The following is a 72,089-nucleotide window of genomic DNA, read 5'->3' as shown; positions in this document are numbered from 1 at the left end:
TTCTGTTTGTTGTTCTTGATATGCTTTACCTTAATCTAGGATGGAGAACCATGAACATCCTCCTAAACTATCAAGCATGTCTTGAATCCTTGGAATTGGATGACGGTCAGGAATGGACTTCTGTTTTAACTCTCTGTAGTCACAGCACAGTCTTAAACTACCATCCTTCTTTCTCACACACACAATAGGTGAATATGAAGATTTCGACTTTGCAATCCAGCCCCGATTTAGCAGATCTTGCAGGTATTCCTTTACTTCTTGGTGCAGTGGTTTTGGTACAGACATATACGTTCTCTTGACAGGTATGTTTTCTTTTAGGCAAATCTGTAACTGTAAGGAAGGAATGTACCCAACATCAGAGTCGTCTTTTGCAAAAGCATTGCATTCATCCCTTAAAATATTTCTGATTATCTGCTACTGTTCCTTTGTGAGATGTTTTACAGACACTTCTGGAGCCCATAATTCTCTATTGGTGTGGCTCTCCAGAGAGCTGACCTTGTTTAAATTGTCTAGTTTATCCTCTGGTCCTGTCGTAGATACATGAATTTCTTTACTTACTGAGTGGATAGAGACATCTACCGACGGTTTCAGCTTCATCTGTGCAGGGTACAATGTCTTTATAGGCTCAATGCATCCAAGCTTAGTTAGGCCAGGTAAAACAATGTAGTGCTTGGTTGTGTTCCAAACAGGAATTGTTAGTTTAGTTTAGAGAACTGTCTCTTTCGAATGGTTACTAATGTCTCACATACATGTAGTCCATCAGGTAACTGGTGAATGTCACAAGGTGTAAACAGAACTGTCTGATTTTGCAGTGAAGGTCCTGTGTGGGCATTACACCGGATGCTGGTCACAGTATTTGCAGGAATTCTTTGGTTCTTTGTACCAGTCTTTATTTTGGCATCACAAGATTGTACACATCTTGCTTGTAGAAGTTTAACCAGAATTTTGGCCTTACTTGTTGATACTGCCAGTGCTGTTCTTAGTACATCAACCAAACCAGGAATGGATTTTGTTCCCTCCGCACATATAGCTTTGAATACTTCTTCAATGACATTATAACCAATAATTGGTCGTCTGATACTACCAGTGGCACTAAGAGTGGTTTTCTGTCATTGTTGCTTGATGTTAACTGGAAAGTTACTTCAACCCAACCAGGAAAGGGAATTTCAGTCTCATTGGCTGCTTTTCCACATAAAACTCCTGGTCCAAGCAATTCTTCCAATGATCTGAGCACTGTATGTGGCAAGAATCTTTGTCTCCAACTCTCATTGATTACCATTGATGACACCTTTTCTCAATGAGATTTAACAATTTACTATGGTGTTTTGCGGTAACACCGTTCATTTTTGGTGGCAGTCCATTAGTAGGATTGTATGGTTGCTGGGCACGCTGAGCAATGCAGTCTTGTATTCTTCGTGATGTATTCAGCTTTAAACTTTCCTTTGCTGTGTTCCTTGCTATATGAGGACTCTTATCTGATACTTCTTTGATATAGAGCAGAGTATTACTCTGGGACACAGGTGTGCTGTAGGGTACTGCCTGTCCCTTGAAAGCAACCCTCTCTCTTTTAACGGTTTCTGTTTTCTCACTCTGCATCCTTTTGCAAAATGTCCCGATTGACCACATTTGAAACAATGGTTACATGTGGTTCCCTGACCTGTGTTCTCACAACATTCACAAGCCCTTTTGCTTAGTCTCGTTGTGGCTGTTGGCCCTTTAAATACAAGCTCCTGCTGTGCTGCTGAACTTTGCAAAAGTGTTTTCATTTCTAGCATTTCTTTTTGCATTTGCAGTATTACCTTTTCAAGATCCAGTTTCGTATTCTGAATTTGCTGACTATTTTGGTTACTTACTTGTGGCTGCATCAATGGCATGGTGTCAGCGGATTTCTGAGAACAATGTAGATGACTGGACTTACACTCCATCATCATTGGTTTGCTGATTTGAGATTTCTTCTGCTTTCTCTCTCTTTCAATCTCCATATTGGCAGCTTCATTCATTTTCTCTATGAGCAAATCATCTGAAGCAGAGGGGTCGTCTAAATATTGCTTTAGCTGAAACTTGATGTGATCACTTACCAGTCCAGTACCTACAGATCTTAAAAAATTCTTCTGTATTAATTCCATTCCAAAGTGTTCATCTGATTCTTCTCCTTGTGAAACAAACAAGAGACGATCTTTCAGTTAAATTGCTCTAAACAGAAAATTCTGAGGTGTTTCTTTGGTATTTTGTGAGACGTTGATCAGTTGTTGGTACAAATCTGATGCATTCTCTTCCTTGTAGTGACTTTTCAGGATTCTTTTCAGTTGCACTAGAGTCAGCTCATTCTTCATTTCCAACATACCTCTAAGACTTAAACCAGGACTTATGGCCTTGACTACAGATTCCACAATCTCTATTTCCGAGTATCCTCTTTGTAGTCCCATGTCAATCTGGTGCATGAGGTTAGTATAGGACAATTTGTCTGTCTGTCCCTTCTCACCTATCTGACCAGCAATTTTGAAGTCCTTTCTTATTGCAACTTCCGGTAAGTTACTACAATGAGGAATCTTAGCCGTTAAAACAGGTTCTTTTCTTAAATGACTGTCCCTTGAATCTTGATTTTTAGTGCCGAGTTCTTTAATTTGATCCTCTACGATCTTAGTTGTTTCCTGAAATTTTTCCTGCATAATGCAGTACTGTTGCTTTAAATATTCCAACTGTTGTTGTTCCAGTTGGGGATCTTTGTCACTATCACTTACTGCTTCAGCATCCTTTCTCTTCCCTAATTTAGAGATGAATTTCCTAGTTGTCTGTAGAAATTGCATAACAGCCTCTTCACTCTCACTCTCTACCAGTTCATCCATCATAACGTTAATTATCCTCATGTAATGGCGGTGGTTTTTGCCTTTCGCCATACTCTCTTCTGACGCTTTAATAACCTGGCAGGTTTCAATCAGTTCACTGACTGTCATCTGTGTTAACGATCTGCTGATTTCATCTTATAACCTCTCCATATCCATTTTTGCAGCTTTTGGTATCAACGGGGTTAATTTAGTATATATCCTCCTTTGCCTAATTCCTTGTTTCTATTCCCCTCAGCAGACAGGTTCTTTCTTCACCATACACTATTACAGGGATTGCACCAAGTTTCTTTCACTCACAGACTGCTATTTCTATATGCAGCATTCACTTCTGTGTCTTTTCTGTGACATATTCACCCGGCCACACGGCCAATTTTGTTGCACTTCTGATGAATAAACTCCACAGTGCGATCGGGGTTGGGTGAAATTAGGGTGCTTTAATATGAACTGCAATAAAATGGAGGACACTCATCACTGAGGGAACAAATGTGTAACTGAACACAATAATACAGTATATGAAGCATAACAACTGTGCAGGTACAGTACAGAATTATTGTGATTAACATCCAAATGCAGAATCAACATGTGCTCTGTCTGCTGAGAACATCCTTCCCAAAAGCTGCACTAAGGAAGATGCCACATGTCCTATAATCAAACTGCATTTACTTTCACTTGTCACTGGAACATTAGCTAGACCAGTTTAATCTATTATATTCCCAGCTATGCTTATAAGAATCATCTCCCTTACCTGCAATAAAATGGAGGACACTCATCACTGAGGGAACAAGTGTGTACCTGAAAGAAGGTTCCCCTCAGAAACAAGTAACTAAGTTTCCCTTCCCACCTACAGTGCAGCAGGTGCTCAGGTAAATGTGTCCTCTCTCTACAAACAGGAGTTTAGCTTAGAGTGTCAATGTGTCCTCACTAAGAGACCCTTAACATGTTATTAGAATATTATTTTGGGGGTGTCTATTTTTACATTCTTTACACTTAGGTAAGGGTTATTTTCATTTTCAGTAAAACATAATAAAAAATATCGTTTTTTAAGGTTTTTAGAACATATATACCTACTTAGATCAATATTCTATGTTCTGGTTTCAAAATATATTGGGGCCGGTCTTTAATTAATATTGTGTTTGATGCAGCACCTGTTCATTTCCACATAAAAAGATTTTTACCCTGCTGAAATAAAGATTGACTGGATAATCTCCTCAACACCCCAAAACATTGATAGGGACGACTTCCCTTCAAAGCTTTAAATATACTGATATGGGGGTTGGAGCATGCCTTGCAGCCGAACGGTCGCACATTACTACAGCTCCATACATTTTCTCTGATAATCCACATAATCAGCTGCTCGTTGCACTCATCTTGCTATTAATTTGAGGCTGAACTCTAGTAGAATCATCTGGGCCAGCTGGGTTTCTAGAAGATATTTAAAAAGTCGACTTTTGCCCTATATTTATTGGTAGCCCATTGCAGAAGCCACTGAGGAGCGGCCATCTTCCTAACCATGTGACGCACTACAACTTCTAGTACCTGAGCCCGTGCATATTCCACCTACCCAGTTTGCTGCAGTACGGCAAGGAATTGCACTCTTAATCGCCTCTCTCTATACAACTAAGGAACAGTTTTCCTGATCTATACTTGCCGCCATGGAAGATGTCTGTCACACTGTGGAGTCATTGGTGCAGGACTTTGTGAAGAAGCTCTCTATCCTAGTTGCGGATTACTTTTGCCCTCGGCTTCCCTCTAAGGGGGAGCAAGCCTCTAAAGCGGCAACAGAGTTCTTGGGCATCTAACTCCCTACTTTTTGGTGCACTGGGTGAGACGGAGCAGGAGGCAAAGGTGAGAGGCCAACAAGTGCAGACCACGGACTGTCTACCTGATGGGATAGAGGATCCGGCAGATGCACAGAGAGTCACAGGAGGAACCAAATTACCGACGCAGCAAGACAAGGTTGGCAGCGATGAAGCACATCTGGGGTGTAGCAAATGATAAGGACCTAGCGATCTCTCAGGATGAAGGAACAGAACCTGTTCCTGGGAACGCTAAGCAAGATATGTACTGGGGACACAGCCTAGGCCCTAGGGTATAAGCTATATATCTCTCTTTTTGCTTGGCAGGGAATCTATGCAGGGGAAAATGCCCTGAGATTACTCCCCGGTCTGCACTTATGCAGAGGGTTGGAATAGGGTGAATCCTCCAGTCAGAGATAACGGCAGCCACAGACTGAGCAAGCTGCCATTAACCTAAATCCTGCTGGTTAGAAATGTTTCTATACTTTCATTGACATCATGTTTTATTTACGGCTTGATGGTAACAAACTTATTAGTTCTATTTATGTTTTCCCACCATATTTATTATGTATACTAATGTTCCTGTTCTGATGCACCTTCGCTTATTTAGTTTCATTTTTGGAGGTTAAATGGTATAATTATGTTTATGTCATTTGAGGTATACCCTTCTTGTGAAAGGTCAGATTGAGCCATTAGTCTTTATTATGAAGTCTGATCTATGCCTCAACACAACTGACCAATATTAGTACTTGTGGGGGAAGATGGCTGCTTAAGGGAAGTTAAAGTCAAATTTAAACACTGTATGTATAATAACTACTATACACTACTAATGTACCCAGATAATTAAACTGTAAGTTGATGACTATGCACACAGGATACAAAGGGAACCCAATAGGCAAATGAGTAACACTCTAGAGTAGTCAGCCTCATTCCATAGGTTTCAGTTAGAGTCCCATGACCTTTTGTACTTTTATTTTAAGTCCTAAGCTACAATCTATCTGTCTGACTGTGTGACTCTGGCTACAACCCTAGAAGAAATGAGAATATTGTAGGCTTTTCTTAATAGGTTTATATATATATATACATATATATATATATATATATATATATATATATATATATATATATATATATATATATATATATACACATACTTATGACAGCCTATTATATAATGCAGTTTTGCATAATACTCCTGAGATCGGCAGGACTATATGATAGGGAAACCAGTCATAACTATACTTATAGTATATGGAGCATCTGGAGGGACACTATGCATGACGAGAATGTGCTGTCTGTGGCTGAGGTGGCATGTTCTTGTATATAAAAACCTCTATACTTATACCATCTACATCCTGGGACTTCTTTCCTTTTAGAAGCCACTTACAACTCCTAACAAAAGTCAAACGGTAATGCACCCCCCTCCATATTGACAGAGAAAAATAAATAACTCACAGAACCATACATAATCATAAGATAGCCTGAATACAGTATAACATAGTTTCTTAATTGGTTAATAAGTCTACATCCTATACCATATTCTACTGATTACTGGTTGCTATGTTTTAGCTGACTATTTTACCTTTGTCTTAGATATGCATAACAGACTTATGTGTTTACATCTTGTGTTATTGTATATGCCTAGTTGTAGGTTGTTGATTAATGTTTTCTCTCTGATATACCGTCTCTGGCTCTGAGACCTCAGAATTCGTACCAAGTACTAATTATTCTCCCTTATTCTAACTTCAGACATGATCTTGACCGTCAGTTAATATGAGATTCAGAGTTTCAGTGAGATCTCCATGTATCCAATCTGCAACAAAGTGCCACATCTGACCCTATTTAGTACTTTATGTTTGCACCTCACAGTACATATACACCAACTATATATCCCCCCCCCCCCAATAGCTTAGCATAGGTAAATGCAACCCTCAAAAACTCTATTTTAATTATTCCCTATTCCCCTTGTACTCCTCATCAGTCAAAATGAAGACCCATAAGAGACCCTAGCTTGAAACTAAGCGGTAACATTTTGTAAGTGCATTCATCATGATTGAAGGGGAAGTTTGATACTTAAATTTTGAACAACTACAGTCCTAAGGGTCCAAAAGTGGCCCCTTTAAACCCATATATTATTTTCCGCTACAAGTCCCCATTTATATTTCTTTCTATGATTTCAGCAGTCCAAGGGAGGCTGCTAGAGTTTGGTTGGGGAAAAACGTGTTATATTACATTTATTTGTTTATTTATTTTTATTGTTAAATACCCACCTCACGCAGATACTTAGTATCTAATTCTATTGTTCTTACACGGTAGAACATCACCCACAACACGCACACACATTTTGAATCACTTGTAATATATTACTCCGTTTCAGTTGTGCACATATTAAGTTTCACAATAAGAAGTCACTTTTACATATTGTTCGCTATCCCAGCCCCCTTCCTCTCTTTTCTGTGTTTTGTTGATTAGCTTGGAGGCCTAATCACTATTTTTGGGATTAGCTGAAAAGAGACCCGAGTGTAGCATCATTAAATAAACACCATTTTCACTAGAGTTTGGTTGGGGAAAAACGTGTTATATTACATATATTTATATGGGGGAGCTCCTTTATACCAATAAAAAAAAAAAAGAAAACCGGGGCTAAGTTACGTAGCTTTTGCCTTCTATATATGTAGTCAAAGTTTGTGACCTCGCCACCTAAGATTGTTATCATTGTGATGTACTAACTCATGTTTACATGGCGGCTTGTTACTACGTATTTATTATTTAGCATGACTATGTTAGTAGCAAATGATGCTTACAACTGTATTGTCTTTATGCCTCCAAAAATAAAAATAAAAAGAATATACTGATATAACTGCAGGCCCTAAACTAGACCCAAAATAACTCCAAACCCTAATTATTATGCTCCAGTCTATGCAGCTAAATTACTGTCACCTCATTTCCTTGCAAGAGCAAGATTCCATTGACAATTTAGAAGACAGTACTTTAAAATGCTCTTTCCATAAAGTGGTAAGAAAGAAAACACTCCAACACATAAGTACACACACATATATACTGTATATATAATCAGTATAATTTACTGTTGTCAGATTTCTACATCTTTTTATTTATTTATTTATAAAATATTTTACCAGGAAAGATACATTGAGATTTCTCTCGTTTTCAAGTATGTTTAGTAAACCGCAATGAGAAATGTGGTTATTTTTAGATAGTGCTGTAGTGTTGCCTTGAGGATGTACATTTTAACACATACACATACACATACATACACATAGTAAAAAAAAAAATTTCCAAACTTGCTTGGTATCAGAAAAGGTTTGTATTTTGGAATATTTGCATTTGTAAAATGAGACAGTCTGGAGAGGGGATGGAACCAAATGTAAACAACAATATGTCATTTAGGCAATATTTACATGTCATAATACAACTTATACATGTACACTAAAAGGTAGCTTTATATTACTTTTAATACTTTTGTATACATTGTACAGAACTTTTGTATACAAAGTACAGAATTATTCCAAACAATTACCCTTTTCCCTACCAGAAAGTCATAGAAAGTTAGTTTTTCATGTTCTTAAATGTAACTGCTAGCCCGAATATATTTAAAAAACTATTACTTTTGGAATTTAAGTACTGTGCTATATTTATGATGGTACTATGCATACAAAAGCATTAAAAGGATATAAATCTACCTTTATTGCCTAAATTAAGATTTTGGGGCCAATTTACTAAAGTGCGGACGGACATGATACAATGTAGCATATCATGTCCGCCGCACATCGATGAATGCCGACAGCATACACTGTCTGCATTTATCATTACACAAAGAGTTCTTGTGAACTGTTTGTGCAATGCCGCCCCCTGCGGATTCGCAGCTAATCGGCCGCTAGCAGGGGTGTCAATCAGCCCGATCGTATGAGATCGGGCGGATTGAAGACCGCAGCCTCAGAGGCAGTGGACAAGTTATAAAGAAGCGGTCTTTAGACCGCTGCTTCATAACTACTGTTTCTGGCGAGCCTGAAGGCTCAGGCAGAAACAGGGGCATCAAGCTCTATTCAGAGCTTGATAATTCGGCCCCATTGTCTTGGTCTTAACCCCTCTCCTATTCTATATGTTAAAATATTCCAAAATCTAAACCTTTTCTGGACCCAAGCAGCTTGGAGGTTAAAGTGTTTTGTACCTGTATAGACTCTTATTTGCATTTTAGAGCACAAAAACCAAAGACTAGCAGGCAGAGAAAAAAACCTAAATTTATGCTTACCTGAAAAAATTATTTATTTCCGGATATGGCGAGTCCACAACGTCATCAATTACTGTTCGGAATATCACTCCTGGCCAGCAGGAGGAGGCAAAGAGCACCACAGTTAAACTGTTAAGTATCACTTCCCTTCCCTTCCCACAAACAAACCAAGGCAAAAAAATCAAATTGATAAAATTTGAAAAAAAGTATGCAAAGAAGACCAAGTTACAGCCTTGCAAAACCGATCAACAGAAGCTTCATCTGTGAAAGCCCAAGAAGAAGAGACAGCCCTCGTGTAATGAGCCATAACTCTCTTAGGAGACTGCAGCCCCACAGTCTGAAAAGCAAACAAATTAAAACTTCTCAACCAGAGAAAATAGAAGTAGAAGTAGCTTTCTGTTACAGAGAAAACAAACAAAAACAGAAGAAAAAATATTTAGCACTCACAACATCCAAATTGTGCACGTTCCTCAAGAGATAAGAATGAGGACACAGAGAGGAAACAACAAATTCCCAAACAATATTTCCACTTCGGATAAATAACCGCCTTATCCAAAATAAGATAAAGCAAATCACACTGCAAATCTGAGAAAACCTAAACTCTCCAAGCAAAAAAACTTCCAGGATAAATATTTAAAATCTATGGAATTCTATGGCTTAAACTGAGCCTGCTGCAACACCTTAAAACAAAGGTTAAAACTCCAAGAGGAGCAACAGACTTCGACACAGGCCTGATACTAACCAGGCTCTGACGAAAAGATTACACGTCTGGCACATCCGCCAGACACTTGTGTAAAAAAAGGATAACGCAGAAATCTGTCCCTTCAGAGAACTGACTGACAAACCGTCTTTCAGAACTTCCCGGAGAAAGGGCAAAAACTCTAGGAATCCTGACCCTACTTCCAAGAGTAGTCCTGGGATTCACACTAATCAGTTACCAGTAACAGGCTTGTGAGCCTGAATCATGGTCTCAATAACCGATTCAGAAAAACAACGCTTAGACAGAAGTAAGCATTCAATCTCCAAGCAGAAAGCTTTAGAGAAAATGAAAGTTTGATGAAAGAATGGACCCTGAATTAGAAAAAAGTCCTTCCTCAGGAACTACCACCAAGGTGGAAGAAATACATCTCCGCTAGGTCTGTATACCAGATCCTGCGAGACTATGCAGGAACTATTAAAATACTGATGCTCACTCCCATTTGATACGACCAATGACTTGTGGAAGAAGAGCAAACTGAGGAACAGGGATGTCAGTCTGAAATCCCATGGAACCCGCCAGGGTATTTAACAAAGCAGAATGCTGATCTCTTGACATTTAACATAACTTGGAAGCTTGGCATACTGCCATTGCCAACTCCAGCACCCACCATTTGAGGGTTAACATGGAGAATACCTCCGGGAGAAGTGCCCACTCCCTGAGATGAAAAATCTGACTGCTCAAGAAGTCCACTCCCGGTATTCACTCCTGAAATGTAAATAGTGGATAAACGATGAATGTGAGCGTCAGCCCACCGAACAATCCACATCAATCATGGCGAAGAGACTCCAGGTTCCTCCAAGGTGGTTAATGTAAACCACTGAGATTAAATTGTTCAACTAGAACCTGAAAAACCGGTTAAGACAACTGAAGCCAAGCCATCAGAGCATTGTAGATCACTCTGAACTCCAAGATGGTTATGGAGAGAGCAGACTTCTAACAAGTCCATAGTCACCAACCCAACAGGCTAGCAACCATGGTCACTATTACTCAGGAGCATGTGCCAAGAGACAGATGCTCCTGAGAAAACCAAAAGATTCTGGAGAATGCAGGCAATGATCCCTCTACCTCTCGCAAGCTAAGTGAGCGCTCTACCAATAATTCCCATCTCTGATCCACAGGGAAGAATCTCAACGACAGATCTAAATCTATCCTCCGACACAGAACCACAAGAGCCCTGGTCCACTATTTGAACACGCATAACAGCAGACTCTCAGATGGAATCGAGCAAAGGGATGATGTCCAATGAAGCAACCATCAGACCAATTATCTCCATACATTGAGCCACTGAAGGGCCAAACAGTAGAGTGCCGAAAGAGGCAAGAATCCTCTATTTTCTGACCTCTGTCAAAAATATTTTCAGAGATAGGGAAACTAATATGTTCCCTAAGAAACTACCCCTGTAGCTGGAACAAGTGAACTCATTTTCAGATTCACTTCCATCCGTGGGAATGAAGAAAGACAACAAGATCTTTGTATTCTGGAAATTGTGAGAAAAACAAGAGGGCGACCCCTAGTGCAAATCAATTGAGGACATGAAATGGATATCTGCTTATGCTGACAAAGGGATACTCACAGATGGTATTGCACACTGTAGTGCAAATGGAGTGTACTAGGTATATTGTGGTGACCTAGTGCACATAAAGACCCAAGCAGTGCTGCTGCAGTTGAAGATCAGCTTCGGATGCAAATTTTGAACGTCAGGATAATAGAAGAAGACTCCAGTATCGATGTGTGTAAAAAAATATTTGATAAAAAGATACACAGATATACCAATACATCTGTTGTACAATGCTACGCGTTTCTAAGCGCTCACCGCGCTTTTTCCTCAGGCAAATGATCTTTTGCCTGAGGAAAAAGCGCGGTGAGCGCTTAGAAACGCGTAGCATTGTACAACAGATGTATTGGTATATCTGTGTATCTTTATCTATTTTATTAAATATTTTTTTACACACATCGATACTGGAGTCTTCTTCTATTATCCTGACGTTCAAAATTTGCATCCGAAGCTGATCTTCAACTGCAGCAGCACTGCTTGGGTCTTTATGTGCACTAGGTCACCACAATATACCTAGTACGCTCCATTTGCACTACAGTGTGCAATACCATCTGTGAGTATCCCTTTGTCAGCATAAGCAGATATCCATTTCATGTCCTCAATTGATTTGCACTAGGGGTCGCCCTCTTGTTTTTCTCACAATTTCCAGATCACAGACACATTTTCTGTTTTGGGAGGAGCAGCCATAGTCCGGTGCACAGTCTGCTGGGACACTGTGAAGTTCCCAGACCGTTCTCCTAGGCATTATCTCTGCCTTTTTACATTGTGAGTATGTTTGCACTCTATTTATTTCACTCATGAAAAATTGGCTACACTAGGAGGCGCCCTTCTTTTCTGTTTTGAAGATCTTTGTATGAGAGTTTGCTTGTTGAAAAGATGGTGCCTGAACCATTATGACATCCAGGAAGGGCACCACAGCAATTCCCTGAAACCTGATCACTGCCAATATAGCCCCCTCTGAGAGCCATGGCAAGGCCAAAGGGAAGAGCCACAAACTGAAAGTGTTTGACAGAAAGGCAAAACTCAGAATCTTGAAAATACACGCCCTCCAGGTCTATGGTCACCATGAACTGACCTTCCTAGACCAAAGGAAGAATGGAACAACTTGGTGAGACACTTTAGTTCTACCATAGGATGAAAAATTCCCTCTTTCGGGAACCACAAAGAGGAAAGAATAAAATCCTAGAAACTGTTCCCTTAAAGGAACTGGAACTATCACTCACAGGGAAGAGAAGTTCCAAACGCACTAAAAAAATGCCTCACTGTTATCTGGCCTGCAGATAAAATTGAGAGATGGAACCTGCCTCAGGGAGGGAAGGAATGACTACTATGTAGTAACCCTGAGATACTAAGTCCACAGCCTGGGACATCTTGTATCCATGTTTGAAGACAGAGAGATTCAACCCCCCACTTGGACCGATGCCAGATTGGGGGCAAAACTCATTTAGGTCTATTCATCATGTCTTAAAGACCCTTTTCCACCCGTAATATTAGAACCATTACTGTCAGATCAGGACCAAACAAGGTCTTACCCTTGTATGAAAGCACCAGAAACTTGGACTCAGAGGAAAAATCTACTGTCCACAACGCCCCGCACATCCACAGAGGAATCCTAGTACTTCTAAATGTTACTAGATTCTTTAGGGTTGACAACGACATACGTATCGGAGTCGCTCCAAAGTAGCCAAAACCTCCTCTAACCATACACAAAGGTGTTCAAGCATCAGATAAAGGAATTATACTGTCCGAATCTGAGATTTAACCCTCAGAGGCTACCGACGTATCCTTCTCATCAGACCTATGAGGAAGGCAACCAGTGTAGCAGGAGGTAGTACAGAAATCTTACTATCGGAATCTCTAATTTTCCTCTTGCGATTTCCCTTAAGTATAGGAAAAGCAGATAATGCCACAGATACCGCAGAAGACACCTGGGCAGTAATTTCTGCAGACAAATAACTCCTCCAGGAGATTGAGAGGAACCACAGGGCACTGCATGTGACGCCATTGAGGCTTGGGATGTCTAAGGAGGAAGCTGTGGCATTGCCTGAACAGCATCCACCTAAGAGACATAGGGTTCAGCGGGCAAGAAACCTATCTCTTAGATGAAAAAGTTGTAGCTAAGCAAGCAGCACAGAATTGCATATAAACAACAATTTGTGCCATAAATAAACACATAAGTTCTTAATGCAGCATGAAATAAGAAATAAAGCACCTTTATTTTAACATTGAAATATGTAACATTATTTTAATATTGAAAAATCTAACATGATATAAATAATATCTAAATATGTTAATATGAGATGTATTTGTACTTTAAAAACTCTGATATGGCTTTTGGAGAAAACTGACAATTAATCGAAAACTCTTCAGCCTAACTAAAGAAATTAAATTGAAAATATCCTTGCATTTTAACTACTGGCACTTTAAAAATGCATAAGGATCCTGTTGATGGGAGCTGAAATAAAACATTAGAGGGACGCCACTCTGCTAGTCTACAACTACACACTCCAGTGCAACTACTGCAGCCAGTTAGACCGGTATATTAACACTAGACAAGGGGGAGGCGATCTCGTCTCCATCATGTCTTCCTGCCTCATTGGCTTCCTCAAGGAACCCCACTATGAGAGAGAAACATCTGTCCTCAGTACAAGACGGATTCTCTAGGCAAAGGAAATATGTAGTTCCTAGCAATTACCATAATCACATAATTATTATCTTATTATTATAATTGCTGTAATTATTAGCTTACTTAGCTGAACCCCCACGAATAAAAGGTTATACTTCAAGGCAAAAATCCCTGGTCTCCAGTCACACTTTTAAGTACATGCTCTCTGCCTGTCAGTATCCGAGTAAAGGATAAATGTGTCCCATATAATTCTGCAGCTCACCTTATGAAGTGCACAGTCTCCCATACCCAGAAGACAAAAGGCACTTACCTGCAGTCTGGCCGTCCGGCAGGAGGACAGCTAACAAGGTATGAGAGGACAAATATTCTTTACAGAGACCTGTAGAAAGAGAAAGAACAGAGTAAACCTACTCTGGCTTTTTATACCATGGCCAGAAAATATGTTAGGAAAATGCAGCAAGGCCCACCTTACAAGTTCCTAACTGCTTTAAAGCCACCACTACCCTACTGAAGAGATTAACGTGGAGTACAGCTAGACCCAAAATTCTTGCTTGTAGCAAAAGAAAAGAAAATTTATGCTTACCTGATAAATGTATTTCTTTTTTGACACAATGAGTCCACGGATCATCTTAATTACTATTGGGAATACCACTCCTGCCCTGCAGGAGGTGGCAAAGAGCACCACAGCAAAGCTGTTAAATATCACCTCCCTTCCCTCCCAACCCAGTCATTCGACCAAAGTAAAGGAGAGAAAGGAAGTAACAAGGTGCTGAGGTGTCTGAAGTTTATAATAATCAACAACCTGTCTATCAAAAACATCAGGTAAGCATAAATTTTCTTTTCTTTTTAATGACACGATGAGTCCACGGATCATCTTATTTACTATTGGGAATCAATACCCAAGCTAGAGTACACAGATGATACGGGAGGGACAAGACAGGGAACCTAAACAGAAGGCACCACTGCTTGAAGAACCTTTCTCCCAAAAGCGGCCTCAGCCGAAGCAAAAGTTTCAAACTTGTAGAACTTTGAAATAGTGTGAAGAGAGGACCAAGTTGCAGCCTTGCAAATCTGTTCCACAGAAGCTTCATTTTTGAAGGCCCATGAGGAAGCAACAGCCCTCGTGGAATGAGCCGTAACTCTCTCTGGAGGTTGCTATCCAGCAGTCTCATATGCAAAACTTATAATACTGTTCAGCCAAAAAGAAAGAGAAGTAGCCATAGCTTTCTGTCCCTTACGTTCTCCTGAGAAAACCACAAACAAAGCAGAAGACTGACGAAAATCCTTAGTCGCCTGCAGGTAAAATCTTAAGGCACGAACCACGTCCAAATTGTGAAGAAGCCGTTCCTTCTGAGGAGTAGGATTAGGACACAAGGAAGGAACAAAAATCTCCTGAAACAACTTTAGGAAGAAATCCTAATTTAGTACGTAAAACTACCTTATCTGAATGAAAAATAAGGTAAGGGGACTCGTACTGCAATGCTGAGAGCTCTGACACTCTGCGAGCAGAAGAAATAGCAAAAAGAAATAAAACTTTCCCAGATAACTTAATATCTAAGGAATGCATAGGCTCAAACGGAGCCCCTTGAAGAACTTTGAGAACCAATTGGAGGAGTAACTGGCTTGAACACAGGTCTGATCCTGATCAAAGCTTGACAAAAGGATTGCACATCTGGAACATCTGCCAGATGTTTGTGTAACAAAATAGATAAGGCAGAAGTTTGACCCTTTAGGGAACTTGTTGATAATCCTGTCTCCAAACTCTCTTGGAGAAAAGACAGAATTCTAGGAATCCTAACTCCACTCCAAGAGTAGCCCTTGGATTCACACCAATATATTACGCCATATCTTATGGTAAATCTTTCTAGTTACAGGTTTATGAGCCTGAATCATGGACTCTATGACCGATTCTGAAAAGCCCCGCCTGGATAAAATTAAGCGTTCAATCTCCAAGCAGTTAGCTTCAGAGAATCTAGATTTGAGTAAAGGAAGGGCCCTTGAAGTAGAAGGTCATTCCTCAACGGAAGTCTCCAAGGTGGCAGAGACGACATGTCCACCAGATCCAAGCCAAGCAGGTGCAATGAGGATCACCAAGGCCCTCTCCTGCTTGATTTGAGCAATGACCCGAGGAAGAAGAGCAGAGGAAATAGGTATGCTAGACTGAAGGTCCAAGGTGCCGCCAGGGCATCTATCAGTACCGCCTGAGGGTCCCTGGACCTCGACCCGTACCTCAGAAGCTTGGCATTCTGCCGAGATGCCATGAGATCCAACTCCGGCTGACCCCATTTGAGGATCCGGCAGGAAAACACTTCCGGATGGAGTTCCTACTCCCCCGGATGAAAGGTCTGCCTGCTCAGAAAGTTCCGCTTCCCAGTTGTCCACTCCTGGGATGTGGATCGCCGACAGACAGTATGAGTGGGTTTCCGCCCACTGAATTATTTTGGTTACCTCTGTCACCGCTAAGGAACTCCTCGTTCCTCCCTGATGATTGATGTAAGCCACTGAAGTTATGTTGTCCGATTGGAACCTGATAAACTGGACCGAGGCTAACTGGGGTCAGGCCAGAAGAGCATTGATGATTGCTCTCAGCTACAGAATGTTTATAGGAAGAACAGACTCTAAATGAGTCCAAACTCCCTGAGCCTTTAGAGATCCCCAGACTGCTCCCCATCCTAGAAGGCTGGCGTCTGTTGTCACAATCATCCAAGATGGTCTGCGAAAACAGGTTCCCTGGGAGAGATGATCTAGAGACAACCACCATTGAAGAGACTTCCTTGTCTCCTGCTCCAGTATTATTTGAGGAGACAAGTCCGCATAATCTCCATTCCATTGCTTGAGCATGTTTAACTGCAGAGGTCTGAGGTGAAACCGAGCAAACGGGATGATGTTCATTGCTGCTACCATCAGCCCGATTACCTCCATGCACTGAGCCACTGATGGCCGAGGAGTGGACTGCAGAACTAGACAAGTATCGAAAATCTTTGATTTCCTGACTTCTGTCAGAAAAATCTTCATTGATTGGGAATCTATTATTGTTCCTAAGAAAGATACCCTTGTGTTTGGAACTAAGCAGCTCCTTTTCAAATTTACCTTCCAACCGTGAGATCGCAGGAAGGATAACAAGATTTCCGTGTGGAATCTTGCTTGTTGAAAGGATGGCACCTGGACCAGGATGTCGTCCAGATAGGGCGCCACTGCAATGCCTCGTAAAAGAAGCACCGCCAACAGCGATCCCAGAGCCTTTGAGAAAATTCTGGGAGCTGTAGCAAGACCGAAGGGAAGAGCCACAAATTGGAAGTGTTTGACTAGAAAGGCAAACCTTGTTAAACTTGTGATGATCCTTGTGAATAGGAATATGTAGGTACGCGTCCTTTAATTCCACTGTTGTCATGAACTGACCCTTTTGGGCCCAAGGAAGAATGGAACAAATAGTTTCCACCTTGATTAGAATATTAGTCTGACAGTTCCCTCTTGGGAACCACGAACAGAACGGAATAGAAACCCAGTCCTCGTTCCTGCTTTGGAACAGAAACTATCACTTCCAGGTCGGAGAAGTTCCATACAAGTGTAAGAACGTCTCTCTTTCTGTCTGGACTGCAGAAGGTCTTGAAGGCAGAACCTGCCCCTGGGAGGAAAAATCTTAAACTCCAGTTTGTATCTCGAAACCAAGTTTGAACAAAGAAGGAAAGCCTGCCCCCCAAAAGATCCGGTCCCGGATCGGAGGCAGGCTCTTCTTGCTGCCTTTGATTCAACAGCAGGCTTTTTGAATTGCATTCCCCTATTCCAAGACTGATTGGGTCTCCAGGAAGGCTTGGACTGCTCCCGCTTGGAAGAGGGAGTGAAAGGATTTTCCTTGAAAACTCGAAAGGAAATAAAATGACTCTGATGCCTCCTTTATTTCTCTTATCCTGAAGGAGGGAATAACCCTTACCTCCCGTAATATCAGAGTTATCTTCATCAAACCAGGTCCAAAAAAGGTCTTTCCCTTGTAAGGAATCACCAAAAGTTTAGACTTGGATGTGACATCCGCAGACCAGGATCTTAACCATAACGCTCTGCGGGCCATTATAGGAAGCCTGAAATCTTAACTCCCCCTGAAGGCAAGCATCTGTAGAAAAGAAGTGGGATAACTTCAAGGCCCTTATCCAGTGCTGGATTTTTTCGAGGGGAGTGTCTGTCCGATAGAAATAGACAACACATTAATCCATTATGCTGCCACACTAGTGATGTTAACACTGCAGGTAGTCAATGTAAACCCTGGTGTACATACATTCTTTTACCTCCTAGGGAACCGTCCACCAAGACTCCTCAATAGAGTCTGACATAGAAAGCATCCATTAAAGTTAGGAGATGGAGAAAAAGGGGTACCCGGTCTCTCTGTAGCCCTTTGTTTAGTTTTACTGTACTGATTAGGGTTGACTACGCCAGTTATGTCGGAGTCGTTCAGGATAGATAGAACCTCCTTAGGTAGCAAAACGGAGGTAATCAAGAAACAACTTCAGTATCAGACAAAAGTATTACCCAGACGGAGTCTGAGATTTTCCCCTTATATGCTACCGAAGTATCTTCCTCTTTCAGGCTTCAGGGAAGAAACAGTCGGAATAGTTACTACTGTATCTGATTAAATACATTTCATCAAGCGTTTTCCCTGCAGCATGGGAAAAGCAGACAATGCAACAGATATCGTCAACGACATTAGAGAAGCGATGTCTTGCGAAGTAACTCCAGATGGAGTTTGCGTGGAAGCGCAGGGCACTGCATGTGTGGGCTATAAAAAAAAATGTATGGACACTTGAGGAGAAACATAAGGAACAGAGAAAGGGATTGGTGGTTTGTTTCAAACACATAAGGAGACACTTTGTAGGGTCTCTTGGACCAATCTGACTCACATATGGATGATTAATCAAATAAAAGTCTTAACTTTTTTTAAAAATTAACACATAAAAACCGTTACTGTCTCTTTAAATTTTAAAGTGTAACTTTTTTATTTATGTGGGCAGAAATGGCTGAATAGGTACATGAGGTACATGAGTACTGCAAACCCCCTCTACACCTCAGCTTAACCCAGCTGAGGTGCCTGTCAGCCCTTCTGCTCAAATTCCTGACTCAGCTGTAGCGCTGTCTCCTAAGCACAAACACTCTGACTAAAAATGCTCCGTTCCTTACGATAACCGGAAGTGCTAGGAAAGCGGTGCGCAACTAAATTGGCGCCACACAAGCTCCGCCCATCGTGGGCGTTTCAATAGCCATCTCCCGGTCGCCATCTTACTAAGTTAAACCACCGGATGCAAAATAACAGACTGATCAGCTTCAGTTTAGGCAGCTGCTTAGTCCATTTGTTATAATTTAGGTGTGAAACACCCTCACACTGAGCTTGCTCTCATTGTAGTCATGTCAATATGTAATCTCCCGGTCGGCTATTATTAGTTATGAAACTGCCGGGAGATGAGTCACATGTCACATTCAGCCCCAGTGCCTGCATCCAAGCTGCCATAGTGTCCCCTAATACACTAGGAGAATCTCTCTCTGGAACCCTTAACAAAGAGCCCAATTTCAATGAGGTCTGTATAAAAAATAAAGTGCCCAAACTTTTTCTGAGTTTTCTTTCTAACCCCAGAAATAAAGTCAGCACTTACCTCATCTTCTGCCTGACAGCAAAGGCAGTTCCCAGGTTTGAGAGATCCTCTCTCTCATATGGACCTATAAATAAACGAAAGTCCTGAATAATATCCCTCAGGTTTTCAGGGTAAGGGCAGCATCAGAATATGGGAGGCACAGTGAGAATTATGTCCCACAAGTTCTCATTGCTCTAAAGCCACCACTGCTCTACTGAAGAGACTGATATGGACTACGGCTACACCCTAGGACAAAGCAGCACGATCTTGCACTACTTTAAAAAATAATAAACTCTTGATTGAAGTATCTTTTCTAACACCTAATTTACCACCTCCTTGCACTTAACGTAGGCTGGGAGGGAAGGGAGGTGATATTTAACAGCTTTGCTGTGGTGCTCTTTGCCACCTCCTGCAGGGCAGGAGTGGTATTCTCAATAGTAATTAAGATGATCTGTGGACTCGTGTCATTAAAAAGAAATCCAATTTTCTTCAGATATCAAAACTTCACCTCCTCCATTGACAGAGGCAAAGAGAATGACTGGGGTTTGTGGGAAGGGAAGTGATACTTAACAGTTTAACTGTGGTGCTCTTTGCCTCCTCCTGCTGGCCAGGAGTGATATTCCCAACAGTAATTGATGACGTCGTGGACTCACCATATCTTAGGATAGAAATAATAATTTTTGATAAACATTTTTTAAAAAGCAATTTAATTAAAAAGTTTGGAATTCTGAATTTGGGGACATCTAAACACAATACAGTTCCAACAGCATCACAACTACTTACCAGCTCATAGCTAAAACTTGTCACTGGAGTTCTTGACCATATCTTCTTAGTGCTTATCTATTAATTTTTCCTCTCTCTTCATTTGAAAAGTGCATATTGTATTGTTATTAACTATTAAGCTTATCAAGTCACATTTGTATTAAAAACACCAATTATGTGAAATACAAAGCAAATTTAATATAAAAAAATAATTTTAAAAAATGCACTGTATAGATCGATGTGACTCTATAACTAATGCTGTATGTATATTGCTTGCGTGCATCTAGATTTCTTTTACATTTAGATTCTAAGTAAAAGCACATATAGAGGTACTGACAGATGCAGGTACTGTAGTATCATTGTCTTTGGTTAAACAAACCTTTGTTTAAAGGAATATTCCAGTCAAAATTAAACTTTCATGATTCAGATAGAGCAGGGAATTTTAAGCAACTTTCTAGTTTATTCCTATTATCATTTTTTCTTTGTTCTCTTGTTCTCTTTATTTGAATGTAAGCTTAGGAGCTGGCCCATTTTTGGTTCAGCATCTGGGTAGCGCTTGCTGATTGGTGGCTACATTTAGATACCAATCAGAAAGTGCAACCCAGGTTCTGAACCAAAAATGGGCTCGCTACTATGCTTACATTCTTGCCTTTTCAAATAAAGATAACAAGAGAACGAAGAAAAAATGATAATAGGAGTAAATTAGAAAGTTGCTTAAAATTTGCCAGCTCTATCTGAATCATGAAAGTTTAATTTTGACTAAACTATTCATTCAAGCACAGTTGAGATACAGAAGCAATATGTATATATGCAGTAAGCTGCTGGCAACATCTTAAGATTGGGTTCAAATAAAGTATGAAAACAAAAGCTACATAGGTAATGATCGATTAGGAACAAAAATATTTCTGGAGATCTAAAAAGTTTGACTAATTCTCAGTCTCATTATGTACTTGGATGTTTAACAGAGCCAGGTATAAAGGCATGGCCAAGTTACCATGTTAGGGGTTTAAATGTAACTTGTTAATAAATACTTTGTCATCGAATACCCCTTTCCATCAGTATTGCCCCTTTTGTGCTCTAATTGTCCTCATCACTGTCCTCTTTCACTTCAGATGCTTTACTTTCATCTACTTCCTCCAGGGACTCTGCTCTCTGCAAGGTAAGCTCACCCAGGTGCATTCGAGGCAAAGTGTTCTGCTCCATGTATAGCCATGGTTTATAGTCAGGTTGATTCTTAAGCTTCCAAGGTGGGTAACGTTGACAGGCCTTGTAGAGACTTCGCATCAGCTGAAAGAACACAGAAAAGTCTTAAAAGATATAAGTTAGTAGGAGAAGGATAAGAGGATGCTGTATGAGGAACACTAAGGGGGACAGTAATTGCATTGAGCCTGTGGTGTGGGAATATAAAAAAATATAAAGTGCAAGAGGACACTAGAAGGGTAAGTTGTGGAAATAGGATGTTGGGTACAAGGTATATAGTATTTTGTTGTTCTACCTTAGGAGCCAAATATTGTGCTGCTTTATTCACCATCCATTTTGGTAAAGAGCCTGAGGAGGAAAAATAAATATCTTATTACCGTGACAAAGAAATATCCTCATGTCTCCTCTCCAATTCCCCCTGACAATCTGTGTATTATTTTTGTTGTGCAATTTACTTTTCTTCTCACCTCTGGGATCCACCTTTGCTGTGTATGTGAGACTGCAGCTGTTCAATCCAGTGTGCTCAATAAGGTAGCCGGCTTGGAGAGATACTGCTCTGACCAGATCCTTTCTTGGGGGATACATCTGTAAAAGGTGAATATTTTTTTATGAAATATAAATATTTACAATATTTACAATGTATGAAATATACTCACAAGTGGAGTGGCACCTTGCATCAACAAGGTGCGTGCAGGCAGGCTGACATTCAGGACCAGCAGTCAGTACGCTGGAGGTCTCACCCGGGTGAGACCTCCAGCGTACTGACTGCTGGTCCTGAATGTCAGCCTGCCTGCACGCACCTTGTTGATGCAAGGTGCCACTCCACTTGTGAGTATATTTCATACACTTTATTTCACAGTTGATGTAAACTGACTCACACTATGTTGGCGCCCGTTGTTTTTTCATCCTCAGATTTTTTGATCCATTACACCGTGGACACAAGCGGAGCAAGCCATTTTGTCACGAACTGTATGCTGCCACTATATCCTTTATTTTGAAGCGGACTGTTTTTTGTTTGAACTCACTATACCCTTCTTTTAGGGATTGGACTTTTTAGCACATTGGACACTGGGAGATATACTTATATATATATATATATATATATTGTCAATTTGTATACACATTTTGTTTTATGTTTATGTTTTTTTAAGCAATATTTTATTTCGCTCTGATCACATTACAGTGGTTAAAACTACCACACACTGAAATAAGTTTCTAACTTGTTTTTTTCAACAAATTTCACACCTTTGTTTGCACAACATTCACTCTTGATTTAAGTAGATACATCATGATTTTTACACTTTCACTATTTCTTTCACAATAGCGCGTCCCCTCAGTTTTTTCTTTTAGAAATCACATTAACAATATTTACAATTGCAGTTAATTGTGGCATGGCACACAATATTTAGAATATTTACTAGTTGATATCGAAGTCAAATGAGACATCAGGAATCATTTATGTTAACTTGGTAATGAAATAGCCAATAAAAAAAAAAAAGTTAAAACACCATTTTTAACATTTGTTTGTAGTGGTGTTTTTATGGTAGCATACTACTTTAATTGTACATCTTTTTAAGCCTTTTAATGTCAAAATATTTAAATATATTTAATAGGCATGTGCATTTGGATCATTCGTGAGGATACAAATGCAGAAGGCTGTGGCTGCTTGCAGCATTTGGCTCTTTTCGGAGACAGATTTCTTCTTGTGAAAGTGCAACACACAGAGGGGCCGATTTAACAATGCCTGGCGGACATAATACGCTGAAGCGTATCATGTCCGACAGACATCGCTGAATGCAGACAGCACACGCTGTCGGCATTCAACATTGTACAAACAGTTCTAGTTCATGCTTGTGCAATGCCGCCCCCTGCAGATTCACGGCCAATCGGCCTCTAGCAGGTGGTGTTAATCAGCCCGATCATACACGATCAGGCGTATTGCTTTACACCGCCTCAGAGGCGGCGTATGAGTTAAGGAGCAGCGGTCTTAAGCCTGCTGCTTCGTAACTCCTGTTTCCGGCGAGCCTGAAGGATCGCGCGGAAAGAAGGGTAACAGGGGCCATTCGACCCCTAAGTGTGTTGCACTTTCACTAGAAGAGATCCGTCTCCGAACAGCGTCCGCCTTCTTCTGCATTTGGATCCTTACGAATGATCAGATTGCACATGCCTAATATTTAACTGCTCTTTCATATGCACAATACAAATGTTTATCCGCAAGGTCCCTTTAGAAGCTGTGGGAAACCATTAGGAAGTGTTTTAACCGCTTAGTGACCATACCATTTTTAAATTTCTTTCATGTAATTGGCAAGAGTCCATGAGCTAGTGACGTATGGGATATACATTCCTACCAGGAGGGGCAAAGTTTCCCAAACCTCAAAATGCCTATAAATACACCCCTCACCACACCCACAATTCAGTTTTACAAACTTTGCCTCCCATGGAGGTGGTGAAGTAAGTTTGTGATAGATTTCTACGTTGATATGCGCTTCGCAGCAGGCTGAAGCCCGGTTTGCCATTTTTAATTTTTCTTACCGTTTGGGACCAGGGCTATCTTTACATTTTACATTTCTGCAGTGTTTGTGTTTAGCTGTAATTTTCCTCATACTCATTTACTGTACCCACACATATTATATACAGTTTTTCTCGCTATTTAATGGACTTTCTAAAAATACTTTTATTTTTATCATATCTTATAATTTACTATAAAAATTTTGTTTATAAAATATGATGAAAAAATGGAAAAAAACACACTTTTGCTAACTTTGACCCCAAAAATCTGTTACACATCTACAACCACCAAAAAACACCCATGCTAAATAATTTCTAAATTTTGTCCTGCGTTTAGAAATACTCAATGTTTGCAAGTTCTTTGCAAGTTATAGGGCAATAAGTACAAGTAGCACTTTGCTATTTCCAAACCATTATTTTTTTAAATTAGCGATATTTACATTGGAACACTGATATCGATCAGGAATCCCTGAATAACCCTTTACATGTATATATTTTTTAAAAGAAGATAACCTAAGATATTAAACTTGGGGTATGTTGACTCTTTTCATGCAACCATTTTACCACCAATCTATGCCAAAATAGCAATTTAAGAATACATGTACTGAGAAAGTTAAGGGTTACTGCCAAATAATACCCCAATATGTGTTCAGCAACATCTCCTGAGTACAGCGATACCACCCATGTATAGGCGTGTCGGGTTCTCTGGGGGCTAAAAGGCCTTATTTTTAGGGGGCACATTCCAGTTTTCCAACTTGGAATTTTCACATCTGTCATCATGCACCCATGTCTTATTTGGGACATTTCAGAAGCCAGCCAATGCAATTTACCGCTTTCAAACCGTATATTTCCTTCCATAAGGCACGGAGAGTTCACAACTTCATTCCTTACTGTTGGGAAATACAACACCATACAACACCTGGCCACCAGGAGGAGGAAAAGACAACCCAGCCAAAGACTTAAATATACCTCCCATTTCCCCTATCCCCCAGTCATTCTTTGCCTTTCGTCAATATTGGAGGTGTCAGAGAAGTGTCAAAAGATTTGGATAGTCCTGTATGGGTATGTTACCTTTGAAAAAGGACTAGAGTTTTAAGTAATCATGTCAATCTCTCAGTGAGAGTATTGATGAAAGAGTCTGGAGATGCAGGGAAAGTTTTTTTCTGCGAACCCATTCAGACTCGTTAACAGTTCCTGAGCAATCAGCGTTGACGAGTTTCACTGCTTGCTGCTACACACTCAAGTCCATGTCAGAATCGCTGTTGCAAGACTGTCACACTTGAGAGTCTGTGCCTGTTCCACAGCATGGATCCTGGAGGGTAAGACCGTTTTTTTATAAATACATTGTAAAACGCTATACAGGGTCACAGTGTGGCTGCTTTATACCTCGATAGGATCAAGGGTTAATTTCTCCTTCAGGGAGATTATTTGAACAGTTTGGGGATTTATACTGCTTAATATGAGAGGTTTTTTTTAGGCTCATCGGCTTGGAACAAACAGGTTTCACTTTTGTTTGTAAAGTTTTGCGCAGCTCTTAATATCTTGGCGCCCTTTTTCATAGCAGGGAAGTCCTGTCTTTTGTACCACGTGTGCAGTCTCTTTCATTTCCTAAGATCCTGCTGCAGACATCACTTCTGAGGAGAGCATTTTCACTGTTAGCTGTCTGGGTCTAGGAGGTGGTGAGTGCCCCAGCCATTGGGAGTATTAAGGTGTCGTTTTTTTAAATAAAAGCTTTTCTTTTTTACTGTCCTTCTGTGGGTATATACAAAGCTATGTAGCGCTCTGATACTACATTAGAAGGATCCGCTCCTTCTATACTGATTAATAATTCCAGTTTATAGTGTGAGGAGGCTATAGTTTGCCAGCCTGCTCAATTTTGTTCCATTTGCCTAAACACTGTTCTAAAGTCTAAGAAGGGAGACAAGCCTGCTAATACTCACAGCGTTATTAGCCCTTCTGAGCTGTTTACTTCTCAGGAATCTGGGTCCCGAGAAATTGTTACCCTCTCTACATTACCCGCTCCAAATGCAGTTCCCTGCGGCTCAACTGATCCTCCACCTGGAGAGGGCTTTTTTTCCAGCGGACTTTACTGCGCAGTTACAATCGGCGGTGTCTGCGGCCCTGAGTGCCTTACTTCGCTCTAACAAACGCAAGAGAAAGGTTAAACATAGTTCTCCTGACCTTGAGTCATCTAAATTATGTCAGATTTAGCTACTATATCCCAGCTATCCAAGGATGAGTTAACCTCTGTAGCTTCAGAGGGTGAGCTTTCTGAGTCGGAGACTTCAGTTATTAAATCTCCTTCAGCGGAGGAACCCTCCTTTAGATTTAAAATTGAGCATCTGCGTTTTTTATTAAAAGGAGGTTCTGTATACTCTACAGGTTCCAGAGGCTACACTCCCTGAGGAGCCTAGGATCCCTAAATTAGACAAGGTTTGCAAAGATAGGAAGGTCCCTCTGACTTTTCATGTGCCAGTTAATATGGCGAACATTATTAGCAACGAATGGGAAAGAGTAGGAACTTTCCCCCTTGTCTACTATTAAAAAATTATTCCCGGTCCCTGACTCTCAATTAGATTTGTGGGGATCCATCCCGAAGGTGGATGGCACCATTTCCACGCTGGCTAAGCATACTACTATCCCTCTAGAAACTTTTCTGAGGAAGATGTTTCAACATACAGGGTTTTTGTTTTCAACCGGTGGAGCAGCTACCTACTGGTGCGACACTCTGTCGGAGCTCATTGAGGTGGAGACTCCCCTCGAGGATATTCAGGAGAGAATTAAGGCACTGAGAATTGCCAACTCCTTCATCTGTGACACGAATATGCAGATTATTCGCATAAATGCAAAGGCTGCTGGTTTTGCGGTTCTAGACCGCCGGGATCTCTGGTTGAAGTCTTGGTCTGACTTCTAAATACAGACTCCTTTCTCTTCCCTTCAAGGGGAAGATTTTATTCCGTCTAGGGCTGGACTCCATTATCGCTATGGTTACCGGAGGGAAGGGTGCCTTCCTACCGCAAGATAAGAATAGGCCTAAGGGACGGTAACTGTCTAATTTTCATTCCTTTCGTGCTGACAAGCAGTCCTCTTTCAAGTCTGAGCAGCCCAGGAGTACTTGGAAGCCCGCTCACTACTGGAATATGTCCAAACAGACTAAGAAGCCCGCCGAGAACAAATCGGCATGAAGGGGCGGCCCCCGATCCGGGATCAGATCGAGTAGGGGGCAGGCTGTCTCTTTTTATCCCAGATGCTTGGTTCCAGGATGTACAGGATCCTTGGGTCCTGGAGGTTGTATCTCAAAGATACAGGATAGGATTTAAGTCTCATCCACCCAGGGGCAAATTCCTACTCTCCAGTCTTTGACAAGACCAGAAAAGAAGGCTGCCTTCTTAGGTTGCGTACAGGATCTCTCCTCTCTAGGAGTAATTATCCCGGTACCTACAGCAGAAAGAGGTTTGGGGTTTTATTCAAATCTTTTCATGGTTCCAAAGAAGGAGAGAACATTTTATCCAATTCTGGACTTAAAGTGCCTAAACAAGTTTCTGAGTGTTACCTCTTTCAAGATTTAAACAATACAGTCAATTCTGCCTCTGGTTCAGGAAGGATAGTTTATGACCACAATAGACCTGAAGGATGCATACCTTCACGTCCCGATTCACAGGGAACATTTTCAGTTCCTGAGGTTTGCTTTTCTGGATCAGCACTTCCAGTTCATAGCTCTTCGGTTTGGCCTAGCTACTGCTCCAAGGATATTTACAAAGGTTCTGGGGGCTCTTCTAACCAGTGTCAGATCTGTCTCAGCAGATTGTGCTGGACAGCCTGTTGAGAGACTCACTCTCCTGGTGACTCTGTCCAGATCATCTGTCCCTTCCTGGGAGATTGTGACTATGGACGCAAGCCTTACCGGCTGGGGAGCCGCTTGGGGTGCCAAGAAGGCACAAGGTCTGTGGACTCAGGAGTCCTCCCTTCTGATCAATATTTTGGAACTCCAAGGAATCTTCAATGCCTTGAAGGCTTGGCCCCTTCTGGGTTCGTCCCAGTTTATCAGATACCAAGCAGACAATATAACCTTGATTGCCTATATCAACCATCAAGGGGGAACGAGAAGTTCCTTGGCGATGAGAGAAGTATCTCAGATACTCGAGTGGGCGGAGACTCAAATGTACGCTGTCAGTGATCCACATTCCGGATGTGGACTTTCTCAGCAGGCAATCCTTTAACCCAGAGGAATGGTCTCTTCACCCCGAGGTGTTTGCAGAGATATGCAGCGAGTGGGGGACGCCAGAGATAGATCTCATGGCATCCCGTCTCAATACCAAGCTACCTAGGTATGGGTCGAGGGATCCTCAGACGGAATTGATAGATGCCCTATCAGTACCATGGAGGTTCAGTCTCATATCTTTTTCCTCCATTACCACTTCTCCCTCGTGTGGTGGTTTGCATCAAGCAGGAGCGAGCATCTGTGATTCTGATTGCTCCATCGTGGCCACGAAGGTCTGCTGATACAGGGTCCCTTCGTTCATCAAAATCTAGATTCTCTGAGGCTGATTGCGTGAAGATTAAACGCTTAGTCTTAGCCAAAAGAGGGTTCTCTGAGAGTTTTTATCGACACTGGTCCAAGCTCGTAAGCCAGTTACTCGTCGTATCTACCATAAAGTGTGGAGGACTTACTTGTACTGGTGTGAGGAGCGTGGCTTTTCCTGGCATAAGGTTAAGGTTGCCAGAATTTTAGCTTTCCTCCAGGATGGACTGGAAAAGGGCCTATCTGCTAGTTCCCTGAAGGGACAGATATCGTCCCTGTCAGTGTTACTGCATAAACGATTGGCTGAGCTTCCGGATGTGCAGTTTTTTGTTAAGGCTCTGGTGAGGATCAGATCTGTGTTTAGATCTGGGGCTCTGCCTTGGAGCCTCAATCTTGTTCTTCGTGTTTTGCAGCAGGCTCCATTTGAGCCTATGCATACTGTTGACATTAAATTGTTATCTTGGAAGGTTCTTTTTTGTTGGCTATTGCCTCTGCGCGCAGAGTTTCTGAGATTTCTGCTTTGCAATGTGATACCCCTTATCTTTTTTTTCATGCTGATAAGGCGGTTTTACGCACTAAACTAGGGTTCCTCCCTAAGGTGGTATCGAATCGTAACAATCAAGAAATTGTTCCCTCCTTGTGTCCTAATCCTTCTTCAGTGAAGGAATGTTTGCTTCATAATCTAGATGTGATTCGTGCCTTGACGTTCTATCTTCAGGCTACTAAGGAATTCAGACAGTCTTCCTCTTTGTTTGTCATCTATACGGGGAAGCAGAAGGGGCAGAAGGCTACTATGACTTCTCTATCTTTCTGGTTGAGGAGTGTCATCTGCTTAGCTTATTAGACAGCTGGACGACAGCAGTGGCTTCCTCTTGGGCTTTTAAGAACAAAGCCTCAATGGATCAGATTTGTAAGGCGGCTACCCTGTCCTCCTTAAACACTTTTTCTAAATTTTACAAGTTTGATGTATTTGCTTCAGCTGAAGCAGCTTACAGGAGAAAAGTTTTGCAGGCTGTGGGTGCCCTCAGAATAGGGTCTGCCTCTTTTTTCTGTTCTCTTCCATTATTCATTCAGTGTCCTCTGGAGCTTGGGTATAGTTTTCCCAACAGTAAGGAATGATGTTGTGAACTCTCTCCCTACCTTATGGAAGGAAAACATAATTTATGCTTACCAGATAAATTCCTTTCCTTCCTGACAGGGAGAGTCCATGACCCCGTCCATAATTTATTTTTTTGATGGGCGGCTCCCTTTTTATATTTTTTCTTCTGGCACCTTTTAAACCATGATGTTTCTCCTACTGTTCCCTTTTCAGAATGACTGGGGGATAGGGGAAGTGGGAGGGATATTTAAGCCTTTGGCTAGGGTGTCTTTGCCTCCTTTCCCAACAGTAAGTAATAAAGTTGTGGACTCTCCTTGCCAGGAAGGAAAGGAATTTATCTGGCAAGTATAAATTATGTTTTTTGAAAAGTAGACACCCTAGGGTGTTCGAAATTCTGGTATTTTAACACTTTCCATGCACTAATTCAACACCAGTATTTGTCAAACTTTTGGGTAGTAATTTTTTGTGTTATTTTTCATACACATTGTACTTTAGGTATGGATTCTCAATTCCTATTATGTGTTACTGCCAAAAAACACCTCAATATGTGTTCAACAACATCTCCTGAGTACAGTGATACCACCCATGAATAGGTTTGTTGGGTTCTTAGGGGGCTAAAAGGCCTTATTTTCACATGCACCCATGTCCGATTTGGGACATTTCTGAAGCCAGCCAATGTAATTTACCCCCATCAAACCATATATTTTTGAAAAGTAGGCACCCTAGGGTATTTTAAATGCTGGTATTTTAACACTTTCCATGCACTAATTCAACCACCAGTCTTTGTCAAACTTTTGGGTAATTTAGGCATGGATTTTCAGTTCCTGTTATGGGTTACTGCCAAAGAACACCCCAATATTTGTTCAGCAAGATCTCCTGAGTACAGTGATACCACCATAGGTTTGTTGGGTTATTTGGGGTTTGCAATGTCAAACTTCCGACATGTGCTTGTGATTTTTTCAAATTTAACATATCTTCTTTGCCTATCTTCTTTTGTTTTTACATACCCCAATTTATTTGCTTGCCTTGAACGTGCATATATTTCAGAAGTTGACACCCCAAGGTATTGTATATGGGGTATTTTGATGCCTTTGATGCAACGGTTTTAGCCAAAAAATTGGAGAAAGTGTGTGGTGGTATTTTTTTTATTTTTACACACACATTGCTTTTTGACTGTGATTTAGGAGAGCCTGTTGTAAGTTATTGCAAGAAAACACTCCAGGTTTTTTTTTCGGCAAGACCTCCAGAGTACACCTATGCCCCCATGCATAGTTTTGCCAGGAGTTTGGGAAGGTTCAGGTTCTGTTACAATTTTATGACTTGTAATTTTAGTTAAAAGAGAGTATTTCTTATGATAGGCCTATCTTTAGTTTGGGGCCTATTGCATACACCAGTTTTATGTAATGCCATGAAAGTGTATACATTTGAAATGTTGACACCTCAAGGTATTGTATTTGGAGTACTTTGATGCAACCGTTTTAGCCCAAAAAAATTGGAGAATGTGTATGGTGGTAATTTTTCAATTTTCATTTTTACACACACATTGCTTTTTGACTATGATTTAGGAGAGCTTGTTGTAAGTTATTGCAAAAAAACACTCCAGGTTGTTTCCTGCAAGACCTTCTGAGTACACCTATGCCCCCCATGCATAGGTTTGCCAGGATTTTGGGAAGGTTCTGTTACAGTTTTAGGACTTGTAATTTTAGTTAAAAGTGAGAGTATTTCTTCTGATAGGCCTATCTTTAGTTTGGGGCCTATCGCATACCCCAGTTTTATTTATTGCCATTAAAGTGTATATATTTGAAATGTTGACATCCCAAGGTATTGTATATGGTGTGCTTTGATGACTTTGATGCAACCGTTTTAGCCAAAAAAAATTGGAGAAAGTGTATGGTGGTAATTTTTCGATTTTCATTTTTACACACACATTGCTTTTTGACTATGATTTAGGAGAGCCTGTTGTAAGTTATTGCAAAAAAACACTCCAGTTTGTTTTCTGCAAGGCCCCCTGAGTACACCTATGCCCCCCATGCATAGGTTTGACAGGGGTTTTGGTAAAATACAGCACCAATTTTAGAACTTTTAAAAAATAGAGTAGTGAAATGTAAAAATCTGGTACAGTAAAAGTAAAAAAAAAAAAAAAAAAAAAAAAATCTAACAGTGAATATAACCAAAAAAAACAAAAACTGAACGGCAAATTTAAAAAATTGAAAATGGACCATTGTATGATACCGCTTGAAGCAGTCCCCAATGCAGAGTCAAGGCTGTCCAGGGCAATCAGGACAGTAACATATGGTGTCCTTTTTCTGCCCACTCTTGGTACAGACTCTGCATTTTTTTTTTAGGTTTCTGCTTTGCGGCAGTAGGAGGGGGGATTTTAAAAATAAAATGGGTAGCCCCAACTCTGCTCTCTCCATCACCGCCAGGGAGCAGGTGCATCTTGGTACAAAATCCCCAAAATGATCTGGAGCTGAAACTGTAAAAAAGTCAGTTTCATTCCGGGGTTTGCTTTTTTTGAACAACAAAAAAGCGTTGTGGGTTGCAATCTGGATTAAGTAAATTGCAACCTTTTTTGTACCAGGCCCTTGTCTTCCGCATAATTAGGAAGGGCTGCAGCAGCTGATCTGCCAGATCAACCCCACCCATATGCCGGTTATAAGCCTTGATGCACACCGGCTTCATTGTGCTCTCGGCTCTGCCACGTAGAGAGACCTTCACAGTCCTCTCTGTGTGGATGGTGGTAAAGAAGGTACACATCCTTCTTGTTTCTGTACTTAACCGCCAACAGCTCCTCTTGGCGCAGAGCTGAGGTCTCCCCCCTTCATAGCGGGGTGCGTGCATGTTGTCCTGGGAAACCTATGCGGTTCTTTATAATTGTACCACAAGCTACTGTATAAAACCTATACAATAGCTTGGACAAAAGAATTTTGTATAGAAATTATCTAAATACAAGTGGTACCCTTTGTTCATCAGGGGTAATATCAGGTCCCAGACAATCTTGCCAGTGGTTCCCATATGTTCTGGGCAACCTGGAGGGTCAAGGTCGATATCCTTTCCCTCATACACCTGGAAGGCCTGAATATACCCAGTCTCGATCTCACAGAGCCTATACACCTTTACTCCAAACTTGGAGCGCTTGGAAGGAATATACTGCTTGAATCCCAGCCTTCCCTTATACTTCCTCAGGAATTAATCCATGCATATATTCCTTCCAGGTGTATAAGCTTCTGCAAACCTGGCAGCAAAGTGGGTAATCAGGGGGCGGATTTTATACAGCCTGTCAAAATGGGGATGCTCCCTAGGGGGGCAGATGCTGTTGTTGCTGAAGTGCATGAAATGTAGAATCATTTCATACCTCTTCCTTGACATACACTGGGAGAAGATGGGCGTAAAGCAGATGGGGCTACTGCTCCAGTAAGAGCGAATTAAGGGTTTCTTTATGATGCCCATCAACATAGTCAATGCTCAGATTTTTTTTTAATTCTGGCACATCGATGGGGGCCCATTGCTGCTTTGCCAAATATGAGTCAGGCTTTGCAGCACGGAACTGATAGGCATATAAATTAGTTTGGACGACAATGTTTCCCAATACAACATCGCCCAGAAACACCTCCATAAACTGTTGGGGGCTAAATCCTGCGACATCCATATTGATGCAAGGATTTCCAGTAAAGGGTGGGATTTCTGGCCTCTAGTGATGAGGACCTACCCACTCCTCAGCAGCAATGCCAGCTGGAGCAACACGTTTCCTTCTGGCAGGGTGGCTATCAGCCACAGATACATCAATATCAGCTGAAACTGTATCTAATGATGTATCTGAGCATATTGCAGGGTCAAAATTGGGGTCTGAGTCAGACAGAGGCATCTGACTGACGCAAGGATGGCATACGTCTCCTCAGCACTATATATTCTCTGTGACATTATTTTTATTTGTCAAAGAAAAAAAAAATACTTAAAAAAAAAATCAACACAATTTAAATTTAAAATAAATAAATGGCTCTGAAAAGTGCCATTGGGTCTCACAAAAAAATTACTAAAAAAAAATAATTAACCCCTAAAAAAAATGCACAGACAGCAAAAAAAGTGCTGCTGTGCTACTGCCAGTGATTTATAGTGATCACTGGCAAGCTAGGGGTTAATGGCTCTGAAAAGACCCTTTGGGTCTCACAATTTTTAACAAATATATTAGATAAATCTCTCTCCTAAACACAGATCTCTCCCTTTCTCTCTCCCACAAAAACACGAGGAGAGGGAGGGAGATCCACACTGGTCAGAGTCAATATTTACAAATATTGAAATGATCAGACAAATGGGATATTTTATTATTAAAAATGTAATTATAGGGGCAAGCTTAGATTGGATGACCCTAGCCTGCCCCTATGATGAAGCAGACTAGTAACACCCCCAGAAGCCCGATGATGCAATGGGCACCGTCAGCTTTGAAGCCTGGGGCTTTTTATAGTAAACATTTTTTTTTTTTTTTACTATTATTACTACTTACAGAGTGCCTCGACCCACCAAGGCACTCAGCACACAAGCAGAGCATCGGAAGCCTGCTAGACTGCCGGGCTCCACATGGAGTGAAACCGGAAGTTATCACTCGTGGGGAGTGATCAATCTGGGGCCCAGCAGTCGGGAACAGTATTGCAGGATGCTTTCACATCGAGGCATCGCTGCAATACTGTTAGAGCGGCTGGAAGCGATCTCGATTGCTTCCAGCGCTCAGATTACCTGAGGACATACAAGGTACGTCCTTAGTCGTAAAGGAACTTTTTGTGTAGGACGTACCTTGTACGTCATCGGTCGTTAAGAGGTTAAAGGGACATGATACCCAAATGTTGAAGAACTTGAAAGTGATGCAGCATAGCTGTAAAAAGCCAAATAGAAAATATCACCTGAACATCTCAATGTAAAAAAGGAAGTTATTTTAACTCAAATTTCCTAGGTATTGACACACTGTAAAGAGACTTTAGTCCCAGGACTTCCAAGGGAGTGTGCATCTGGCATGTGCAGGCACAGTCATGTTATTTTCCTATTTAGTTTAACGAAGTTTAAGTTAAATCTAACAAGATCACAGCAAAGCAATGCATGAACTCAGCACTGCTGATGCTGATTGGTTATTGTGTTTTTTGTGTATTTATTTTCAACTTGCAGCTTTACAGCAGCTCTAACTGTTCACAGAGCACTTACTCTGGTGAGCTGAAGACATTTTAAGGTGAAATACCTTACCCTTTTTACATAGATATGTTCAGGTGATATTCTTATGTCAGCTTTTTACAGTTATGCTGCATCACTTTTAAGTGATTTAGCATATGAGTATTATGTCCGTTTAATTATATGTTCAAGAACTACAGAGACTACATGTCCTCTACTGTTCCATACAGAAAACAGATTTCATCGCTATATACTATAGATAGAATTAGTCAAATGTTTCTGTCTTTGAGCAAGATACAAATCACAGCTTCATACAGGCTTGCTTTCCTACTGTATCCTTCTAAACAACTTAAAAAGATACATAAAACCCCAAATTGTTCTTTCATGAGATTCAGATAGAGCATACAGTTTTAAACAACTTTCCAATCTACTTATATTATCATATTTTCGTAGTTTTCTTTTTATCCTATGTTGAAAACACGGAACAAAGTTCAGGAGTGTGTACGTGTCTGCATCACTATATGGCAGTAGTTTTTCAACAATGTTATACATTAGCAAGAACACTAGATGACAGAACCATTTCCTATCATGAAGTGTTTCAGGCATGTGCATAATAAAATGAAAAAAAAAGAGCAAAATTTGTGTAAAATAAAATAAAGCAAATTTGAAAAAATTGAGTTTCATGTCCCTTTAAGGGATCAAAGGAAACAAAAGAAAGGTTTATCTAATCAGTTGACTAAGAATAAAGCTTTCTCAAAAAACAAAAAACATCCACTGTTGCTAGAACCATAACTAGTCTCCCACCTGATTGTTTTCTTTAGCACTTGCTAAACTCTCTACTCTAGAATAATCTAATACTAGTTTGTCTGAATGATGATTTTGAGAACATGGCAGATATTGGAGATGCCTCTCTACTAAAAGCAAAGATTTGGATGTTTCCTGAAGCTGTTGGGGACTTGGCCCTCCATGTTTCTTAACTCATGACGTTACTAATATTATGTCCAAAATCAAACTAGTAGATGTATTCTCCATAATTTGACGAATTCTTCCAATGATAATAGAGCTCAGTTCCAAAAATACACTGGAATGAGTGCTTGCTTTGAATGGGATCTTGACTAGGCATTACTCCAAATGCCAGTTGCTTGACACCATAGGGATAATTTTCTATCATGGCTTTCCCAACAGAACCTTTTCTCTGAGAATGGATTTTTTGTTTTTAAAACCACTAAGATAGAGAAGATTTTAAGGTATTTGGAAACAATCTTGAAACAACAAAAAAGCATGTCTGAAATGTGAGGAATGACAACTTCATCATAGGAATGGAAGATTTCCTTCTTAGCAGATGAGAGTCCATAGCTTCATAACATGTGGGATATATTGCAGCCTATCAGGAGGAGGTCAAGAACCTCCCACCTCCTCTCCAGTTTGTTCTTGGCCTCTGAGGAGATAGGTTGAAGATTTCAGAGGTCTAACTGCCATAACTGCCCTCAAGTGTCGCAGGGACCCGTCCCTAGCTTCCCCTTGAGGGGTTATAGGTATATCCGCAGTATATTTACTTGCACTGGATGGGCTCTCTATTGGATCAGCACCTATGAGGGAGAAAGGCCACAGCAAGCTGGTAAGACACAGTGGAGGGCTGCTTTTGTTCAGGTAAGTGATTCAGGGACTACAGAGCCCAGGGGCTATCCATTAGAGGGGTCACATCCTTACACCTTATTAGCTTTACCTGTTTTTAAACATATGAAGTTTGGGAAATGATGCCCAGGATAGCTCTTATCTAGCATCCATAGGAATCCTTAGCAGCTCAATTTACAATTGTTTACCTCAAAAACCTAATTTTTGCATTTTTCTACAAATGAGTACTGTCCCTTTAATAGAGCCAGTAATGGCCTTGTGCAGTTCTCAGATCTCTCACAGTGCAGTTGGGCAGGAGGACACAAAAGGGCCTTAGAAGAGGTGTTTTTTTCACAATTTTAAAAATGTTGACAGTTTATTTCAAAATCCTGCACAAGTCTTGGGCCTGCATATTGTTATGGTGACAAGCTCCTCCCCCTTTCCTTGGAAAACCTTTTCTGCTTCAGCTCAGATACTGTGAATTTGATCTGGTGGATCTATGGCATTTTTGTGTTTTATTCTGGCAAGTTTAACCTCTTCTATGCCCTGTAGGTAAGAGCTGCTAGGGGTGCTAGGTGTAGAAGGTTGAATGTAAAGTTTAATGAATCAGTGCCCGGTTTTTAAAAATACTATTAAAAACAGGGGCACTTTCATTCATTAAACTTTACATTGCAGCATTTAGTTTTGTTTTTTAAATACCATTTTCCTTAGGAAACCCAGACCTGCGATCCTCTGCCCGCAGCTCCTCTGTACTTACCACAGTAACAACGACACCGGCTTCCTCCAATCATTGCGTGGCCTCACGAGATGGACACTCCGGGGTGCACGCTATGATTGGTGGAAGCTGGTTTGGTCATTGCTGAATCCCAGTTTTTGTACAGCAATTTGCTTTTTGTGTTTCCCCCATCTATCCACAGTTTTGTGCGTTGAGCAGCAAATGTAACCCCCTTTTAACCCATTAAAAGGGGCACTTTGTCTCCTTATTATACAGGGCAGCCAATCCTGTATTACCACAGCTTGATATATTTTCATGCAGCAAGCTGATCAAACTGCCTTAGTTTGTATAATGAGATGATATATTCTAAAAAATCTTATCTGCTGTAAACTAACAAATTTGCATATATGAATTTTGTATATATCTCAGATGCTTAAATTTGCATACAAAATGTATACATATAATAGTGCATGTATGTCCTTGCTGCTAAAGTATGATCAATTATGATAGAGTTTCTGTAGTGTTCTATGGAAAACAGATTTAAAATGGCATACTCTCCTTACAGAACATTAATACTATATATAGTTATGACATTGTACAACAGACTTAAATTATCTCTGCAGAGACTGATTTTATAAAAGCTCATACCATATTTAAATTCATCCATATCTAATTCTAATATATATACTCCCAAACAGCACAGTATTATTTACATATCCATTATATACTTTTCTATACAGATAGATGTATTTTATGTGCCCATAAGTGAGTATTTATAATTGGATGTTTAACCAGTTTATGTCAGCAATATATGTTTTATATGCTCTATCCTGTATAGACTCACATATATTAAATCCTCAAGTATATCTTCAACAAGGTACTTGGTATTTATATATATATATATATATATATATATATATATATATATATATATATATATATATATATATATATATATATATCTCTTCCAAAACCTGGATCCCTAAACCAGCCAAACTGGGAACAATTGACGGGTGCACAGGCTTATGTAAATCACCCTAGACATATACAAAACACGGAAGAGGACTGCACTCTCAGACTGGACTGGGTACATTTACCATGACCCTGCAACATCCTCAGCCCTAGGTGCTTAATGGCACTCACAGGAAGCTGTGCTGTCCCCAGAGTTACAGTCAGTTAACCCCAGACAGGGGTTACAAAACACGGAAGGGGACTTCACTCTCAGACTGGACTGGGTACACATCCCATGACCATGCAACTTTCTCTGTGTGTTGTATTCATTTGTTTTGTAAATTTACCTATGGGCCTTGCACCCAGACCTGTCTGGGGCTAACTGCCTGTGACTCTGGGGACAGCACAGCTTCCTGTGAGTGCCATTGAGCACCCAGAGCTGAGCATGTTGCAGGGTCATGGGGTACCCAGTCCAGTCTGAGAGTGCAGTCCCCTTCCGTGTTTTGTATATGTCTAGAGTGATTACATATACATACGTATACGCATATACATACGTAACTCTGCATAGTCTAACATATCTACTTACAACTGAATTTGTGACTTTAACATGCCTGGGTATATACCTATATATCTTCTGTACAACTGATTTATGTACAAATGATGATGCGGTTTTACATGCAATATTAGTTGTTAGAAGCTACCAAGTGTTTCCCCTGTGATTATACTCCAATTTTATACAGCTGCAGCTGAGTAAATAAGAATAGACTTAAAATCTGGAGGATCTCACTACTTATGTAGATACCCTTTGATTACTACACAATTAATATATTTTTAATTTACAGTAATTTACTCAAAACAATGATATGCTCATTTGCTCTTACAGTGGCAGGAGTCCTCTCAATCATTCAAAATTAATGTAAAAAACCTATAGGTTGTAGATAGAAATCATTCCTTTAGCCAGTATATCTGGGTTTCATCCATACAAAAAATCTCTCTGTCTATTTAAGTACTTGCATCAACATGCATTGCTAGTCTCAATACACACTATATCAAGCTTAGTGTTAACATACCTAGTTTCACAAACAAAGAATTTTGTTTGATTGGACCTGTGGATCCCGTTTTCCTCTTTACAGTTATCTTAATATGTGTATTTTAACATATATTTTTATATATACAGAAAGTATCTGATGCAAGCTGTCCCTCAGCCCTCCTGTGCTTCAAGGACAAAGCAGATGCTCCAAACCAGGAATCACCAGCTCATTCTCAGGTGCGGGTGTGATAAGATGCTATGCTTTGTATTTTACTTAGAATTCATGATTCTACCTAGCAAATGTGGAAGGGAAGCCCTAATGCTCAGACAGCTTTTACAGTGTCTTACCAGGTTCCTATTTTCTTATGGCTATCTCAAAAGGTATTTTGTTTCCTTGCTCTACAGCATTTATGCATCCTTTTTTACTTTCCTTTCTTGGTTTTCAGTCCTCACATCCACACTCGCCTGGGCTGGGGCACCACCTGGAGGTCTATAGGGATGCAAGGAGTTTGGTTTTCCCTGGAGGCAAGGTTACCACTCAACATTCTGGAACTCTGAGCGTTTCTTAGATCTCTTCAGGCCATGGTCATCAGTCAAGTCCCATCTGCATTTCTAATCAGACATCTTTACAGCGGTTACATAAATCAACTATCAAGGAGAGACTCACATCACCCTCACCATGCAAGAAATGTCCCTTTCTTTCTGTTATGAATAGAGAAGGAAAGCTGTTCTCTATCAACTTCATATTCAAGGCGTGAACAATTGGGAAGCAGACTACTTTAATCTGTTCAGTCAGGAGAATTCATCAAGACATATTCATCCAGCTTATTCTAAATTGGGTTTTAACATGTACAGATCCAGTGGTGTACAAGCTGAAATCCCAGTTTAAAGCATATTGTGCCAGATATAAAGACCCCAAAGCTCTATGATGGATGCCTTAGTTTGTCCCTATTTCATTTAATAATCCTGTTGGTTTTTCAAGAGTCATTGCAAGAATCAAAAAGGATTCAGCTTCAGTAATTATCATAGCTTTGGCGTGGGCTTGCAGACCCTACCCCTAAGGAAATATCTTCTGTCTCAAGGACCACTGTTTCACCCAGATCCGTTTGCTGAATTTGACGGTGTGAAAGTTAAATGCTTAGACCTCAAGATCAGTGGTTTCTCTGATTCAGATATCTATACTTCGCATAATGCAATAAGCCACTTAAAGGGACATTATACACTAGATTTTTCTTTGCATAAATGTTTTGTAGATGATACATTAATATAGCCTATACAGGTTTTTTTTTTAAATAACATTGTGCTGACTCCTTAACAAGCCCAAAGTTTTAGAAGTATACTGATGTATGCCTTGCTCCTGTTTGTGTAAAGCATCTTTTCATATACAGGGGGAGGTGTCTGCTGTTTTTGCTATACAACCACTTTCAGTGGGTGTTTTCCGGCTAACCTTTTCAACAGAGATAAACTGGGAGCTTCTAAGTAAGTTTTTAAATGGTTTTAAATAGGGTTGCACCTATACCATTTTTTTATGACTGAGTACAAGTACCGATACTTGTTTTCAAATACTCGCCGATACCAATTACCGATACTTTTTTTTAATGTAATGTGACAGTTTACCAAGCACAATACAGACTAATTATTTAAGATTTCTTCTTTATAATTATAAAGGGCTGTAATTCAAGACATTATGAAATAATAAAAAAGTTAATTGAACATGTTTATAAATAAAAAATATTACAATAAAATATTAAATTTAAAGGGGTGATGCAATTGGGTTGTAGGGCTGTTATATAACATCAATCATGTGTATGGAGGTTTGACTCTAAGTTGAACAGTCTTTCACTTTCCACACTACTGCATGGGGCAGAAAGATATTTTTGGGCCATTTTTGCCAGAGCTGGAAATCTGTTTATTAACTGCCCAGTACTTCAGGGGTTTGTCTGAACGAGGTACAGTGATCTCTCCTACAATAATACAAATAACAGCAATTTGTATTGGCAGAACAGTACTAAACAATTGTTAGTTTAGTCTCCACTCCAGTTTAAAATGAAATGGGAACATGCAGTTTGAAAAAACGCCACAAGATAGCATATGGGTAGGAAGTGGAGGTATCGGTTTAAGTATCGGTGCATTTGCACGAGTACAAGTACTCATGCAAATACTTGGTATCGGTACCGATACTAGTATCGGTATCGGTGCATCCCTAGTTTTAAACATCAGTATCTGTGCATATTATTCTTTATAGTAGTGTCTATTACATGCAGTTAAATGAAAATTGGTGTATACTGTCTCTTTAAGCAAATAATGGAAACATTACTTTCTTTGGTGGTGTTCTTGAGGTTTGTTCTTGGATATCCTTTAAAATTCCAAGAATACCTCAGTTCCCTTCAGGTTAGACTAGGTAAGGGCCTATTGGCTAGTTCTCTAAAGGGTCAGATATCAAATTAACTGTTTTGTTTCACAAAAGGTTGGCTAAGTTGCCAGATGTTAAAACTTTTCTTCAAGCCCTGGTGAGAACTTGTCCTGTTGGAACAATTTATCCTACTTGGAACTTGAATTTAGTTTTCTCTGTGCTTCAAGATCCTCCTTTTTACCTATGCATGTTTTAGACTTTAAACGGTTGTCCTGGATGGTTCTTTTCTTCCTTTGGACCAAATATGATTTCTTCCGAAGATGGTATCTTCTGAAAATATTAATCAGGAAATAGTTGCTTCTATGTGTTCAAAGCCTTCTAATCTAAAAGGAAAGATTACTTCACAACCTAGATGTTGTTAGAGCTTTAAAGTTCTATATTCAGGCTACTACAGACTTTAGACAGACAAACGTCCAGTTTATTTGTCCACTACTCTGGAGGGTCAGAAAGCTGCAGAGATGGCCCTGACATCCTGGCTCAAGCAGATTATTTGTAAGGTTTACTTGGCTTTGCCCCCAAAGAGAGTAACTGCTCACTCTACAAGATAAGTATCTTCTTCCTATGCTATCAAGGATGATGCCCCCTTGGAACAGATTTGCAAGGCGGCAACTTGGTCTTCCCTTCATACTTTTTCAAAATTTTATCATTTGACATTTATGCTTCTTCTAATGCATCTTTTGGCAGGAAAGTCCTTCAAGCCGCAGTGCCTGGCAAATAGGAACTGCCTACTTTTTGTCCCACCTGTTCTTAACATGGAGTCTCAGCTTGGGTATTGTATCCCACATGTTATGAAGCTATGGACTCTCATCACCTAAGAAGGTAAACAAAATTTATACTTACTGATAAATGTATTTCTTTCGGCTTTTGAGAGTTCATTGTCCCTGCCCTATTTTTGTATACGTATGACATTTCTTATTTGCACCTTGTAACCCTGCTTTCTGTCTTTCCTACCTTTTTTTCTCTCTCCTCTGCTCGACTATACATAAACTGGAGAGGAGGCGGGAGGGGCTAAAGCTTTGTGAGGGTTCATGACCTCCTCTTGATAGGCTGGAATATTTCCCACATGTTATGAAGCTATAGACTCTCTTCAGCCGAAAGAAAACACAATTTATGCTTACCTGATAAATTTATTTCTCTTGTGGTGTATCCAGTCCACGGATCATCCATTACTTGTGGGATATTCTCATTCCCAACAGGAAGTTGCAAGAGGACACCCACAGCAGAGCTGTTATATAGCTCCTCCCCTAACTGCCATATCCAGTCATTCGACCGAAAACACGCAGAGAAAGGAAAAACCATAGGGTGCAGTGGTGACTGTAGTTTAAATGAAACAAATTACCTGCCTTAAAATGACAGGGCGGGCCGTGGACTGGATACACCACAAGAGAAATAAATTTATCAGGTAAGCATAAATTGTGTTTTCTCTTGTAAGGTGTATCCATCCATTATTTGTGGGATACCAATACCAAAGCTAAAGTACACGGATGAAGGGAGGGACAAGGCAGGTACTTAAACGGAAGGTACCACTGCCTGTAAAACCTTTCTCCCAAAATTAGCCTCCGAAGAAGCAAAAGTATCAAATTTGTAGAATTTTGAAAAAGTATGAAGCGAAGACCAAGTCGCCGCCTTGCAAATCTGTTCAACAGAAGCCTCATTTTTAAAGGCCCAAGTGGAAGCCACAGCTCTAGTAGAATGAGCTGTAATTTTCCTGGTTACAGGCTTTCGTGCCTGTATTAAGGTATCAATGACTGACTCGGAGAAGCCACGCTTTGATAAAATCAAGCGTTCAATCTCCATGCAGTCAGTCTCAGAGAAATTAGATTTGGATGGTGGAAAGGACCCTGAAGAAGAAGGTCCTGTCTCAGAGGCAGAGTCCATGGTGGAAAGGATGACATGTCCACTAGATCTGCATACCAGGTCCTGCGTGGCCACGCAGGCGCTATTAAAATCACCGATGCTCTCTCCTGCTTGATCTTGGCAATCAGTCGAGGGAGCAGAGGAAACGGTGGAAACACATAAGCCAGGTTGAAGGACCAGGGCGTTGCTAGAGCATCTATCAGCGTCGCCTTGGGATCCCTGGACCTGGATCCGTAACAAGGAAGCTTGGCGTTCTGTCGAGACGCCATGAGATCCAGTTCTGGTTTGCCCCAACGATGAATCAATTGTGCAAACACCTCCAGATGGAGTTCCCACTCCCCCGGATGAAAAGTCTGTCGACTTAGAAAATCCGCCTCCCAGTTCTCTACACCTGGGATATGGATAGCTGATAGGTGGCAAGAGTGAATCTCTGCCCAATGAATTATCCTTGAGACTTCTAACATCGCTAAGGAACTTCTTGTTCCGCCTTGATGATTGATGTAATCCACAGTCGTGATGTTGTCCGACTGAAATCTGATGTCCCTCAGAGTTGCTAACTGAGGCCAAGCCTGAAGAGCATTGAATATCGCTCTCAGCTCCAGAATATTTATTGGAAGAAGTGTCTCCTCCTGAGTCCACGATCCCTGAGCCTTCAGGGAGTTCCAGACTGCACCCCAACCTAGAAGGCTGGCATCTGTTGTTACAATTGTCCAATCTGGCCTGCGAAAGGTCATACCTTTGGACAGATGGACCCGAGATAGCCACCAGAGAAGAGAATCCCTGGTCTCTTGATCCAGATTTAGTTGAGGGGACATATCTGTGTAATCCCCGTTCCACTGACTGAGCATGCATAGTTGCAGCGATCTGAGATGTAAGCGTGCAAACAGCACTATGTCCATTGCCGCTACCATTAAGCCGATTACTTCCATGCACTGAGCCACTGAAGGGCGCGGAATGGAATGAAGAACACGGCAGGAATTTAGAAGCTTTGATAACCTGGACTCAGTCAGGTAAATTTTCATTTCTATAGAATCTATCAGAGTCCCTAGGAAGGAAACTCTCGTGAGTGGGGATAGAGAACTCTTTTCCTCGTTCACTTTCCACCCATGCGACCTCAGAAATGCCAGTACTACGTCCGTATGAGACTTGGCAATTTGGAAGTTTGACGCCTGTATCAGGATGTCGTCTAAATAAGGGGCCACTGATATACCCCGCGGCCTTAGGACCGCCAGAAGCGACCCTAGAACCTTTGTGAAGATTCTTGGGGCTGTAGCTAATCCAAAAGGAAGAGCTACGAACTGGTAATGCCTGTCCAGAAAGACAAACCTGAGAAACCGATGATGAACTTTGTGTATCGGAATGTGAAGATAAGCATCCTTTAGATCCACTGTAGTCATATATTGACCCTCCTGGATCATAGGTAGGATGGTACGAATAGTTTCCATCTTGAATGATGGAACTCTGAGGAATTTGTTTAAGATCTTTAGATCCAAAATTGGTCTGAAGGTTCCCTCTTTTTTGGGATCCACAAACAGATTTGAGTAAAAACCCTGTCCCTGTTCCTCCTTTGGAACTGGATGGATCACTCCCATAACTAGGAGGTCTTGTACACAGTGTAAGAATGCCTCTCTCTTTATCTAGTTTGCAGATAATTGTGAAAGGTGAAATCTCCCTTTTGGGGGGGGAAGCTTTGAAGATATACCTGGGATATAATTTCCAACGCCCAGGGATCCTGAACATCTCTTGCCCACGCCTGAGCGAAGAGTGAGAGTCTGCCCCCTACTAGATCCGTTACCGGATAGGGGGCCGTTCCTTCATGCTGTCTTAGAGGCAGCAGCAGGCTTTTTGGCCTGCTTACCTTTGGTTCCAGGTCTGGTTTGGCCTCCAGACCGTCTTGGACTGAACAAAAGTTCCCTCTTGTTTTGCATTAGAGGAAGTTGATGCCGTACTTGCCTTGAAGTTTCAAAAGGTACGAAAATTAGACTGTTTGGCCCTTGATTTGGACCTGTCCTGAGGAAGGGCATGACCTTTTCCTCCAGTGATATCAGCAATAATCTCCTTCAAACCAGGCCCAAATAGGGTCTGCCCCTTGAAGGGAATGTTAAGCAGCTTAGATTTTGAAGTCACGTCAGCTGACCATGATTTAAGCCACAGCGCCCTACGCGCCTGTATAGCAAAACCAGAATTCTTAGCCGTTAGTTTAGTCAAATGAACAATGGCATCAGAAACAAAAGAATTGGCTAGCTTAAGTGCTCTAAGCTTGCCAAGTATGTCATCCAATGGAGTCGCTACCTGTAAAGCCTCTTCCAGAGACTCAAACCAGAAAGCCGCAGCAGCAGTGACAGGAGCAATGCATGCAAGGGGCTGTAGGATAAAACCTTGTTGAATAAACATTTTCTTAAGGTAACCTAATTTTTTATCCATTGGATCTGAAAAAGCACAACTGTCCTCGACAGGGATAGTAGTACGCTTTGCAAGAGTAGAAACTGCTCCCTCCACCTTAGGGACTGTCTGCCATAAGTCCCGTGTGGTGGCGTCTATAGGAAACATTTTTCTAAAAATAGGAGGTGGAGAGAACGGCACACCTGGCCTATCCCATTCCTTAGTAATAATTTCTGTAAACCTTTTAGGTATTGGAAAAACATCAGTACACACCGGCACTGCAAAGTATTTATCAGTCTACACAATGTCTCTGGCACTGCAATTGTGTCACAGTCATTCAGAGCAGCTACCTCCTTTAGCAATACGCGGAGGTGTTCAAGCTTAAATTTAAATGTAGAAATATCAGAATCAGGTATCTTTCCTAAGTCAGAAATATCGCCCACAGACTGAAGCTCTCCTTCCTCAGCTTCTGCATATTGTGAGGCAGTATCAGACATGGTTCTTAAAGCGTCAGTATGCTCTGTATTTCGTCTAACCCCAGAGCTATCTCGCTTACCTCTAAATTCAGGTAGTCTGGCTAATACCGCTGACAGTGTATTATCCATGACTGCCGCCAGGTCTTGTAAAGTAATCGCTATGGGTGCCCTAGATGTACTTGGCGCCATTTGAGCGTGAGTCCCTTGAGCGGGAGTCAAAGGATCTAACACATGGGGAGAGTTAGTCGGCATAACTTCCCCCTCGTCAGAATCCTCTGGTGATAAATTTTTTAAAGACAGAATATGATCTTTATTGCTTAAAGTGAAATCAGTACATTTGGTACACATTCTAAGAGGGGGTTCCACCATGGCTTTTAAACATAATGAACAAGGAGTTTCCTCTATGTCAGACATGTTTATACAGACTAGCAATGAGACTAGCAAGCTTGGAAAACACTTTAAATCAAGTTAACAAGCAAATATAAAAAAACGGTACTGTGCCTTTAAGAAAAACAAATTTTGTCAGAATTTGAAAAAACAGTGAAAAAAGGCAGTTACACAAACGAAATTTTTACAGTTTGTATAATAAGCTAACAGAGCATTGCACCCACTTGCAAATGGATGATTAACCCCTTAGTTCAAAAAACGGATCAAAACAACGACATAGACGTTTTTAAACAGTCACAATCAACTGCCACAGCTCTGCTGTGGCCATACCTTCCCCAATAAATGACTTTAGGCCCTTTTGAGATGTCCTGCAGCATTCAGGGGACTTCTGAGGAAAAATGGATGTCTCAGTCTGTAATTTTAACTGCGCAAAAAAGCGCTAAAATAGGCCCCTCCCACTCATACTACAACAGTGGAAAGCCTCAGGAAACTGTTACTAGGCAAAAATAAAGCCAGCCATGTGGAAAAAATTAGGCCCCAATAATTTTTATCACCAGACACACATATAAAAATGATTAAACATGCCAGCAAACGTTTTATATTGTATTTATATAACGGTAATACCCCTGAGAGTAAGCATGATACCAGTCGTTATTAAATCACTGTATTCAGGCTTAACTTACATTAATTCGGTATCAGCAGCATTTTCTAGCATTTCGAATCCTAGAAAAAATTATAACTGCACATACCTCATTAGCAGAATAAACTGCACGCCATTCTCCCACTGAAGTTACCTCACTCCTCAGACATATGTGAGAACAGCAATGGATCTTAGTTACAACCTGCTAAGATCATAGAAAACTCAGGCAGATTCTTCTTCTACTTCTGCCTGAGATAAAACAGTACAACTCCGGTACCATTTAAAATAACAAACTTTTGATTGAAGAAAATAAACTAACTATTTTTTACCACTCTCTCTTACTACCTCCATGCGTGTTGAGAGTTGCAAGAGAATGACTGGATATGGCAGTTAGGGGAGGAGCTATATAACAGCTCTGCTGTGGGTGTCCTCTTGCAACTTACTGTTGGGAATGAGAATAGCCCACAAGTAATGGATGATCCGTGGACTGGATACACCTTACAAGAGAAATACATTTATCAATAAGTACAAATTCTGTTTTTTGTATTCTTAGACTCACGTAGAAAGTGGCAAACAAAACCTTGCTTGTAATTCATTTAACTTTCTAAATAGCCAGAAAACAAAATCCTAAAGGACAGACTGGCTCCCATCTTGTGGAACTCTCTGCCTCGCCCCACAAGACTCTCCCCTAGTTTTGAAAGCTTCAAGCGCTCCCTAAAGACTCTACTGTTCAGGGATGCATACAACCTATGATAACCTTACCTTATACCAGTTCCACTCCTCCACTGCTATCCCCTGAACCCCCTTAAGTCCAGCTGTTTGTAGATCACCTTCTTAAGAGCTAATTACAACAGTGCAACTCTTGGCAGGGCCCTCTACCCATCTGATCCCTTTAATTGTTTTGTTATACTACACTCTGTTTACAGCGCTGCGGAATCTGTTGGCGCTCTACAAATAACCGATAATAATAAAAGGACATACTAAATATCTGAAAGAGCCATCTGTGTCCAAGCCAGATGAGAAAGCCATCTATGAGACTGGGGATAAAACAGTCTAATTACCTGCAGACTTCCAATAATGAGTAAGATACAAATATAATTGGTACAAACTTCAATGGTTTTCTTAAGAGATCTTGAATCTTCTCAGAAATTTAGTTCAGAATTTGAAAATCAAGAATTTTCTGTTGTAAAAGAATGTAGATTTTTTTTTTAAATTCTACTAACTGGAATATAAAATGGCTAGTTTGTGACATGTTGCTAAATGGAAAGTCAAATTCCAGAAACTGCTAACATTTTAGATCAGACTATGAAGAGGACACTAAAACGAAACCTCTGGAAATTACAACTAGATTGCACTCATCATGCATCTCAATGTTCTTGACATTTTTTAAGATTTGGGCCATACGACACTCATACTATTTTTTTGTGTGGCTAGAGCACTGATTGGAGAACAGTTCAAACAGTTAGTTCACAAAAAAAAAAAAGAAATTACTTTTGAAGTGGACTGGCAGAGCACTGGGTATTAGAATTTCATTGCTATATTAAAAGGTAAGTTATACCATATCTTCATTAGGATGGATGAATTAAAGTCCATCTAAAATACTGTTTCCATTCTGATTATAGGAATTGGAAACTTTACCATCACTTTAATAACTGTACAGTGTATTAAAGCTATGCCTGCCTGGCCTTTTACAGTCAAATAACTGCATTTTATTCAAAGGGCATTAAGTTAAATAAAAAATTCAATAATGCATATAAAAAGTCACGTTTAAAGAATGTTCCTTTTTCTCATCAAAAAAGTGTAAGCTATAAAGAAGTGGGCAGCGTGCATTGTTATGATCCACAGTTATATCAAAAGACAAAGTATTCCCCCCCCCCAGCAGATTAACATTAAATGTTTTGCTAAAAATAAACCATTATACATTTGAAATGTCAATAGCAATGTAATCAGTTATAATATTTGAGACATGTACTTACTTTGTGTTTGACTGAGTAGTTTATAATCATGTAACAATCAGGGAGAATCAGCCATGAACGAAGCGTTACCACGTCACGATTCCTAAGTGGTTTAGGGCATTTCCCTTTAAAAAAAAAACACAACAGATTTCGCTCTAGATAGCCTACATTACATTCTTCACTCAAATACATCTTTCTTCTTCATATACAGAGCTCTGCTATCCATGGTACTTACAAGCGTAATATCCCACATCAACATTGGCAGAGAGTCGTGCAATATCAAAGGTTTCAATCATGCTCAAATCCCAATTTTTCCTATAACTTAGGTCATGCAGTACATCAAATACTGTGCTAGCGGACACATCTGGTAAGGTCAAGCGGCTCTAGAGGAAAGAGGAAAAAACTAATTGCTTAGGTGCAAAAAAAAAAAAGAAGTGCTGTACAATCTAAAATCCAAGGCACTACCAATTACCTTATAATCAGTCACACACAGAGTTGAAAAGCAGGGCTGTATGCTTAGGAGCCGGCCCATTTCTGGAGCACTATATGACAGTTTTTCAAGAATACTACAAGATGGCAGCACTATTTCCTGCCATGTAGTGCTCCAGATGCCTACCTAGGTATCTCTTCAATACAGAATATCATGGGAAAAAAGCAAATTTGATAATAGAAGTAAATTTAAAACTTGTTTTTAAAATGTTATGCTCTGTAAGACAAAATAATTTTTGGGGGTTTCATATCCCTTTAATTATATGGCTAGCACAGCCTGTATGTAGATATGTCACTGGCCTGCACGACCAAGCTATTTTATGGCTGATGTCAATACATTTTTCCAGTCAAATGAATCCCAAGAATTAGTTTAACTGCATGAATGTATATATTTTCTAAAGCACACTGTACATCTAGAAAAAAAATCCCACATTACATATTTGTCCATTTAAATACTTGTATAGGAATTGGCTGTATAATCAGTGTTTTTGATTTGTTCAAGAAAACGTTGCTGGAAATTAAAGATGTCTGATCACATAGTGGTAAGTGGAAAGAAGAAGAATAAATAAGAATCCCATATCACCCAAGTATATAGATGACAAAAAAGTGCCATATGGCTGGTATAGTCCACAAAGTTTCAATGGGCCATAAGCTTGCACAAGCATGGGTTTTAAACGCCATCCTTTAGTTATCAGGGTCAAAACAACCCAAAACACTGTCATAGGATGCCACATTTGCTATGAGTCAGTTTGTGAAATTTCCGCCCTTCTAGATCTGTCCTAGTCAACTGCAAATGCTATTATTGTGAAATGGAAGTGTCTAGGAGCAACAACAGCTTAGCCACAAAGAGGTAGACCACACAAACTCACAGAGTAGGACTGTCTAGTGGTGAAACTCGTAGAGTGTAAAAATCATCTGTTGCATCACTCACTACAGAGTTGTAAACGGTCTCTCTAAGTGACATCAAAAGAAGAAATGTGCATTGGGAGTATCATGAAATTGGTTTCCATGCCCCAGCAGTTGTACACAAGCCTCACATCAAAACGTGCAATGACAAATGTCAGCTGGAGTAGTAAAACGAGTTCTCTAAAGTGAGGAATCATGCATTATTATCTGGCAGTCTGATGGAAAAATCTAAATTTTATATCATTAAAAAAAGGATTAAACTCGATTTCCAATTAGAGAAAACAACTGTAAAAGTTGTTACATAATCTATCACTTATCCTGTTCTTGCAGTAAGCTCTATATAGGGAGACCTTTTGGATTCATAGCCTGGGGACACTTGAACCTAGGGGTATGAATAGAGATATTGACCTAGTGGCATTTTTGATTGACGAATGATGATGTTTTTTGGTGGTGAAATGAAGAGGGTATATATATATATATATATATATATATATATATATATATATATATATATATATATATATAATATAGAGAAAATAACTCATTGTGTAAACCACTTACAAATCTAAACAAGTCAAAAGAAGACTTGCTTTTAAACCAGAAACTCTCTGACTACACTGTTTCCAATGCAGCAAAGGAATCTGGGTAAGATATGCAAATGAGGTTCACAATGACTCACCTTTTTACTTTTAGCCTGCTTTTTAAAGACAGACTTCCCTTTATGCTATAGCACTGCTGCATTACACTGCTTTTATGCTTAGCTAGGGTTAGTACAGTGATTTAGACCAATCCCAGGGCAGCTGTTTCGTGATTTTGCCACTCATCAGCTGGAAGTAGGTTAAATCACTGCTTGGTAAAGTTCATTTCTGGGGGAAATTCAACAACAATTAAAATTATGGGGAGGCGAAAAGTGAGTTTAAAATCCTCCACTAAATACAAAATATAGAGAAAATAACTCATTGTGTAAACCACTTACAAATCTAAACAAGTCAGAAGACTTGCTTTAAACCCAGAAACTCTCTGACTACACTGTTTCCAATGCAGCAAAGGAATCTGGGTAAGATATGCAAATGAGGTTCACAATGACTCACCTTTTTACTTTTAGCCTGCTTTTTAAAGACAGACTTCCCTTTATGCAATAGCATAGAAAACGTTATGCCAAAAGCAGGCTAAAAGTAAAAAGGTGAGTCATTGTGAACCTCATTTGCATATCTTACCCAGATTCCTTTGCTGCATTGGAAACAGTGTAATGACCAATAATGAAGCCTAAGCCTCAAGATAGAGAAAGTGCGCTATCAAGCTAAAAGTATACACACCACATTAAAAGATATTTAAATTTATTAAATGAAATAGACAAATTACATAAAAACATATATAGAAATTAGCGGTAGGGACGTCTCCCTTGGATAAAAAATCAGTAGTCCGTGCAAATATTTGCAAATAGCAGCTAACAATTAATAGGATGTAAATAAATGTTAAAAAACAATCATAATCTTAAATGTATGGCATAACACTGATAATAATCATAAAAGCAAGGATTATTAATAAAAACAAGCACCAAGTCCAGAAATATAATCTCAGTGCAGATGGCCGTGTGCAAATGAGCATCAATATTGTAGCATTACGGCTAGAATTCGTAACAAATTGGTGCCACAAACAGATACAATGTACTGTACCGTGAGTCAAGAGGGTACTTGTAGGGTGTTACCGAGGAAAGGAAATCTTGCGGTCAAAGCTTGGACCTCTGCTGTAGTGACTGCCGTTCCTGGAAAAATAGAAGTGTACAGACCTCTGCACATGTGAGTCGGCGTCTGACGTCACAAACTTCCGCTCTTCTCAGGTAATGGATTGTCGTTCCAGCAGCGTGAGAAAAAAAACAGCTGATTGCTGTGTGCTGATGAAAACTTGCTGCAAGAGCAGATTTAACTGCTGTAGATGTATCCGTTGTTCCAATAGACTGGTAGGGCACAAGTTATCCCTTACCTTGGGATATACAAAGATACTGGTAACCCGGGTTAAAGTTGCAGTACAAGCTGTACTGAGATATCTCTTAGTGTTTCAAAGATACAATGTCACAGTGTCTTCTTGATAAAGCCCAAGGGAGGGCGAAACGCGTCGCTTGCATATGTGACACTGTGACATTGTATCTTTGAAACACTGAGAGATATCTCAGTACAGCTTGTACTGCAACTTTAACCCGGGTTACCAGTATCTTTGTATATCCCAAGGTAAGGGATAACTTGTGCCCTACCAGTCTATTGGAACAACGGATACATCTACAGCAGTTAAATCTGCTCTTGCAGCAAGTTTTCATCAGCACACAGCAATCAGCTGTTTTTTTTCTCACGCTGCTGGAACGACAATCCATTACCTGAGAAGAGCGGAAGTTTGTGACGTCAGACGCCGACTCACATGTGCAGAGGTCTGTACACTTCTATTTTTCCAGGAACGGCAGTCACTACAGCAGAGGTCCAAGCTTTGACCGCAAGATTTCCTTTCCTCGGTAACACCCTCCAAGTACCCTCTTGACTCACGGTACAGTACATTGTATCTGTTTGTGGCACCAATTTGTTACGAATTCTAGCCGTAATGCTACAATATTGATGCTCATTTGCACACGGCCATCTGCACTGAGATTATATTTCTGGACTTGGTGCTTGTTTTTATTAATAATCCTTGCTTTTATGATTATTATCAGTGTTATGCCATACATTTAAGATTATGATTGTTTTTTAACATTTATTTACATCCTATTAATTGTTAGCTGCTATTTGCAAATATTTGCACGGACTACTGATTTTTTATCCAAGGGAGACGTCCCTACCGCTAATTTCTATATATGTTTTTATGTAATTTGTCTATTTCATTTAATAAATTTAAATATCTTTTAATGTGGTGTGTATACTTTTAGCTTGATAGCGCACTTTCTCTATCTTGAGGCTTAGGCTTCATTATTGGTCATTTCCTTGTGTCTGATACAAGCAGAGATTGTATCTTTAGAGTAAGTGTTTAGCAATACCATCCTTAGCGCGCACCAATCCACTTTTTTAATTTATCTCTTGGAAACAGTGTAGTCAGAGAGTTTCTGGTTTTAAAGCAAGTCTTTTGACTTGTTTAGATTTGTAAGTGGTTTACACAATGAGTTATTTTCTCTATATTTTGTATTTAGTGGAGGATTTTAAACTCACATTTTGCCTCCCCATAATTTTAATTGTTGAGATAGATATATAGATATATATATATATATACATATAGATATATATATATATATATATATACATATAGATATATATAGATATATATATATGTGTGTGTGTACGTTTTTTTTAATGATCGATAAGTTGATAGTTTGAGCCCATTTTAAGTGTGAAAGTTTTTTTATAATTGGATCTGTGCTACAGGGAGTGGAGTAATCACTGTAAAGAGATCTATTTGAATAATGACTTTAAGGATCTTTATAATTTAAATTATGTATGCATTATAGATAAAAGTAATGTACTGTTATTATGACAACATAATTTTTAATAGATCTAGACTGGAATCTTCCCCTGATTTAAACAAGTAGTATGGGTGGTATATATGTATAAAGATACACACAAATATAGGTTTATATTCCTTTTACATATTGGTGGCTACATTTAGACACCAATCAGAAAGCACTACCCAAGTGCTGAACCAAAAATGGGCCGGCTCCTATGCTTACATTCCTGCTTTTTCAAATAAAGACAGCAAGAAAAATAAAAAAATTAATAGGAGTAAATTAGAAAGTTGCTTGCTCTATCTGAATTATAAAAGTTTAATTTTGACTAGACTATTCCTTAAGTTTAAAAATGTTTTGTTTTATTCTATATATTTTTTTTATTATAAACCAGACTGGGTACACATCCCATGACAACCCTGGGTGCTCACCAGCACTCTCAGGCAGCAGCACAGCTTTCAAAAACTCAGGCAGTTAACCCCAACCAAGCCTGGGTGCAAAGCCCATAGGGAAAATTGCCAAACAAAATTATTAACACAACACATAGAAAGTCTGGCACTCTTTATGTGTTGTGTTAAAATTTAGTCATGACGAGCATGATTATCTGATCGGAGCAGTTTACCGGTGGACCTGGGACCCAACCGGAAGTATGAGAAATACTACTTCTGGTAACGCACGCCGACGGGAACGGAGGTGAACAGCTCCGATATGACCACCGAGTCCTCGTCGGGGGAATCAGACGCCGGAGGAGACGTGGCGGCAGGAAACATAGCCGCAATCCCGGCCAACAGCAAGCCAGCCCGAGTCACTCAGAGGAAGACCCGTCAGGGGAAGAGACTTTAGTTATCAACATTTCTGACACTGTGCTTACTGAAGATCAAAGTAAGGTATTGGAAAAGGGACTATCCTTCTGTAAACAAGAGAGATGTAACTGGTTTAAATTAGAACAGGACCTGTACAAATTTAACAGAAGTTTAAAGCTAAAATCCTTTTTTTCCAACACAGATAGAAGAGAAATGTTTAGTAAGCAAGTGAAGGGAATTGATGACATGCTAACTATTAAGAATCTTGGATTGAGAAATAAAAGTGGTTTTGTTCCAACAGCATATGACCCGAGTATTGATGTATATATGAAATTAATAAAACGTGATTTAGATGTTTTAAAGAAAAAACAACTAAAGGAAAAATTTATACCTAACATGTCTAAAAAAGATAATGTGGCTCTAAAAACACTGATTGATAACAAGGGGTTAATTTGTAAACAGGCCGATAAAGGCGGAGCCACTGTGATCATGGAGAGAGATTATTATGTGAATGAAATAAAAGGTCAGCTGGCTAAAACTGATGTGTATATGCCTTTAACATATGATCCCTCTTCCAAGATCCAGTGTGATATAAAAAAATGTGTTGAGCGAGCTTACTTGAATGGTTTGATTGACAGCGAAACAAGGAAATTTCTGATTAAAAATGAGTTTATTGTTCCAGTATTATACACACTGCCCAAGGTTCATAAAAACCTTGGGGCCCCACCAGGACGCCCCATTGTAGCTGGCACTGATTCTATCTGCACAAATATATCCATTTACCTGGATAAGCTTTTGAGACCTTTTGTGTCACAAGCAATGTCATATATCAAAGATACAGATGATTTTCTATCTAAAATTGAGAACTTACCAGGTAATATGGATAAATGTATTTTGTATAGTCTTGATATTGTGAGTCTGTACACTGCTATACCCCACACTAGTGGGTTAGATTCTATTAGGTTAATGATGGCTAGAAGTAATAAATTTACAGTTATGCAGCAGCCGTTTATTATTGAACTAATGGAGATTGTGTTCTACTGTAATTACTTCCTGTTTGAAGATTCTTATTTTGTACAGAAGCAGGGTACTGCTATGGGGTCCAACGTCGCCCCTACCTATGCCAACATTTTTATGAGTTTATTCGAGGAAAAGTTTGTCTATGAGAACAATCTATTTCATCTGTGTGGCGCCACCTGGTGGCGCTACATAGATGACATATTTGGCATTTGGTGGGGTGACGTTGGCTCCCTTCAGCAGTTTGTTACAGATCTCAATATGGCTTCTAGATGTATTAAGTTTACCCTATCTTGGAGTGAAGAATCAATTAATTTTTTGGACACTAAAGTCTATAAGGATGGTTCATGTCTAAAGACAGATTTATATAGGAAAAAAACAGACAGAAATAGCCTTCTACACTTTTCTAGTGCCCATGCCCCTTCTTTAATCCAGTCACTACCATATAGTCAAATGCTTAGGGTTAAACGTATTGTTAAAGATGAAAAATTGGCCCTGCAAAGGTTAGATGAAATGGGTGTAAGATTTATTGAGCGTGGGTATCCTTATGATATGATACAGACAATTTTGAGAAAAGTTTTACAGACACCAAAGAATAGGGTCAATATGACAGATGTCAAAAAGAAAAAGGACCCTAATAGATTGGTTTTTGTTTCAGAATACAGTGCTAACAGTGCAGCAATACAAAAAATTGTTCGTAAGCATTGGAATGTTTTGAAAGAATGTAATCCAGAGGTTGCAGCATTCCAACAGCCTCCTATGCCAGCCTACACTAGATTACCCAGTCTTAGGGATAAATTAATTAAAGCTGATGTTGGGTCAAATAAGAAATCTAAACAAGGTTTTATTACATCAGAAAATAATGGTTGCTTCGCTTGCCTGAATTGTTCAAATTGCAACAATATGATAAAAGGTGACCTTTTTATACATCCCCAAACGGGTCAGAAATTCAGGATTAGGGGCTACTTTAATTGTAATGCAAACTTTGTAATATACCTAATTAAGTGTCCGTGTGGGTTAATTTATATAGGTGAAACGACCCAGCGGGTCAGAGATAGAATTATACAGCATAAATCCAACATAAGGACCAATAATTTAAATGCACCTGTAGCTTATCATTTTTTGAGCTGCAACCACACAATTGCACAACTGCGCTTTCAAATTATAGATTTTGTACAAAGCCCTAGGCGTGGTGGCAATAGAGAATTATTGTTACAAAAACGTGAGGCTTTCTGGATGAATAAGTTAAACACATTGGCTCCCAATGGAATGAATAGAGAATTGGATTTGAGTGTGTTCCTTTAAGAGGTGTAATAATACTAAGAGTTATGTGATAATCCTTGTTTCTCTGGCTCTTTGAATTCTGTGTATAATATCTTGCTATGACATCTGTTAAATGCATTTTAACTTTGTATTTTTTTTAAAAGAAATGTTTTTAAATAAATGTGGTGAAAAACATGTATTTTCAGGTATAAACCACTAGAAGTCACTATGACAGGCCTTCTTTTTGCCTTGTAAATGGTTAAATTAAAAAGGTGTGGTTTTACCTGGTTGTAGGTATTTAAGGTGATTATGTGTGATGTACAAGTTATGAACATGAATAAGGGTTTGTAGCCCGAAACGTTGTTCTGCTTTCCTGGCTCCCAGTTTGTGACAATAAAGAGAACCTCTGCATAAGGACTTTGTGGTGCGTCTGCTACTTTTGCTCTATATTACTTTGAGGATTTTTGCAGTAATCCTACTGCAGTATGCACCCTATTTAGGATTGAAGTGCTGGATTTCTGAATTGCTTGTGTTAAAAGCAAAATGGAAGAGTTAGTTACAGCATTTGGCCAAATAGTGATGTGTTTATGTGTGTGAATATGTGAGTATGAGTGAAGGAGCGACTCTAGACTCGAGATACAGGCTGGGGCTTGTTGCCTTAGCCCTATTCCAGTCGACACCATTATTGTTCAGTGTTCTCCACAGAAAATGCTTCCAGTAGGGTGGATTATGAAGTGGTAGAGCAGTGAATACGATAACATTTTCTCTGATTTATAAATGTTATTTAAAGGAATAGTTAAGTCATTTCATGATTCATATAGAGCAGCAATTTTAAGCAACTTTCTAATATACTCTTATTTTTTCTTTGTTCTCTTTGTATCTTTATTTGAAAAAGCAGGAATGTAAGCATAGGAGCCAGCCCATTTTTGGTTCAGCACCTGGGTAGCACTTTCTGAATGGTGTCTAAATGTAGCCACCAATCAGCAAGCACTACCCAGGTGCTGAACCAAAAATGGGCCGGCTCCTAAGCTTACATTCAAATAAAGATACTAAGAGAAGAAAATGTTATATTAGGAGTAAACTAGAAAGTTGCTTAAAATTGCATGTTCTATCTGAATCATGAAAGTTTTATTTTGGCTAGCATATCCCTTTAAGCTATCCAAAGCACGCAATATTTACTAAAAAATTATTTATTGATATATTGTGCAACAAACATTGAAAAAATGCTTTTTTTTTAGCTTAAAGGGACACTGAACCCAAATCTTTTCTATTGTGATTCAGATAGAGCATTCAATTTTAAACAACTTTCTAATTTACTCCTATTATCACATTTTTTTCATTCTCTTGCTTTCTTTATTTGAAAAAATAGGCATCTAAGCTATTTTTTTGGTTCAGAACCATGGAAAGCTCTTCTTTAATGGTGGGTGAATTTACCCACCAATCAGCAAGAACAACACAGTGTGTTCACCAAAAATGGGTCGGCATCTAAACTTACATTCTTGCATTTCAAATAAAGATACCAAAAGAATGAAAAGAATTTGATAATAGGAGTAAATTAGAAAGTTGTTTAAAATTACATGCTCTATCTGAATCACGAAAGAAAAAAAATTGAGTTCAGTGTCCCTTTAATATTGTTTTAAATTTTAGATGGGTGGTCAGTAAAATTAGCTGGGTGGTATGCCCATTAAATAGGTCCTGGGGAGAACAGCGTTTGTGCATGATGTAGTGGCAGCCATACCCTACCCTACCCTACTTGAAACAGGAAAATGAAATACAGCACCCACCACTCACAGAAGCACGGAGAAGGCTTACCAAGCCCAGCAAGATCCACAAAGAACAGTATTCTCCAGATGTGATCAATAAAAACGACCTTTATTGTGTATACAGGGTCCAAATAAGCAACATTTTAGGCTGACACAGCCCTTTTTGAAGCTACCTCTCACTGCCTTGCTGTGTCTGTGAGACAGGTTCAACCATCCAGCATTATGTTAAATTGATCCTCCTCACAAAAGCTGGCTCTGTGGGCTGCTAAATGACTCTATACAGAGTGGTCTTCTCTGATGGATTTGCATTCAGTGCAAAATTAGTTTGTGACAGCATCAGACAGCCTCACGCCTGGGTGGGTAAGGAGGAGGTAAGAGGTATGCATAGATTATAGCTACGCACATTGAAATAGCACTGTTTTAGGGGTCTGCATATATGTATTGTCACCTTGTGCCTGCCTGTTGTCTATCCTCATACTGCACCCCTTCATGTTATCACATTATTTCTATCTGTAAATGATAATATTGGGTTTACCTGTGTCCTGCCCTTGGGCAGAAGCCTTACTACAGGGGTCTCAGAAGTCTGAATTAAGACCTGGCTCACAACTCTAAAGGCCCCTTCTAGTTCTTCAGTCAGTAGTGGCATTTCTACAGGGGCTTCAGTGTGGTCTGGGTTGGAACTACATCATGTTTGGTGCTTCTACGTGCCCCCACCCCGCAAGAGAGGGCTCACAAACCGAAAGTGTATAAATTTGCCTTTATGATGGTAGGGTTTCCAAGATGGCCACCAGAGTGTAGTTGCACAGAAAAACCTGCCATTGTAGCAGCTCATATTGATGGTGCTTATAGAGGTCTGTGTGTGCCTGTTTTTATGTGATTGAGAATGTCTGGGATATATATTGTGTGTACATGTGGATGTCTGTTATTTCTCTTGTAAGGTGTATCCATTCCACTGATTCATCCATTACTTGTGGGATATTCTCCTTCCCAACAGGAAGCTGCAAGAGGACACCCACAGCAGAGCTGTCTATATAGCTCCTCCCCTAACTGCCACTCCCAGTCATTCTCTTGCAGCTCTCGACAAGAAAGGAAGTATCAAGAGATATGTGGTGATTTAGTGTAGTTTATCTTCAATCAAAAGTTTGTCAAGTGGGTGCAATGCTATTTTAGTCTATTATACACACTGTAAAAATTTCGTAGAGTTTACTGCTTTTTTTCACTGTTTTGCAGTTTATGTGATTGTTTTTTTCCCTTAAAGGCACAGTACCGTTTTTTATATTCTGCTTTTTCACATTTATTAAAGTGTTTTCCAAGCTTGCCGGTCTCATTACTATTCTGTTAAACATGTCTGACATAGAGGAAACTCCTTGTTCATTATGTTTAGAAGCCATTGTGGAACCCCCTCTTAGAATGTGTACCAAATGCACTGATCTTACTATAAATTTTAAAGACCATATTCTGGCTTTAAAAGATTTATCACCAGAAGAAATTGACAAGGGGGAAGTTATGCCGACTAACTCTCCCCACGTGTCAGAACCTATAACTCCCGCTCAAGGGACGCCAAGTACATCTAGCGCGCCCATTGTGTATACTTTACAAGACATGGCGGCAGTTATGAATCATACCCTTACAGAGGTATTGTCCAAACTGCCAGGGTTACAAGGAAAGCAAGACAGCTCTGGGGCTAGAACAAATACAGAGCTCTCTGATGCTTTAGTAGGAGAGCTTCTATCTGTGGGTGATTTTTCTGATTCAGGGAAGACACTTCAACCTGATTCTGATATGTCTACATTTAAATTTAAACTTGAACACCTCCGCGTGTTGCTCAGGGAGGTTTTAGCAACTCTGGATGACTGTGACACCATTGTAGTCCCAGAGAAATTGTGTAAGTTGGATAAATACTATGCAGTGCCTGTTTACACTGATGTTTTTCCAATCCCTAAGAGGTTTTCAGAAATTATTACTAAGGAATGGGATAGACCAGGTGTACCATTCTCTCCCCCTCCTGTTTTTAAAAAGATGTTTCCTATAGATGCCGTTACACGGGACTTGTGGCAGACGGTCCCTAAGGTGGAGGGAGCAGTCTCTACCCTAGCGAAGCGTACAACTATCCCGGTCGAGGACAGTTGTGCTCTTCTAGATCCAATGGACAAAAAATTAGAGGGTTACCTTAAGAAAATTTTCCTCTTGCATGCATTGCCCCAGTCACTGCTGCTGCGGCTTTCTGGTTTGAGTCTCTAGAAGAGGCTCTACAGGTAGAAACCCTGTTGGATATCCTTGACAAGCTTAAAGCTCTTAAGCTAGCCAATTCATTTGTTTCTGACACCGTTGTTCATTTAACCAAGCTAACGGCTAAAAACTCAGGTTTTGCTATTCAGGCGCGTAGGGCGCTATGGCTTAAATCCTGGTCAGCTGACGTTACTTCAAAGTCTAAGCTTCTCAACATTCCCTTCAAGGGGCAGACCCTATTCGGGCCTGGACTGAAGGAGATAATTTCTGATATTACTGGAGGAAAAGGTCACGTTCTTCCTCAGGATAGGTCCAACAAATTAAGGACCAAACAGACTAATTTTCGTTCCTTTATGCAGGCGTCAAATTTTCAAATCGCCAGGTCCCATATGGACATTGTTCTGGCATTCCTGAGGTCTCATGGGTGGAAGGTGAACGAAGAAAAGAGTTCTCAATCCCCTCTCACAAGAGTTTCCTTCCTAGATTCTGTAGAAATGAAGATTTACCTGACAGAGGCCAGGTTGTCAAAACTTCTAAATTCCTGCCGTGTTCTTTATTCTACTTCTCGCCCTTCGGTGGCTCAGTGTATGGAAGTAATCGGCTTAATGGTAGCGGCAATGGACATAGTGCCGTTTGCCCGCCTACATCTCAGACCGCTGCAACTTTGCATGCTCAGTCAGTGGAATGGGGATTACACAGATTTGTCCCCTCTACTAAATCTGGATCAAGAGACCAGGGATTCTCTTCTCTGGTGGTTATCTCGGGTCCATCTGTCCAAGGGTATGACCTTCCGCAGGCCAGATTGGACAATAGTAACGACAGATGCCAGCCTTCTGGGCTGGGGTGCAGTCTGGAACTCCCTGAAGGCTCAGGGCTCGTGGACTCAGGAGGAGGCACTCCTTTCGATAAACATTCTGGAACTAAGAGCGATATTCAATGCTCTTCAGGCTTGGCCTCAGCTTGCTGCGGTCAGGTTCATCAGATTTCAGTCAGACAATATCACGACTGTAGCCTACATCAACCATCAAGGGGGAACAAGGAGTTCCCTAGCAATGTTGGAGGTTTCAAAAATAATTCTATGGGCAGAGGTTCACTCTTGCCATCTATCAGCTATCCATATCCCAGGAGTAGAGAACTGGGAGGCGGATTTTCTAAGTCGGAAGACTTTTCATCCGGGGGAGTGGGAACTCCATCCGGAGGTATTTGCACAGTTGATTCAACTTTGGGGAAAACCAGAACTGGATCTCATGGCGTCTGGTCAGAACGCCACGCTTCCTTGTTACGGATCCAGGTCCAGGGATCCCAAGGCAGCGCTGATAGATGCTCTAGCTGCGCCTTGGTCCTTCAACCTGGCTTATGTGTTTCCACCGTTTCCTCTGCTCCCTCGTCTGATTGCCAAGATCAAGCAGGCGAGAACTTCGGTGATTTTGATAGCACCTGCGTGGCCACGCAGGACTTGGTATGCAGATCTGGTGGACATGTCATCCCTTCCACCATGGACTCTGCCGCTGAGGCAGGACCTTCTACTTCAGGGTCCTTTCAACCACCCAAATCTAATTTCTCTGCGTCTGACTGCTTGGAGATTGAACGCTTGATTTTATCAAAGCATGGTTTCTCTGAGTCGGTCATTGATACCTTAATTCAGGCTCGAAAGCTGGTCACCAGGAAAATCTATCATAAGATATGGTGTAGATATCTTCATTGGTGTGAATCCAAAGGTTACTCATGGAGTAAGGTCAGGATTCCTAGGATATTATCTTTTCTCCAAGAAGGATTGGAGAAGGGATTGTCAGCTAGTTCCTTAAAGGGACAGATTTCTGCTCTGTCTATTCTTTTGCACAAGCGTCTGGCTGATACTCCAGATGTTCATGCGTTTTGTCAGGCTTTAGTTAGAATCAAGCCTGTGTTTAAACCTGTTGCTCCGCCATGGAGTTTAAATTTAGTTCTTAAGGTTCTGCAAGGGGTTCCGTTTGAACCTTTGCATTCCATAGATATTAAACTTTTATCTTGGAAAGTTCTGTTTTTAGTAGCTATCTCCTCGGCTCGAAGAGTTTCGGAGTTATCTGCTTTACAATGCGATTCCCCTTATCTCATTTTCCATGCAGATAAGGTAGTGTTACGTACCAAACCTGGTTTTCTTCCTAAGGTGGTATCTAATAAAAATATCAATCAGGAAATTGTTGTTCCTTCACTATGTCCTAATCCTTCTTCAAAGAAGGAACGTCTTTTACACAATCTTGATGTGGTTCGTGCTTTAAAATTTTATTTACAAGCTACGAAGGATTTTCGTCAAACATCTGCTTTGTTTGTGGTCTACTCTGGACAGAGGAGAGGCCAAAAGGCTTCGGCAACTTCTTTCTTTTTGGCTAAGAAGTATAATCCGCTTAGCTTATGAGACTGCTGGCCAGCAGCCTCCTGAAAGAATTACAGCTCATTCCACTAGAGCGGTAGCTTCCACATGGGCTTTTAAGAATGAGGCTTCTGTTGAACAGATTTGCAAGGCGGCGACTTGGTCTTCGCTTCATACTTTTTCTAAATTCTACAAATTTGATACTTTTGCTTCTTCGGAGGCAATTTTTGGGAGAAAGGTCTTACAGGCAGTGGTGCCTTCCGTTTAAGCGCCTGCCTTGTCCCTCCCTTCATCCGTGTCCTATAGCTTTGGTATTGGTATCCCACAAGTAATGGATGAATCCGTGGACTGGATACACCTTTTACAAGAGAAAACAAAATTTATGCTTACCTGATAAATTTATTTCTCTTGTGGTGTATCCAGTCCACGGCCCGCCCTGTCATTTTAAGGCAGGTGTTTTTTATTTTTAAACTGCAGTCACCACTGCACCCTATAGTTTCTCCTTTCTATTGCTTGTCTTTGGTCGAATGACTGGGAGTGGCAGTTAGGGGAGGAGCTATATAGACAGCTCTGCTGTGGGTGTCCTCTTGCAGCTTCCTGTTGGGAAGGAGAATATCCCACAAGTAATGGATGAATCCGTGGACTGGATACACCACAAGAGAAAAATTTATCAGGTAAGCATACATTTTGTTTTCTCTTGACAGTGCAGCTTATCTGTGATGACAAGTGCCCACAGGCATGTTACTTTTTAGTGACTGTGAATAAACGGTTATTCTTTATTTAAATGTCAACTTCAGTAGCTTCAGTTTTTGTTACATTTTACTTTACTATATAGTGGCAACACATTTGCAAAATAAAGTTACAGAAGTAAATTACAAACCTTAATATATTTTGTAAATCAAACTAATACATTAATACTTGTTGGTTTAAGTGTATGGTTAATACATGACAAGAGGAGTGGGGAGTGTTGTTGCTCTCTCTTAAAATTGCTTGGTCCCATTTTTTATTGTCCCAGTTCATCCCTATACCTGCACATGTGGCTACAGCAGTATTTATAGATCAACATGTGCCATGGGGGAGCCAATCCGAACTTGAGTCTGGATGAAAAGAGGGCTTGTCCTGTCATTGTGTTAAAAAAATCTCCATTGTTTTTGAGTTGAAATAATAATATTAATTAAAAAAAAAAAAAAAAAAAGAAAACTTCACATGAGGTAAAGATATGTGGAAAGGTCAGACTACACTGATTACCTCTACCTGTAACTTAGAACAAGTAATCTGTTTAGAATGGTGGAGTAATGGAACAATAGTCATATACTCCTCATATACTGAGCAGCAGTGGGCATGAGATGTGACGGCTAAGCTCAGGATTATTGGTATATTTTAAGGTTGGGGGTGATACAATAGGGTCCTGTAGCAACCACAGGATGGCATACAGCTGCCACTGCAAATACCCTAAAACTGGGGTCCACAAATGTTTCAAATTTTGGGGGCCAGTAAGATTATTTAGGACATACGTTTAGGAGCCAACAGTGGTATTTGTATATAGATATATGGAGCATGCAACTTTAAACAACTTTCCGATTTACTTCTATTATATAATTTCCTTTGTTCTTTTGGTATCGTTTGTTGCTAAGCATACCTTTGTAGGCTCAGGAGCAGCAATGCATTATTGTGATCTAGATGGAGACTGGTGGCTACACACACACATTTTGTCATTGGTTTAACCGATGCGTTTAGCTAGCTCCCAGTAGTGCATTGCAGTTCTTTGAACAAAAGATTTCAGGAGAATGAAACTAATTAAACAATACAAGTAAAATGGAAAGGTGTTAAAGATCGCATGCGCTATCTGAATCATGAAAAAAAATGTTGGGTTTAATTTCCTTTTAAGCACCAACAGTATTGAAAGCAGGACTGTTATATTTCTTCAAACAAGAATATTTAAGATGCGATATACAATATATGAAAAAAGGATAGGTATAGAACTACTATTTTCATCAAATTAATGTTCAATACATAAACCATACACTCATATTTCATTAATGGAGATAGGGGGGTGCCCTAGTGATGAGTATATAATATTATATCAAAAAAAGAAAAAAACACTATTTGGCACACACTTACACACATAGGTAAATCTGCAACAAGGGAGCCCCACAAAAAATAAAACAACTTTTACTTGCAAATATTAAAATATAAAGCATTCTACATGGGACGAGTATATGTAAAAAAACACACAGATAAAAATAAGGTAGCCCTGTCGGAGTATCTGGATTTAACACACTAAGAAATGTGTTTATTCAAAATAAAAGCGAAAGTCCAGGCGAAATGTGCGTTAAGCGTTCGCCTGTCTGTGAGTAGTCTGGATAATATTACACTCCATTAATGTGCTCTCTGTAAGTATTAAACTGGTAATTTTAGTGATTGTTGCTATTCCTTAGTCACTGCAAGTCCAACCCTGCACCCACCTTTGCTGGGTATCATACAAACATAGTCAGTAATTTATTAGGGATCTTTTTCTATCTCAGTGGACATTTTACAATAATTGTAAGTAACTGCCTACCGAGAGATAGTCTGCTAAGTCCAACCCTGCACCCACCTTTGCTGGGTATCATACAAACATAGTCAGTAATTTATTAGGGATCTTTTTCTATCTCAGTGGACATTTTACAATGGGCCTCTTAAAGTGTTGGAATTTGCTTAACATTGGATACTGAAGAGCATTAATGATTATGGGGCCGAATTATCAAGCTCCGAATGGATCTTGATGCCCCTTGTTTCCAGCGAGCCTTCAGGCTCGCCGGAAACAGAAGTTATGAAGCAGCAGTCTAAAGACCGCTGCTCCATAACTTTTCCGCCTGCTCTGAGGCGGCAGACAGAAATCTACCCGATCGAATATGATTGTTGTTGATTGACACCCCCTGCTAGCGGCTGATTTCCCGCAAATCTGCAGGGGGCGGTTTTGCACAAGCAGTTCTGGTGAACTGCTTGTGCAATGATAAATGCCTACAGCGTATGCTGTCTGCATTTATCGATGTGCAGCTGACATGATCCGCTACATCGTATCATGTCCGCTAGCACTTTGATAAATATACCCCTATGGCTTTATTTTTTAGTGTGTTAAATCTAGATAATCCGACAATGATACCTTGTTTTTATCTGTGTGTTTTTTTACATATAATCATCCCATGTAGGATGTTTTATATTTTAATATTTGCAAGTAAAAGTTGTTGTTTTATTGTTTGGCTCCCTTTTTGCGGATTTACCTATGTGTTTAAGTGTGTGCCAAATAGTGTTTTTTCTTTTTTGATATGTGATATACACTATATTAGTTTAACTATGAGAATAAAAATAGCTTCCTTACCATGTAATATAAGAAATAAAATAAATTTGTATTTTTATTTTGACCACTAAGTTATTTCTAACATTGTCTCATCCAAACCATTTTATACAGAAATTAGTTCCAAACTTCAGTACTTATAGACCTCCAATAGAATTAATTGATTTCTCTACTTGAGCACAATCCATATAGTAGGTACTGGTCAAATTCTGTAATTGTAAGCGCCCAGGGGTACTGACGTTGGGAAGCCTTGTTTTAGACTGTACTGACCTTAACTGTGTGTACGGTCCCATAGCCTGAAGATTTATCTTCGGGTTTCATCCACACACACATACCCCTTTTGTTGTACGAACAAATCCATCCTTCTTCTGCTAGACATTGCTTGCGTAAAGATGCAAACATTTCATCATCAGGAACACTACACATAAGATCTTGGCGAGCCATGAAAAGACTGTGGATCACTGCAGACTACCAAAGTTTTTAGTTTCCTAATATTTCCTTTAGTGCAGGAGGGACAAGAGTCTCTTATTTTCAGAAACCCTAGGTTATGACTCAATTCCTTTTGTTCTTGAGACTTTTGGTGTACAAATGCTTCTAGTAGTCTTGGTGATAATAAATAAGGGGTCTACAATAGTCCAAAGTTAAAATGTAATAGAGGATGACTCTGTTAATGAAAGGATTTTTGTAAAGGGTGTCTCTGGAATTTAGCATTGGGTGTATTTCTGGTAGTTCATGTAAAATGTTGATAGCATCATGCTTCTCTGTAAGCCCTTAAAGATTTTGTTGTAGTAATGCCACTCTTGATTAGTTGGTGATGAAAGAAGGTGTCTTTCTCCTCATAGTGAAACAAGTAGTAGTGGTTACTAATGAAAATTATTCTGCAACAAGTTGTTTTAGTAAGCTTTGGTGATGCAGTAGTGGAAGCTGCTTCTTGAGATAATGGAGCAAAAGGGATTCTTATAGAAAGGATTATGGTGAAGCATGCCCCTAGCAGCTCTAGTAAGAGGATAGCCTATAGATTGATCCTAAAGAAATATAAACTTTTTTTATATTTATATAAATTGCCAGGTTCCAATGGTCCTTCATATAGTAAGATTTCGTTCACGTAGCTTACTTTAATTCCTATTTCTCAAACATCATTCTGAACTACACTATAGATGCATTAAATCTGCAGATCTACAAAAATAAATCAAGAGTAATCCTTTACCGAGGCAGCAGTCCGGTGTTTAAAGTTTCCTGTTTTTTGAAAGTCAGATATAATAATACCTCACTCCCTACTGATAACTAATGTCAGCAACTAATCTTCCCTTTGTTAATCATTTATCTGAGTCATTTAGCTGATCCCTTATACAGGATTTGTTATGCGTCCACTGCAGGTTAACCCTGGTTTCTCATTGCTTCCCAGGTACTAACAGGTGTTCTGGGCAGCAGACTAGTAACAAATGCACCGCCTGCTACATTACACGTATGAAGTCCCACCTGGAAAGAGACAGAAGTTTTCCTAATTGGTCCTTCCACCACCGGCATAACTGTCAATCAAACTAAATTCTCCACTGCGAAGAGAAGGGTCTGGCAGCAGACTGAAGCTCCATTCTAGACAGGAAACATGTGACCTCCACTCAAATGTTTTTTTTGTTTGCTTTTTTTTTTTTTTTTAAATCAACTTTAATGTAACAAACAACCTATAGCCAATCATTCTGAAAACTAAACATTTTGCAGCTTTCTTATTCTTAAAGGGACATGAATCCTAAATTTTGTCTTTCATGATTTAGAAAGAGCATGCAGTTTTAAACAACTTTCTAATTTACTTCTATTATCTAATTTGCTTCATTCTCTTGATATTCTTAGCTGAAAAGCATATCTAGATAGGCTCAGTAGCTGCTGATTGATTGCTGCACATAGATGCCTCCTGTGATTGGCTCTCCCATGTGCATTGGTCTTTCTTCAACAAAGGATATCTAAACAATGAAGCAAATTAGATAATAGAAGTAAATTGGAAAGTTGTTTAAAATTGTATTCTCTATCTGAATCATGAAAGAAAAAATGTGGGTTTAGTGTCCCTTTAATGTTCATTCATAGTGGTTTATAATTATCATTTATAAGGTAACCACTGTGAATGAAGATTAAGAACAAGAAAGCTGCAAAATGTAAAAGGCTGAAGTTTTATTTTAAATAAATTAATACACTTTCCAAAACCCTAAACAAACTTACATTTTATATAAAAAAATCATCTGATATTGCAATAAACAGATGGCAAACATGGCACAATTTTGATTATGTTTTGAATAAGTAACTGATATTTTAAATGAGTTAAAATCCTTTGGACCACTCATTTCAATTATGTGTGGATATAAACAGGGCGTGAACCCCATCATACAACAGATGTGTTATCAGCCTGGCTCAACGCTCTTTATGGCAAACAAATTGGTGACAACCTTGTCACTTCATATATTTTCTAATCCCCTAAAAAAGAAAACCACTATTTGGAACACACTTAAATACATAGGTAGATCCGCAGAAAGGGAGCCAACAAAATAAAACTTAACTTTTACTGTCAAATCATTGAGGCTCTAAGAAAGCCCAGACGAAACGTGCATTAGGCGTTCGCCTGTCTGTGAGTAATCTGGACATGATTATACTTTATTTCTGTGCTCTCTGTGATTGATATACAGGTAATTCTTAGTCACTGTAAGTCATATCTTTTTCACAATAATTGTAAGCAGCTGCCTACCAAGAGATAGTCGGATAAGCCCCACACTTTACCCACCTTTGTGGGTATTACCAAATCATAGTCAGTAGTTTATTAGAGATCTTTTTCTATCTCGTGGACATCTTACAATGGGCCTCTGACAGTGTTGGAATCTGCTTAATTATGCAAATTTACAGCCTCAACGATTATTGTCTTATTTCAAAATTGACACATTGTAGTGTGTTTAATCCAGATGCTCCGACCGTGCTACCTTGTTTTTTTGTATTTTTTATATATACTCATCCCATGTAGGATGTTTGTATTTTAATATTTGACAGTAAAAGTTAAGTTTTATTTTTTGGCTCCCTTTCTGTGGATCTACCTATGTGATTAAGTGTGTGCCAAATAGTGGTTTTCATTTTTTGGGGGATTACACTGTATACCAACCACTAGGGCACCACCGCACTCCCCTAAGGAATATGAGTGTATGGGTTATAGATGGAACCATAATTTGATAAATAAGACAGTTCTATATCTATCTCATTGATATACACTTCTTATATTTTACCTTTTCTGAATAAGTAATTGGTATTTTAAAAGGGTTAAAATCCTTTGTGCCATTAATTTCTGCGTGAATACATACACAGCGTGAATCCCTTCATAGGATAAACATGTATTCAGCCTGGCCCAATGGTTTCTATGGGGAAAAAACTATTGCCAACCTTGCCACTTCATATATTTGACCTTTTCTAAATAAATAACTGGTATTTCAAATGGGTTAAAATCCTTTGGACCACTCTTTACTGTGTGGATATATACAGGGAGTGAGTCCCTTCATAGGATAAAAATGTTCTCAGCCTGGCCCAACACTTTTTGTAGCAAACAAACTGGTGCCAACGTTGCCATCTCATATCATTTTTACATTTCTGAATAAGTAACTAGTATTTTAAAAGGGTTAAAATCCTTTGGACCACTCACTTCTTTGTGGATATATACAGGGGGTGAACCTCTTCATAGAATAAACATGTTCTCACCCTGGCCCAACGATATTTGAAGCAAACAAACTGGTGACAATCTTGCCACCTTATATATTTTACCTTTTTCTAAATAAGGAAACAGATATTTTAAAAGGGTTAAATCCTTTAGGCCACTTACTGTGTGTGTTCCTTCAAAGGATTAATATGTTTTCAGCCTGGCCCAAAGCTTTTTGTAGCAAACAAACTTGTGCCAACGTGGCCATCTCATACATTTTACCTTTTTCTGAATAAGTAATTGGTATTTTGAAAGGGTAAAAATACTTTGGGCCACTCATTTCTGTGTGGATATATACAGAACGTGAGCCCCATCATAGGAGAGACCCTGGCCCAACGCTATTTATGGCAAATAAACTGGTGCCAACCTTGCCACTTTGTATATTTTACCTTTTCTAAGTAAGTAAATAGTTTTTTGAAACAGTTATAATCCTTTGGGCCACTGATTTCTGTGTGGTTATATAGGGTGTGAGCCACTTTATACAATCCACGTGTTTTCAGACTGTCCCAAAGATTTATATGGCAAAGAAACCCTTTCAAAATAGCAGTAACTTATTTAGAAAAGGTAAAATATGTTATTTGACAAGGTTGGCACCAGTTTGTTGGTCATAAAAAGCGTTGGGCCAGGCTGAGAACATGTCTGTGCTATGAAGGGGCTCACGCCCTGTGTATATCCACACAGAAATGAGTGGCCCACAGGATTCTAACCCTTTTAAAATACCAATTATTCAGAAAAGGTAAAATATATGAAGTGGCAAGGTTGTCACCAATTTGTTTGCCATAAAGAGCGTTGGGCCAGGCTGACAACATGATGGGTTCATGCCTTGTATATATCCACACATAAATAAGTGGCCCAAAGGATTTTAACTCTTTCAAATTACCAGTTACTTATTCAGAAAAGGTAAAATATATGAGATGGCAAGTTTGGCACAAATATTTTGCTGGCTATAAAATGCATTGGGCCAGGCTAAAAACATGCTTATTCTATGAAGGGCTTTGCGTTGTGTATGTATCCACACAAAAATTAGTGGCCCAAAGGATTTTAACCCTTTTTAAATACCAGTTACTTATTCAGAAAAGGTACAATATATGAAATTACAAGGTTGGCACCAATTTGTTTTTCATAAAGAGCGTTGGGTCAGGCTGATAATATGTCTATCCTATGATGGGTTCACTCCTTGTATATATACACACATAACAGTGACGTGCGGTGAGATTAGAGGCTGGTGAGGCACTGGCAATGATACGCCCAGGAAACATATATATATATATATATATATATACACACAAATATATATATATATATATATATATATATACACACAATTATACACACACATTATGCACTAACTCGGACACTCTCTCACTCACTCTCTTTATCTCTCTCACTCTCTCTCTCTCACACACTCTCTCTCTCTCACACACTCTCTCTCTCTCTCTCTCACACTCTCTCTCTCACACTCTCTCTATCTCTCACACACTCTCTCTCTCACACACTCTCTCTCTCTCTCTCTCTCTCTCTCTCACACACACTCTCTCTCTCTCTCTCGAGATTATTGGAGGACTTCCGGTGAGGGAGGAGCTGACAGACACGCTGCATGCTGCACAGCTTCATGGTGGCT

At 39.8% G+C, this 72,089-nt stretch overlaps 1 protein-coding gene across 2 annotated transcripts; it reads right to left on the bottom strand.

The window, feature by feature from the left end:
• Window positions 1-20,931: 20,931 nt before the first annotated feature.
• Window positions 20,932-68,347, bottom strand: LOC128639132 (START domain-containing protein 10). Of its 2 annotated transcripts, none has more exons than XM_053691316.1 (6): window positions 68,227-68,347; window positions 49,348-49,495; window positions 49,134-49,237; window positions 21,877-21,994; window positions 21,705-21,757; window positions 20,932-21,496 (listed from the first exon to the last, which is right to left on the bottom strand). In XM_053691316.1, exons 1-6 carry the CDS (start codon window positions 68,272-68,274, stop codon window positions 21,287-21,289), a joined length of 681 nt encoding a protein of 226 aa, XP_053547291.1. In that variant the 5' UTR covers window positions 68,275-68,347; the 3' UTR covers window positions 20,932-21,286. The 2 variants fall into 2 exon arrangements, with proteins under 2 accessions (XP_053547291.1, XP_053547282.1); XM_053691307.1 differs by having other exon boundaries at window positions 67,018-68,312.
• Between the last annotated feature and the right edge of the window lie 3,742 nt (window positions 68,348-72,089).

Source organism: Bombina bombina, chromosome 1 (assembly GCF_027579735.1).
Source record: "Bombina bombina isolate aBomBom1 chromosome 1, aBomBom1.pri, whole genome shotgun sequence".
Lineage (NCBI taxonomy): Eukaryota > Metazoa > Chordata > Amphibia > Anura > Bombinatoridae > Bombina > Bombina bombina.
The sequence above is the reverse complement of the archived record's forward strand: the minus strand, read 5'-3'. Positions and strand labels throughout refer to the sequence as shown.

Coding starts and splice junctions, on each gene's coding strand:
- LOC128639132 (XM_053691307.1), bottom strand. CDS start 67,191: ATGGCTCGCCAAGATCTTATGTGTAGTGTTCCTGATGATGAAATGTTT. Junction 21,995..49,133: donor ACTACTCAGTCAAACACAAA/GTAAGTACATGT, acceptor CACCTTTTACAG/ATGTATCCCCCAAGAAAGGA. Junction 21,758..21,876: donor AGCAAAGGTGGATCCCAGAG/GTGAGAAGAAAA, acceptor TTTCCTCCTCAG/GCTCTTTACCAAAATGGATG.